Here is a 72,089-nt window from a genome sequence, read left to right as displayed (position 1 = left end):
CAATGGGTGTTACCATACACACTGTAAGGTGAGTGATCAGGTAAGGTGAGCTATTACTAGCAGGAGAGAGAGGAAAAAAAACCCTTTTGTAGTGATAATCAAGGTGGGCCATTTCCAGCAGTTGACAAGAACATGTGAGGAACAGGAGGGGGGAAAAATAAACATGGGGAAATAGTTTTACTTTGTGTAATGACACATCCACTCCCAGTCTTTATCCAAGCCTAATGTAATGGTGTCCAGTTTGCAAATTGAAAGATAATGTGCAAAAATGATGTAAATTAGTTCTCCATGCTGCTTACTATACTTTGAGTATGGGAATCTAAATGGATTCAGTTTAAATACCACATATTCAGAGGTGTGAATGTAGGCTAAAGAAGGGAGTAGCCTGCTTTGACTAGCCCATTCTTCCATTATCCTATTAATTGATTCTTTTTTGCGATACTACTGTCTTCTAGCTCTTTGGAATGTTACATCTTAGACCAACAACTTTCACTCCATTATACTCAAACTAGGTGTGCCAAATTAAGAGTTGGGTTGTGTGTGCATGCACACAAATTACACCTCAGGAAATGGCGTGTGATGCTAAGTAAAAGTGGAAGGAAGTCCAGGTAGTCTTTTCAACCTTTGTACTTCAACAGTCCATTATTTACCTTCATGCCTTCCTGCATGATATTTGTGGAAAGAAGAATATAATTATATTTAAAACTAGATTTTTTAAAAAATCCTAGTTCCTTCCTATATTTTACCGTTTGAGTTTCCCTACTTCATTTGTGAGTTTAAAAAAAAAACAAACAAAAGAAACCAACCACCTACATATCAAATGATCTGTCCATTCCTATTCAATTAGAGGACTCAAGCATGTGCTTAGTTCCCCTGGGCCTCAATGAGACTTAAGCACATACTTAAGTGCTTTTATTAATAGAGGCAGATTGAAGCTCATGCTTAAATGCTGAACTGGAACTCCAGCCTTTTCGCCTCTCTAGTTCTTACATAGATGAGCAATAATTCTGTTTCAGCTGCTCAATTATAAATAAAAGTTATCTTTACATTGGTGGGATTGATCCTATTGTAACCCACACACTGCCTGGGTGTGGTGCTCTGTCCCATCTAGTGGCACTGAGACCACGTAGGGAGAGAGCAAATAGTGAGTTTGCTCTATAGCCTTAGCTAAGAGGCATATGGCTTTTAGCTCATTCAGCAGAGGCTCATGCATTTAATTCCCTAGATCCCAGTTTCGATCCTGTCCGCCGGTAGCCGGGGTCTGTTGGTGTTACACTCTCTCTCCTGGTTTGCATTATTTTTTAAATTTTGTATTATAACATTACTTCATATGTTAGCTTACTCTATTCTTTGAAAGGTCGGTGAAGGGCACCTTCTGTACTAGTTCTGCTGTCTTATGTCACTTTCGTTAAACAACCACATACTGATCTTTGTTTCTTTTGATTGTTGATGTGTAGCAGTTAGTAATGCCTTGACTAGATAGAAAAACAGTAGGAAGAAACTCCAGAACAATGGAATTTTTTGCCTATTTTTGCCTATTTTCATATGGAAGTGAAACAAGTCACTTTTTACATTAAATCCTGTATTTGCAAAGTAGAAGAGAGAGTGAGTTGTCTTAACTAATAGTGTTCAATGGTGAGTAGGTTTGTTTTTACATATTACTGGTTGATTTTATAGGTATCCCTTGTTTTGTATTCCTATCTTTGTACATTTTGTTATTCTTATGAAGTCTATGAACTGAAAAGGATGATGACTTTATGCTTATCGTATTCTTTCTTCTTCCATTTTTAATTGTGTTCAGTATTAATAAAATTAACAAACTTTTGCCTCTGCCTCCTGGTAATATAACTGGCTAATCTTGGGAAATCAGCTTGCTTTTCTCTTACAAAAGTTTATGAACCAATGTTATATTTGAAATGAGGGGGTGGGGGGCGGGAATGGAAACTTTGAGAGTTGTGGTATCTAAAGAGATCTAAAGGCGGAAAGGTACCATTTGACCCTAATGTATATTACATTACACACATGCACACCAACATTAAAAGAACACTGTTAAGGTTGCAAAGTCAAACACTCAACCTTTAATGTAACTTTTCAAGTTGCCATATGAAAGAAGCAGTACATTTGCTCTGCACAAACAGAATGCCCGAAGCACACACACACTCAGCTGCTATATATCTCACAAACGTCCCAAGTAAGATATGCAAGAGAATTCATTCTATCATCTTGAACTCTGGGGGAAGGGAATAAAAAACCCCTGAGAAGAAGAAACTGCACCTTCTTTGGGCTGTTTGAACTCCGATGGGCCAGAGATCCCTGGGGATGCCTCCTGGGTCTGCCCAGAAAGACACTTTGAATTGACAGACCACTACAACTTTCACTCTTAGAATTCAGATGGTAACTCATTGGTGTGTATATGTTTTCTTGCTGTAAATAACTTAGTCCTTTTTCCTAGTTAATAAACCTTTAGATAGTTTATTACTGGATTGGCTACAGGTGTTGTCTTGGGCGTAAAGATCTAGGGTACCAATTGATCTTGGGTAAGTGACTGATCTCTTGGGACTGGAAGCAACCTGAGTGTGGTTTGATTTTTGGTATCAGTGACCATTTATCACTATGTTGAGTTTGTCTAGGTGGCAAGATCTATTGGGGAGTTTAAGGGGACTATCTGTGACTCCATGGTAAGATTCGTACAGTGATCCAGGAGTGCTGTTCCAACTGAAGTTGTTAGTTTCAGTCTTCTTTACATTTTGGGATGCTTTCAGCTGGTCTCTTGATATTTCTCGGTGCCCATCAGTGATTTCTATTTCCATATCCTTAAACCATTTCACTTGTGTTTTTAGATAATGTGAAACTCATAAAACTTTAGCCAACAAATATAGATTGTAGTGCAAACTGAACATATTTAAAGGGTTCCAAAATATATATCCAATTCTCCTTGGGAATAAGGACCAGTGGACAAAAGAATGGTAGTAGAGAAAGTTTCCAATGTTCTTGACTTTGTGTGTTTGGGGGGAAATGGAAAATTAACAACAGTTCTGAAGTCTGAAATTCTCAAACTTTCTTGAGAACTAAATTAATTTTAACATATTGAAAGTAATCTGTTTTTTTTTAATACCAAGTCATCTGCCACAACTTGTAACTTCTCTATCTGAAGAATCAAAGGTTGTTAGCGTCTGTGTTTGTAGTATCAATAATAACAACATAAGAACTGCCATGCTGGGTCAGACCAAGGGTCCATCTAGGCCAGTGTCTTGTCTTCCAACAGTGGCCAATGCCAGGTGCCCAAGAGAGAATGAACAAAACCGTAGTCATCAGGTAGAACAAAACAGGTAGTCATCAAGGGATCCATCCTGGTTGCCCATTCCCAGCTTCTGGCAAACAGAGGCTAGAGACACCATCCCTGCCCATCCTGGCTAATAGCTATTGATGGACCTATGCTTCATGAATTTATCTAGTTCTTTTTTGAACCATTCTGGTCAGGTGGTCTTTACTATATCCCTACTGCTATATTCTTATTATTCAAGCATGGAATTATTATCCATAGAGATCCTATGGTACAGTTTGGTTCATTTAAGATTTTTACTTCACTTGATTCTACGGTTCCTTTCACATATAGTGCCACTCCCCCACCAGCACGACCTGTTCTGTCCTTCCGATATATTTTTGTACTTATATTACTGTGTCCCATTGATTAGCCTCATTCCACCAAGTTTCTGTGATGCCTATTATATTAACATCTTCATTTAATATGAGGTGCTCTAGTTCACCCATCTTATTATTTAGACTTCTAGCATTGGTATATAAGCACTTTAAAACTTGTCACTTTTTAGGTGCCTGCCATTCTAGGATGTAATTGAATGGGACCTATTTTTCATTTGACTGTTTCTCATCAGATCCTACCTGTATTTTATCATCTTCCATCCTTTCCTCCTTATAAGAAAATAGGGAATCTTTATTTATACATCCTCCCCTAAGGGATGTCTGAACCTCGTGCTCCTCTGCAACCTGTCGGCTTTCCCCCAGCCCTTAGTTTAAAAACTGCTCTACGACCTTTGTGATTTTAAGCGCCATCAATCTGGTTCCATTTTGGTTTAGTCAGTGGCTGGCAACCTGCGGCCTGGAGGCCGCACGCAGCCCATCAGGGTAATCCGCTGGCGGGCAGCAAGGCACTTTGTTTACACTGACCATCTGCAGACATCGCCGCCTGCAGCTCCCAGTGGCCATGGTTCACCTTTCCCTCCCAATGGGAGCTGCAGGAAGCAGCACAGGCCACAGTGATATGCTGGTCGCCACTTCCCGCAGCTCCCATTGGCTCGGAAAGGAGAACTGTGGCCACTGAAGCTGCAGGCTACCGTGCCTGCGGATGATCAAAGTAAACAAACTGTCTCGCAGCCTGCCAGTGGATTACCCTGATGGCCACAGGTTGTCTACCACTGGTTTAGGTGGATCCCGTCCTCTCTGTATAGGGTCCCCCTTTTCCAAAAGTTTCCCCAGTTCCTAATAAATCTAAACCCTTCCTCCCTACACTATCGTCTCATCCATATTATATAGTATAAATAGAGCTAACAATTTTTCATATTTACCTTCTGAGGGGAAAAAATGGAGAACACGTCTTGGTATGTTTACTAGATGTGGTAAAACTTGGTTTTCAATCCTGATAGCCAGTGCTATGTTCTGATCTCTGTCCCTCATTGTCAATTCTTGGTGCCACTCCCTTGTGTGAAATTTAATGCAGAGCACCACAAAGTTGACAGTTCAGTATATTGATAATTTAATTTCTCTAGTCTTTTAACAGTAACCTTTTATTTAAATCAGAATCTTTGAAATGCAAGTGCCATAACCTAATATAGTACCACTAGTATTGCTTCAGAATTTAAATAGATTTAAAATAATCAGAAATGCTGACAAAGCACTTATGGGTGGGGTGTGTGTGTAGGAAAGTTTCAGCTGGAATGATTCAGCAGTTTTCAAAAACAAGATTGTTTTGATACTTTAAAAAAAAGACAGAACATTTTTAACCATTTCACAGAGAAACTGTAGCATCTCCATATTTTGAAGCAGATACTGGAAATCTGGCAGGGGGACTGACCTTGTGTAGATGTTCCTTTGCTATCTCTATGAAAATCTTGCCAAGTTACAAGCTTCTGAAAAATCATTCACAGATGCTTTGTAGAGATTTGTTTAGAGTTTTTGGCAGTTAAATTCTCCAAAGAGTCCATCTGCACTGAGCATGCTTCATCTCCACACAACTCCTACTTGCCAACTGTACTGCAGATGCACATGCCCACAGAACAACTGAGCATTCTCCATCTAGTGGCTAAGTAGGACTCTCCTTCAGTTGCTACTCCCAATTTATGGTGGTTGCTGAAGCACTGTGCACTGGAACTGAAAGCAAGGAGAATATCTTCTGCTCTCAGTGCCCCATTATCCTTCTCTCCCCTCCCAACCTCACTCGCAGCTGAAGCCTAGGTAATGAGGAGAAGGAACATCCTGATTTAGGGTGAGAGGTAAAGATAGCCAGGAGCCAAATGGAGATCTGCCTCATCTGTTGCAGGAGTTGAAAGGCATGTAGGGAATGAGACAGGATTGCAGGAGGCGAAAGATGGTAAAGCAACTGAATGCCACCTGAGGGAACTGGATTCTATCCCTGGCTCTGCAACTGAGTTCCTATGTGATGATGGGCAAGTCACTTAAAGTTCTCAGGGGTGGCTACTAACTCATTTTCTGGGTGCCCAGTGGAAATGCTTAGAGCCATACTTACAAAAGTGCTAAGCACTCACAACTATAACTGAGGCCAGTTCTAATACTTTTTTTTTTTTAATCAGGCACTGGGTTTCTCAAGCTACTCACCCAAAATTAGTAGACACTTTTGACAACTTTGGCGTTAATGTACCTAATTTCCCCATCCTTAAAGTGGGGATGATAATATCTCATTACATGACAGGGGTGTTGTGAATACATAAAATACCTAAATACATAATGTTTATAGTATCTGAATGCCTCACAATGACAGCACCTTTGACATTTACATGGGGAAATTAATAATTGTGTTTTCAGAGCAGGATTTGAATAGTGTGCAGTAAATAACGCATGCAATCAGATATTGAACAGCTATAGGTTAATTGAGTGCCATCCATCCTGTGCACTCAATGTGGGAGGAATCCTTGGGTGGGGGGCAAGGGAGAAATTGTGTGGTCATGTACTTAGATGGAATCATAATGAATACACGCAAAGGACGAGAATAAACATTGCACAGGTAACCTTAATTGTGGCATTTCCTAGCTTGTGTGTGTGTGTACTTTTAAATGTAGGCTTGGTGTATTTTTTTATATATTACGGTGGCTGCATTGTGTCAACATAGTTACTTTTGCATTCAGTTTTACACTTTAACTCATGCTTTAAGATCTTTGTTTTATGCAAAAAATATAGCATATCTGCTGCAATTTTTAGCATACAATATCTGATTAAAGCTTCAATTTCCTAAAGAGTTTCAAGACTCAAGTTCTATTAATTTTCAAAAAATTGTCCCTGAAGTTCATATTTTGAGTCTCATAATTTTTGGACACCGGCTAGCTTAAAAATTATAAACTGATGCAAGGCAAACATTTCTACATAATGAAAGTTGGGGTCTCTGCAGCTATCTAATTTTATTAATTAACTAATTTATTAATTTTATTAATTAACAAAAAGACAAATTAGGGTTTTCCAACACAACATGATTAACCAAGGGAGACTGTGGTTGATAGTGATTATCTTCTAAGGAACAATAGATGTTGAGCTGACCAGGAGATCAGGGAAATTGTTCATCCAGTTGAGGAGCACATTTGAATCAGATGAATAATTTCATCCATAGAAACCAGGATCTTTGCCACAGCACCTGTTACTTTGTGAAGACCAGTTTCTATGTGGAACTGTACACCTGAACTAGTTGAATAGTTTGACTACCTTGATCCTCTATGATCTCCCTTCCCCAGCCATAAGTGACATTCCAGAACTGTGCAGAATGGATAGTAGGAGAAAGGCTGGATATTTATAGTTGTGGAGAGTATGGGGGAGGCTGGTCTGGAAGGCTGGCATCCCATCTGAGGCAGATTGAAGGTGGTATGTTCTCTGTGGGGTGAAGTGTGCATCTCTGGATAGAGGAGTAAAAGGTTTGTCATGCTAGATGCCTTCAATTTTCATTTCATGGCCTTTGAGTTAGGTTTCTCAATACATAAACATATTGTACTTAATACACAGTGCAGTGTTTTTGTACCATTATATCTAGTGTGAGAAAGATCCTGGAGTTATCTCCAATCTGATAAAGATTTTTTGATCCTTTCTGATTTTTTTCCCCGACTCCCAAAGTTCTATTTGAGACCTCAATGCTCTTTTTGGGGGGACTTTAAATAGCTACACAACCTCAGCTGGTTTAATAGTCTTTAGTTTTGTCAGGAAACTTAAATAGACTTTTTAAGGAAATGGATAGTACTTACCATTAATGCCACTGACGTCAAGAATCTATCACCTCTGCACCACCTGCAACTTGAAAGTTGTGGGGTCTTTGTATGGGCAGCAGAAAGGAGATGTGATTCCTTTAAGGGGTCCCTCCATCCTCCTGGAATTGGAAGCAGACTCAGTGGAAGGCTTTCCCTAAAGAAGTTGTGGAACAGGGAATGGGACTCCTAATCTCTGGTACGGAGAGGACACAACCCCCATTCCCCATGGTTATTCAAGAAGAGAGTGATGGGATCCCTGCTGGGAGCCCTCATATAGCTGGAAACAAGTGAGGAAGGAATCCTAGACTGCACGGTATGAGCGATTGCCAGATATTTTCTAGATGAGTTAATAAAGTTGTGGCCTAATTACACCACATCCCTTGCATTTTGTCTGTCTTCCTGCTTCTCCAGGACAATTATCAATGATTTCATACAGCTATAAACATTATTCTTGGGCTGAGTGTGGGCCTCAGCCTAGAAACAGCCCAAGCAATAAGCCCCTACAGTAAGACCTTTGCTACAGTATTGGTGAATGTTTGGGTGTGCATCAACAAGTGCACCAGCAGCCAAATCAGATAATTGCACATGCATACAAATATGTACTTATGCACACATCTATCTTCCCAAATGTCCATTTGGGTGAGCTAATGGCAGCATCCATAGGCCCTTTCTTTGAAGAAGCTAACTTCAGTTTTCTGATCCATATTCTAATTTATATTAATCTCTTTAGCTGATTTTAAAGATATAAGCCAGTAATGAAAACAAAAATCTTAGTTATAAATCTTGATACACTTCTCTAATGTACATTAGATTCTCTTGTTGAGATAATCTTCTGCATCACAAGGGGTACATGTAGCTATGCAGTGAAAGAAGATGGCATTTAATTTTGTTTGCTAGCTCTTTAAATACAATTAATATAAATATATTCTTGCCAACTGATGGACAGAATTGTGAGGAAGTAGTAGTGATTTTGTGTTTCAGTTCAAGATTTGTATTTATTTTAATTTTCTAGGCTTTGTGGAAAAATATATAAAAATGAAATCCCAAATGCCAGCAAACTTCAAAAGGGCTGATAATATGGCCATAAAAGTCTAGTACATCCCATAATATAAGTGAGTCTTCCATAGTATACTCCTCTTAGGAGTCCCACAGCTTGAATTTTTTTTCATTCAAAAATGTATTTGCCTTGGAGAAATGACAAATACAGGCAGAAAAAAAAACATTTGCCATCAAAATTGACTGAGTTTCAAGAAGTAACTAATTAAGCTCTGTTAATGTGAGCTTGCAAGGATTTTATTTTTGTTTTCTTGCTTAGTTTTTATTAAACAACTTTTTTGTCTGGTAAAATTTTCCATCTTGTGAAAGCTCTGACCTTGGCATAGATGTATTCTCCTGTGAAACATTATGATGATGTCATCCAATAACAATATCTCTCAATGTCAGAGTTATATGTGTTGCATTAAATAAACACTGACTAGGATTTTCTTTTAAGACTGAGATATAAACCAATTAAAGAAAGAACTGAGATGTAAGGCTTCCATGACATCAATTACTTGGGCCTTTGTTGTCCTAGATATTATACCAGCCATGGAGCTGTAAATATAATTGCCCACTGCTTTTAGATTAATGTTGCTTTAGCATAACTAACTATATGATACTGTTGAAACAAATATTTTATTATGTGAACTCTGTTGTAGGAATAGACAAGGCAGCTAGGCTATGATTTTCAAAACTGCATGTCTAAAATTAGACTTCTAAGTCCATATATAGGATGTGTAAATAAGATATCTGTTTTTCAAAGTGTTTGGTACTCAGCAATTCAGATACACTCAAGTGTGTAAAGTTAGACTGTAAACTCTTTAGGTCAAGGACAATTTTTTTTTTCTGTATTTGCACACTGCCCAGTACCATGGGATCCTAGTTCTTGACTAGGGCTCTAAGTTGCTACTGCAATACAAATCATAAATAGAGCTGGTCAGAAAACAAAAGTTCTGTTCCTTGGGAAATTCTGACACTCCAAAACTTGTTTTTTGTTTTGAATTGGAACAAAAATCCAAAAGTTCAAAACTTCTTTCCCTACAAAAATTCTGAAATTTCAATTTGGAAACAACATCAAAATGTTTTGCTTTGGTCATGTTGACTCATTTCATTTTGACAGTGTCAAAACATTTTGTTACCATAAAGTAAAAATATTTCATTTCAACTTTATTTTGATTCATTTTTTCACCTTTTAATATAATATCAAAATAAAAGTGGAAACAAAATGGATTGAAATAACATTGAAATGAAATGTTTTAACCTTATGGAAACAAAACATTTTGAAGCTTTCAAAACAAAATGACAATCAAACACAGAAAACTTGTGTTGAAATCAGCATGTTCCATTTAAAAGTTTTGATTGCGCCACAACTGCATTTTCTAGATGGAAAAATGTTCTATGACTTTTTGATCAGCTTTTATAATAAAATGCTTTATTGAATGTAGATCTGTATCACGAACACTTCTGAATGTGACTCTACCTGTGTAGTAAAAATTCTGTTAAACTTCATTGTAAACAGAATGGTCACGAGCACAGCTGTTTCACTGGAGAATAATTTTAAAAAGCCTCACTTCTGCATATCTTCTGAGTAGAGCTACAAACTTTCCTGCCAATTTTTTTTTTTCTGAAAAAAGAGCAGTTTCAGTGGCATCAAAATGTCTCAAATTTATTTTGAAGTTTCACTCAACTGTTTCTTTTGATTATTTTAGGGTGGGTTGTTTTTTTGTTTGTTTGTTTTTTTATGTTTAACTTTCACTCTTTTGAAACAATGTTTTGGTGTTTTTTTGGTTTAACCCAACATTTCTAAATTTCCTTATTTGTTGATTTTTTTAAAATAAAATGGTCAAAACTGAAACAAGACATATCAATTTTGTCAAAATGAAAGGGCTTATTTTTTTAAACACGGAACAGATCTTCACTAAACGTTTTGAAAATGTTTGATTTTTATCCAACTTGAAACATATTTTTTCCTTTTTTAAATTTCCAGTGAGCCAAGAGATTATTTGCCTAGTTCTGCTCCTGAGTTTTTTGTCGTCTGTAAAAAATTCATCTCAAATTACCCTTTTTTTAACACCAAAAAGTCTATAATACCAGTCCTAGAGCTGGCTGGAAATTACATGAAGGTCACTATCTTACAACAAAAAAACTTCAAATCCAGACTCCAGCGAGAAACTGCTGAATTGGAATTCATTTGCAAATTGGATACTATTAATTTAGGCTTAAATAGAGACTGGGAGTGGCTAAGTCATTATGCAAGGTAGCCTATTTCCCCTTGTTTTTTTCTACCCCCCCCACCCCCCCGACGTTCTGGTTAAACTTGGATTTATGCTGGAAATGGCCCACCTTGATTATCATGCACACTGTAAGGAGAGTGGTCAGTTTGGATGAGCTATTACCAGCAGGAGAGTGAGTTTGTGTGTGTATGGGGGTGGGGAGGGGGGGTGAGAAAACCTGGATTTGTGCTGGAAATGGCCCACCTTGATTTTCATACACATTGTGAGGGGAGTGATCACTTTGGATAAGCTATTACCAGCAGGAGAGTGAGTTTGCATGTGTGGTTTTTGGAGGGGGGTGGGAGGGTGAGAAAACCTGGATTTGTGCTGGAAATGGTCCACCTTGATTATCATACGCATTTTAAAGAGAGTGGTCACTTTGGATGGGCTATTACCAGCAGGAGAGCGAGTTTGTGTGTGTGTGTGGGGGGGGGCGGAGGGTGAGAAAACCTGGATTTGTGCTGGAAATGGCCCAACTTGATGATCACTTTAGATAAGCTATTACCAGCAGGAGAGTGGGGTGGGAGGAGGTATTGTTTCATGGTCTCTGTGTATATAATGTCTTCTGCAGTTTCCACAGTATGCATCCGATGAAGTGAGCTGTAGCTCACGAAAGCTCATGCTCAAATAAATTGGTTAGTCTCTAAGGTGCCAGAAGTACTCCTTTTCTTTTTGCGAATACAGACTAACACGGTTGTTACTCTGAAACCAATGGAACAATTTTCCATCAGAAAATGTCAATGTGTTAAAAGCAAAATGTTTATCTCAAACATGTCAACTTTGAGGAAATTAAATTCCGGAAAAGATCTGATATGAAGTGTTTAATAATGTGCAATTGTTCCATTTCAACTTTTTCAGAATGGAACAATTTAATTTTTTAAAACTTTTTTGTTTTGATGTTTACTTTATTTCATGTTTAAGAAAATGTCAAAATTGGAATGAAAGTTTGACCTGAGATGAATCTTTGCCAGTATTTCTTCTCTGAAGAAACTTAAAACTTAGTTTTCGTTTAATTTTGGAAGGGAGGTCAGGAACTGAGCTTGTTGAATTTCCCACAAAACGGAGAATATAGTTCTTCCATCTGTTACAAGAACACATCCCAAAGTCCCAGCAAATGGATTGTGTACTGGTGTTGAGGTCTACGTGTGGGGAGTGAAATCTTATTCCTTAGTCTGTGGAGTTTGACCTTTTCTTTTTGTAAACTAGGAGGAGTGGTAGATACGGTGGCAGGTAGGGATAGGATACAGAGGGACCTAGACAAATTGGAGGATTGGGCCAAAAGAAATCTGATGAGGTTCAACAAGGATAAGTGCAGGGTCCTGCACTTAGGACGGAAGAATGCCCTGCTACAGACTAGGGACCGAATGGCTAGGCAGCAGTTCTGCGGAAAAGGACCTAGGGGTGACAGTGGATGAGAAGCTGGATATGAGTCAGCAGTGTGCCCTTGTTGCCAAGAAGGCCAATGGCATTTTGGGATGTATAAGTAGGGGCATAGCCAGCAGATCGAGGGACGTGATCATTCCCCTCTATTCGACATTGGTGAGGCCTCATCTGGAGTACTGTGTCCCGTTGTGGGCCCCACACTACAAGAAGGATGTGGAAAAATTGGAGAGAGTCCAGCGAAGGGCAACAAAAATGATTAGGGGTCTGGAACACATGACTTATGAGGAGAGGCTGAGGGAACTGGGATTGTTTAGTCTGCAGAAGAGAAGAATGAGGGGGGATTTGATAGCTGCTTTCAACTACCTGAGAGGTGGTTCCAAAGAGGATGGTTCTAGACTATTCTCAGTGGTAGAAGATGACAGACAAGGAGTAATGGTCTCAAGTTGCAGTGGGGGAGGTTTAGGTTGGTTATTAGGAAAAACTTTTTCACTAGGAGGGTAGTGAAACACTGGAATGTGTTACCTAGGGAGGTGGTAGAATCTCCTTCCTTAGAAGTTTTTAAGGTCAGGCTTGACAAAGCCCTGGCTGGGATGATTTAATTGGGGATTGGTCCTGCTTTGAGCAGGGGGTTGGACTAGATGACCTCCTGAGGTCCCTTCCAACCCTGATATTCTATGATTCTATGATTCTATGAGTTGATTTGCAGTGCTATAGGATCCTCAAGGCAACATCTGCTAACCCCATCCCACTAATTTCCCCTCCCCCCATACACAGATTGGCTAACCGATCTGTTGGCTACTGCCTGTAACTTACAAAATTCCAACATATTAGGAAGAAAAGATCACCTCTTACCCTTACCTTCCCAAGAGCTGCAGTGCATAACGCACTAGTTCTGAAGAACAGTGTGTTCTTCCTACATCCGGTCCCTCCCCTTCACAGGTATGCTGTGTTGAGTGCCTTACCTGTCTCATTGTTGTCTTGAGACTGCAGCAACCCCTATCTGATTGAAAAGTACCAGGAAGTTTAGCATTATTGTTTCTATGTATTAATTTATCGTATTAGGAAACAGACTTTGTGAGCTAGAAAGTCTAAAACTGTTCAGTAGCTTACAATGACTATTGTATAGCTATTGAAAAGAATGAGGGATGTGCAAATAATGTTGTTTCACATGAAACATGTTGCCCAATTCACTCTGTCAGAGTTCAAGTGACTACAGGCTCATAACTGATATATTTTGAAAACTGTTGCTATAATGAAAAAATACTGTAGGCCTTAAATGGCAGTAAAGCTTAATGTTGCAAAATATGGCTGTGTGAAATGCAATGTAATTGGTGACTAGCTTTTATTTGTCCAGTCTCCTGTTTTCTTTCCCACTAGGAACTAATTTTGTTTAGTAAGCTCAAGTTGGAATGCAAATGTTGATTAAAGGCATATTCAAACCCTGCAGTCACTGGAAAACTGCTGCAGTACTTGCAGATTGCAGCTTGGCTACTGCGGGTACCCTTTGTATTAGCAGCTACTTTTCCTGAGGGCTGCCTATAATGAAGAAGTCATTGACCTGTAAATTACAACTAAAATGCTCAAGCTGGTCTTGCAGATGAATGCCTTTGGTTATAGTCCACAGTACACAGAGTTCAATTTCTATTTAAAGCGAAAAGTTTAGGATTTTTTTTTTAAAGTCTGACGTTAGACAGCAAAAGTGTTAAAAACATTTTTGCTTTAGGTTTAAATGTTATTTCGGGCTTAAACAAATGCAAAGAAATATGTATGCAGTGGTTGTCTGATGGTTCAGAACTGATCAGGGTATAAAAGCAGGAAAATATAACCAAGTGTACTTCCAAAATTACAGTTCTACCTTTCTTGCTATTTATTAATAAGCTGATGCTGATAATGATGATCCATCAGTGATCATGATGGGAAGAAAACTGAAAATACGATGAAAACTGAAACCAAATTTCTCAAAAAGGTTCCACATAACAGCTTGTCAGAAAACATTGAAAGCAAACAGTTTCATGGAGATGTATCACTTTTGCTGTTTTCATTGGGGAGGGTGGAAAGAGACACTCTTTCTGACACTGTTACGTGGTGGTTACGTGTTCGGGATGTGGGGGACAATTCAAGTCCCTGCTGTCACTTATTCAGAGCAGAGTTTTTCCTTCACAGATCACAACTGGGGGCTTGTCTACACTAGAAATGCTACTGTGCCGCCGATAGTACTTCAGTGTAAGTAATCAGAGTAAGTAATCCACCTCCCTGACAGTTGGGTAGATAGTCGAGGGAAGAATTCTTCAGTCTACACTGGAGTTAGGTTGGTTTAACTGTGTAGCTCAAGGGTGTGGATTTTTCACACCCCTGAGCAACATAGCTGGGTTGACTTAACTATTTAGTGTTGACCTGGCCTAGGTCACTCTCAGCAGATTTGATCCTGGATCTCTGAGATTCCTGCTTGCTCCCTGCTCCCTTATACACAAACACCTTCCCAAATCAAAAAGAACTCTGGTTTTGATCCCAAAACAGAAATTTTTATACAGGTCCTTTTTTTTTGCAAAAATGTTCAAAAAGTTTTGGTTTTGTTGCAATGCATAACTAAACTAAATCTCAAACTTCAAAGTTGCCACCAAATGGAATCATTATCCTCCTGTCAGCCATTGGTCCACATATAGTGTTTTTCAGGTCCTCCCATTAAACTTTTGTGACTGATTACCTTTACCTTTTTGTATTAGACTACAGTGCTCCAGCCAGACTACTGTGATTAGGAGAGCTATAACTCATCAGCACGTGAGTGGAATTCAGCAGTTCTCAAACTGATTCATAAAAAGCAATGTCAGTTTTACTAACAGTAAACATGTAACATTTAGGTGAAGACAATCTTTTTTTAAAAAAAGAGAGAGAGAAAGCCCTGCCAAAATAAGACACAAGCTCAAACAATGACTCATTGAAGTTGTAGCAGTGAATAAATTTTCGGTACAGAATGGTAAACCCAGGGTTACTTCTCTTTGTTTTTCTTAGGTTGGTGAAGCACCAGGAAAACACATTAACCTTGCTGATTTTCTAAGACTCATTAGTCAAATTTTGGGGAAAAAAGATTATATTTGTATCTTCCCTCCCCTCCCCCCATTTAATAGTTTCAGAAGTAAAAAAAACTATAGAAAACTTTTGTGATCATTTGGAGAATGTATATATAATTTTCTACTTCTGTTCTGAGATTATGAACTCTCTGTATGTTTAAACCCTGAGGGTTATTTCTGCTGTATTCTTGCCATATACTCCCTGTGCTATTGAGACAGGGAGGGGCACTGGAGTGTCTGTATCTGAATTGGAGGGTAATTTAAAGGCCTTCAACACCAAAATATCATAGAATCTTACAAATGTAGGGCTGGAAAGGGCCTTGAGAAGTCATCAAGTCCAGGACTCTGGTGCTGATGCAGGACCAAGTAAACCTAGACCACCCCTGAGAAGTGTTTGTCCAATCTATTCTATAAAACCTCCAGTGAGGGAGATTCCACAACCTCCTTTGAACGTCTATTCTAGAGGTTAACTACCCTTCTAGTCAGAAACTTTTGCCTACTATCTAACCTAAAATCTCCCTCTGATGTACATTAAACCCACTACTACTTGTCCAGTGGGCATTAAGAACAATTGACCACTGTCCTCTTTATAGCACCTCTTACATATTTGAAGACTATTATTAGGTCCCCCCTCCATTATCTTTTCTCAAGAATAAACATACCCAGTTAAAAAAAACTCATAGGTCAGGTTTTCCAAACCCTTTATTGTTTTTGTTGCTCTCGTCTGGACTCTCCCCAGTTTATCCTCATCTTTCCTAAAATTTGGCACCCAGAAATGACACAGTACTCCAGCTGAGGCCTCACCAGGGCTGAGTAGAGTGAGATATTAGCCTTTTTCACAACTGGATCACATTTTGACTAGTATTCAAATTATGATCAACTATACCTCCCATGTCTTACGTATGACACTCTCGTTACTATACCTTAGAATATTAGCCTTTTTCACAACTGAATCACATTGTTCACTTATTCAAATTATGATCCACTACAATGTCCCGATCCTTTTCACTGATATTACAACATGGCCATTCCCCATTTTGTGGTTGTGAATTTGATTTCTTTCCTTTCTAAATGTACTATGCTACTCTTTTCTGTGTTGAATTTCATCTTGTTACTTCTGACCAATTCTATAACTTATAAAGGTCATTTTGAATTCTAATTCTGTCCTCCAAAGGGCTTGCAACTCCTCCAAGTTTGATGTCATCTGCAAATTTTATAAGCATACTTTCCCTTAGCCAAAAAATTAATGGAAATATTGAATAGTACCAGATGCAGGAGAGACCTCCTAGATACACTTCCCCCATTTTGACAGTGAACTATTTATAACTACTCTTTAATTATGTTCTTTCAACCAGTTGTGCATCCACCATATAGGAACTTCATCTAGACCACATTCCCCTAGTTTGCTCATGAGAATGTCATGTGGGATGTGTCAAAACCTTTACTGAAATAAAGATATATCATAGCTACAGCTTTCCCATCTTATGAAGGAAATTAGGTTGATTTGGCGTGATGTGTTCTTGACAAGTCCATGCTGACTATTCTTTAAATGTTATCCTGTAGGTGCTTACAAATTGATTTGTTTAATAATTAGTTCCAGTATTTTTCCAGGTTGAGCTGATTTTCCGAAGTTGACCTGATTAGTCTATAATTTCCTGAGATACTATGTTTGACCTTCTCCAGCCCTCTGGGACTTCACCCATCCTCCATGAGTTCTCAGAGATGATTGCTTACACTTCCGAGATTGTTTCAGCTAGTTCCTTAAGTACACTAGTAGGAATTTCATTAAGCACTGCAAACTTGAATATGTCTAACTTATCTAAATATTATTTAATCTGTTCGCTCCCTATTTTGGCTTGTGTTCTTTCCTCCTGCTTGTTAATATTAATTGTGTTTGTCATCTTGATGTCATCCGTTATCTCCCCTTACCTGCTAATAACAGATGTACACATTCCTTCATCTGTCCCTTTCTCCTAAAGTATTTAATGAACCTCTTATTGCCTTTTATGTCCCTTGTTAAGTGTAATGCATTTTTGTGCCTTAGCCTTTCTGATTTTGTCCCTCTGTGCATGTGCTATTCTTTTCTTTTTTTTTACTCCTTAGCAATTAATCCATGTTTCCACTTTCTGTAGAATTCTTTTTTTCATTTCCATGTCTTTAAAATGCTCCTGTTGGAGCCATATGAATCTTTTACTGTTCTTCCCATCTTAAAAATGCATTTCCTAAGCAACCTAAATGCAGTGAAGGTCAGTGATTAAGGGTATCTGTGATGATAGTAGCAGCATATGTCACTTTCTGAGAAAGAAAATAAAACTTTTTCAGAGAAGGAATAGGAAAGAGGAGAAATTTACTTTTGGTAAACATGCCAAAGAGTCATCATCTTTGAGTAACTTCAAAATTCATATTTCTGTTGGATAACCTTTATAATATTTTTAGTATTTTATAGAATGTATAAAACATATTGTCTGCTCAAAATGTACACCTGTTTAAATAGTCTTACAAGTTCCTTACAAAATCCTAAATGAATAGTCTAAATTTGAGAAAATGTACCCTGAGCAGGATAATGTTGGGGTTTGTAGATGACATAAAATTCCATATCATGAAGTCTGCAAGGCTTAAAATCCAAATGAAGTCAACCATTAGCCCACCAATCCAGGGAATAAAACCAAGTAAAAGAAAGTAGGAATCAACAAAGTGTCTCTTGACAATCTAAATGGGAAATAAAACTCAAGGAATTGCCATAATGTATTATACAAGTGTTCCCTTTAACCTAATAGGCTGTGTCTGACAGAAGCCACTATGAGACGATTCAGAAGAAGCTTTAACAAATCCCACAGTGGACAACTATAGAATAACAATGGAATAGTAGAAGATGTTTTCCCCTTTACCCATCCATATCTGGTTGGCTTACACACTAAAACCCGAGGATTTATAGTCTCAGTATTTTTCATCTTATCTAATGGAACTGTGGATGTAATTTTTCTCCATATTTAATGTCTATTACTATTCTGAATCCTATTAAGCTCTGGGACTCTGCCATAAGATATCACTATTCATTCTGAAGGTTAATTATGCTTTGTTCCCGAATATATTTCTTTTTATCCCTTTTGAATGTTACCTTTAATTTTCTCTGAATGTCCTTGGTTTTGCATTATGAGAGGATAAATAGGTGGGCTAAGTTTACCTTCTCTATGTCTTTTGTTATATATCTACCATGCCCCATATTATTCACCTTTCTAAAGAAAATAGTACCAATCTTTTCAAGTTCCCTTCATATGAAAGATTTCCATGATTCTAATTAGTTTGCCTCTCTCTGTGTTTGTATATATATATTTTTAGGTGGAGTGACTAGAGCTGAACAGGTATTCTGAGAGAGAGGGTTCCCACTGATTTATATAATAGCATTATAATATCAGAATTGTTTTCTAACCTACTCCTTATGCAGCCTAACATATCATTTGAATGGAAGGTTTCAGTGATCTGTCCACAATACCACTAAGGCTTCATGATGAGTAGTTACAGTTAACAAGGTGCATGAGTAATTCCAATGATTTATTGCAAAGTACATTACCTTGCATTTTTTTATATATAGAGAGAGGGAGGGAGAGGGAGGGGGACAGAGAGGGTGAGAGAGGATGTTTACGGTTCTAATGAAATTTAATTACAGGAAAGAGAGCTGGGGATGGGTGAGAGTAGCATTTGAAGGACACTAATGTGGCAAGTATCCTTGGAAAAAGGTTTTAGTAAACTCTCTCTATAATGCGCACCTACAGACTGTGAGCAAACAGTCACTCTACTGTACCAACTTCCATCAGATAAAATTACTTCATCTGCATCAATTATTGCCTTAGCACTTACCCAGCAGCAGGAGACTATTAATATCTTCTGATAATGTTCCCTTTTGCTGAGATTTTGTCTTTTTTTTTAGAAGTGAATTCAGAGCAAACAAAAGGCACCACACTGAGAGAAACAGAAATCTGTTAGCCACAGAAAGGTACAATTAATGGGAAAAAGAAAAGGAGTACTTGTGGCACCCTAGAGACTAACCAATTTATTTGAGCATAAGCTTTCGTGAGCTACAGCTCACTTCATCGGATGCATACTGTGGAAAGTGTAGAAGATCATTTTATATACACACAAAGCATGAAAAAATACCTCCTCCCACCCCACTCTCCTGCTGGTAATAGCTTATCTAAAGTGATCACTCTCCTTACAATGTGTATGATAATCAAGTTGGGCCATTTCCAGCACAAATCCAGGTTTTCTCTCCCCCCCAGCCCCCCACACAAACCCACTCTCCTGCTGGTAATAGCTTATCTAAGTTGCCAACTGTGCCCACATATCTATTCAGGGGACACCATCACAAGGCCTAATAGCATCAGCCACACTATCAGAGGCTCGTTCACCTGCACATCCACCAATGTGATATATGCCATCATGTGCCAGCAATGCCCCTCTGCCATGTACATTGGTCAAACTGGACAGTCTCTACGTAAAAGAATAAATGGACAAAAATCAGATGTCAAGAATTATAACATTCATAAACCAGTCGGAGAACACTTCAATCTCTCTGGTCACGCGATTACAGACATGAAAGTTGCAATTCTTCAACAGAAAAACTTCAAATCCAGACTCCAGCGAGAAACTGTTGAATTGGAATTCATTTGCAAATTGGATACAATTAACTTAGGCTTGAATAGAGACTGGGGGTGGCTAAGTCATTATGCAAGGTAACCTATTTCCCCTTGTTTTTTCCTACCCCACCCCAGACGTTCTTGTTAAACCCTGGATTTGTGCGGGAAATGGTCCACCTTGATTATCATACACATTGTATGGAGAGTGGTCACTTTAGATAAGCTATTACCAGCAGGAGAGTGGGTTTGTGTGTGTGTGTGGGGGGGGGGGGGGGTGAGAAAACGTGGATTTATGCTGGAAATGGCCCAACTTGATTATCATACACATTGTAAGGAGAGTGATCACTTTAGATAAGCTGTTACTAGCAGGAGAGTGGGGTGGGAGGAGGTATTTTTTCATGCTTTGTGTGTATATAAAAAGATCTTCTACACTTTCCACAGTATGCATCCGATGAAGTGAGCTGTAGCTCATGAAAGCTTATGCTCAAATAAATTGGTTAGTCTCTAAGGTGCCACAAGTACTCCTTTTCTTTTTGCGAATACAGACTAACACGGCTGTTACTCTGAAACCTGTAATTAATGGGAAGTATCCATTGCAGTGCAGTAGGGTGCTATATTGTGGCCAGTGTCACTTATTCATGGTCTGGGAGAAGGAGTAAAAAGCACAGTAAATAAAATGTTTGTGAACACCTGGAACAAGCGAGAAATAATAAAGAGGGACATAAAGAATTTAGATGGTAAAGAGGCAGCTTGGCCCAGTAGATAGGGCACTGAAATGGGAGTTGGGATTCCTGGGTTTCACTTCTGGTTTTGCTATTGACCAGTTGTATGAACTTGGGCAAACTACTTTGCCTCTGTGAGCTCTGTTTCCTCTCCTCCTATTGTTTTTTTTTTTTTTTAACTATTTGGGGCAAGGTGTGTCTCTCAATATGTTTGCATAGTGCCAAGCAAAACGATGCCCCAGTTTGGGTTGAGGACTCTAAATGTGTGCGTATTACACTAACATAATAGAAATATGGGCATGGGAAAGAGAAGATTGCACCTGGAAAAGGCGAAGTGTGAGGCCGAGGACAGCCAAAGTGTGAGACCAGGGACAGTATATAGTAATAATGCTACCATTAAAGAGGATGGGTGATAGAAGGATTTTAGAGTGTTCGCACATACATTGTGGCTTCCATATCCTCATCCTTCAGTTATTGTTGTAGACTTGCAAAATCCCAGTGAGAACGGTAAGTATTGCTTTCATTTTACAAAGGAAGAAACTGAGACTGGTTGAGGGTACTTCTACATGACCTGGGGCAGTGAGCCTCCTAGCCCAGGTCAGCAGACGCGGGCTAGCATGGCCCATCGTAGCACCAGCACTCGAAAATAGCTGTATAGACAACAATTTGAAGTCTGGAGCCCACCACCATCCATAGCCTCCAAAGCCTGAGCTTCAGCCCAAGCTGCAACTTCAAAGTGCTGTCAACACAGCTGTTTTAGAATGGTAATCAAAGCCCAGCTAGCCAGAGTGGAGGCTTACTGCTGTGGGCTGTGTAGCCATACGTAAGAGCCTAACATTCAGATGTGATGAGCACCCACTGCTCTAGCTGAAGTCATTTGGGAACTGTGGGTCCTCTTGCGCCTCTGGAAAACAGACTGTAAGTGACTTGTCCCTTGGTTGCACAAGAAGTCTGTGCAGAATCAGGAAGAGAAATTAATATTCTGACACTGCATCCTATGCCTTAGCCATGAGACCATTATGTTTCCTTTCTAGTGGTTACAACGTACGTAGGTTCTTAAGAGAGAGAATGTTTGAATGAGTTTTGAAATTCAGACAAGAAGAGATGGTTTTCTTAACAGCCATCACATAGGTACATGCTTGGGAAAATTTGATGGTTTTGAAGTTAATCTCTATTTAAAGAAAACTGATTTTGGTCTCAGTGAGGCTTGGGGTTTTTTTTTTTTTCGCTTTGTTGGTTTTTTCCCCCTTGGTTTTCTTTAACAGCAAACAAAATCTATTGTTTATCTTGAATATGGTAGAGAGGTAAAAATTCTAAATCCTTCCCTTAGAGTATCAATTTATTTGCCTCTACAAAGCCAGTTTTGGTAATACACCTCTACCCTGATATAACGCTGTCCTCGGGAGCCAAAAAATCTTACCGCGTTATAGGTGAAACCGCTTTATATTGAACTTGCTTTGATCCACTGGAGCGTGCAGCCCCGCCACCCCGGAGCACTGCTTTACTGCGTTATATCCGAATTTGTGTTATATCGGGTTGCGTTATATCAGGGTAGAGGTGTAGTTTTATATTGTGTATTATGTGGGGTGGAAAGGAAAATATGTGATTACCAGGCAAGTTTACAAACTGGGAGGTCTGTGGAATAATCTCAATATGGAAAGTGGTACAAGCCTCATTATCACTGTTGTTTATAAAGTGGACTGGAGAATATATTGTAGGGAATAATCCTATATTAGCAGGGTAGTGGGAAGAACTAGCTAGTCTTTTTTCCATCTCTAACTTCTGATTGTACAATTCCTTCTCTTATACTGTGTACCATGGATTCTCTGCGATGAGAGAGGGTTACACTAAACCATTAGTATTTTTATTAACTTTATGAAGAGAAGAGAACCAGGAGCTATTTCTTGAAGACCATGTATCTGGAAGGAATCAGGATGTATTTTCATTGTTGCATTCTGTACTTCATGGGGGATGGAACTGTCCTGTCACTTCTGGAATAGGGAGGTTTTCCACTGTCAGGCATGTTTTGGGACTGCACAGTGGAATATCGAAAACTGCTCTGGCTCTGGCTCTGTTTTATTTGTTGTGACATCCTGAATCTGATCCAGTTTTATTCTTTTGGGGGGCTTTTTTTCTTTCATATCCTCTTTCTTGATCCCATTGTCAGTGAATGAAGTTTCATTCACTACTTTGCTTGTCTTTCAGCAGACATACTTGCAATCACTATTTTATTTTTCCCTTCATCTGCTTCTCCACTCAGTGGAATTTATTTTTCTGTTATAGTGTAAAGAAATGCAACTTTTCTCCCTCTTCCATTAACATTGGAAAAAGAGGGGTCACATTAGTTCATCATCTAATTCACACAGTTTGGAAAGATCCCAGAATCCTTTGTCCCACCTCTTAATTTAACCTCACCATCTCCACTACTGTATGGTTGTAGATTATGAAAATATGTTGGATTAAAATAGCCTCAAAGTAAAATTAGGTACCAGTCTTGCTACCAATAAACTCAATGCTTAAACTACCATTGACTCAAATGGATGCAGAACAAGTGTCCACAAGTAGGATTTTAAAAGGCTCCTAAATCATGTAGACATTTTTGAAATCCGACCCATCATCACTTGAGGCTTTTGCAGCTTTTAATTTTACTTCCTGAATTTAGATAACTGTCTTAAAGGCAGGGGAATGGTGTCAACCCTGAATTTTGCTTTTAGATTTAGATTGTTTCACATGTTTTTGTTTTGGTTGTAATATTTAATTGAAACTTGTCATTTTGCCTGCTCTAAGCATTAATGGGTCAGATTCTCACCTGATGTAAACTGGCATAGTGCCACTGAAGTAGAAAATTACAGCAGCTGTAGATCGACCCTTTGACCATACTAAAATATAGCTACAGTAGTAATATTGAGATTCCTATGGATTTTATATTAAGAAGAAATTATCCATTGCCCTAACAATTACCTTTTGCTGATATCACCAAGACAGTGATTAGAATTATTTTGTGCTGGGCTACGTAAGAAACGCCATTCTGGGATTTCCCTAGAGCTATCACAAGTGAAAATGTTTGCAAACAAAATCTGCAGCAGCATTAGACATGTCTTTTGTTTGCTAATTTCTTTGCAATTATTTATTAAATTGATACTGTTCAGTGTGAGAACTGTGAGTGATCATCACAGATGAAGATTATTGTCCTAGTCCAGATAGAACTTTGATAGTTTCCCTGGATTAAATAAGTGAAGTACATTGTTTATTTAATGCAGGAGACTATCAAACATACAGGGTACAAATGCAAACAACTGCCAAATCACCGTTTTGTGAAATTGTCAGATCATCACAAAAATAGTCTGCTTAAGTACAGTATTTTTGTAACACTGACTCTTCCAGTCTCTCCACGTCCACAGTGAGATTTCACACACCATGTTGTATATACTAGTGTAAGCAACAACATTTTTACTTCAATATGACATGTTAATAAGTAAGATGGGTACCATCACCATGTACTTAAATCCCAGGGGGTCCCATGGTGTGAAATGTTTTCCATTGACAGTGAAAAATAATGTGCAAACTGAGACAGTTTTTCTTTCAAACGTATGTTGGCAAAAAGTGGCAGTTAATTTGGCTGTATTTGGTGAATACATCTAGCTGAATAAAGAGACTTACTTCTGGACTGCACAAAGCTGTACAGTCCAAGTTGTACCTACAGAGCTTGAAAGTAGATCAAGGAGAAATTTTTGGCCCCACAGAGCCCAATATGTGAACAGAGGAAACACTGTTGCTGTTAATTCCCCAAAAGAAAAATCTTGCGGATTTACAGTCCAAATTTCCTTAAAGATTAATAGCAGTTGAACAGAGTAAGAACTGCTAGACATAAAAAGGTCACTTAGTGATATATATTAGTGGATATAAACAGGATGGGGTGATATAGATTATTTGGATATGACAGTTGATGTCATAAGGAGCTGCTAGGAAGAGAGGATGATGTAGCACTAAACTAGCTTCAATCTTTCCTCTTTCCTCAATAAGATCACAGTAAGAATGGAGAGGCAACTGCTTTTTCATCAAGTGCCGTCACATGCAAAGTCTCACTGGGATCAATTCTGTCTCCTCTCCTCTTTAACATGAGACCCCTATGAGATTCAAGTGACATTGCAAGCTCCAGCTCTTCCAATATGCTAATAACCCTCAGCTTTATATTTCAACAGACACAGATGACAGAATGACATACATGGCACTGTGCCTGACTAAAAGAGATAAGCAACTGGATGATTTCTGGCTTAATATTAACCCAGGTAAGACAGAAATGATGCTGGTAAAAAGCAGGAAATGCTTTGAAAGCTTACTGAGACACTGACCTTTCCCTCCATCAAAGTCACCTTCACTTTAATCATGAAATTCTCAGGATTGGAATAGATTAATTATTTTTCTTTGATACTCTGGTAGTGACAGTTGTAAGAAAAAACTTTCTTCCACTTCTGGTTTCCAGGAAACTGTACCCACTTCTCTGAGACAAGGGAACTAATAGTGACTGTGATCTGTGTGTTTTACTTGTAGTTTTCTCTAACAAGTGCTGAAGTTCAAGGCCCCTCAAAGCTTCTGCAATGTGCAGTACTTCAATTCTTGGGCAGAATCCCATTCAACACCATGAATACATCATACCATATGCTCTTCACTGACTCCACAGTTGCTTCCAGATCCCATACCATGTTTTAATCATAATCTGTAGACCGTCAGTGAACTGAGGCCCAGCTTTATCAGAAGTGTCTATCCGTTTGGAGCCACCTGTGCTTACTGATGATGCTAAAGGTATCAATGTTCAGGGTGAAACTTTCAGATTCTTGAGGCAGGATATTCTGTTCTGAGAGTCAGAGACTATGGAATTCTATAGCAAAGGTGATCAGAGTTATAATTATGACTGAGAGTTTGTACCGCTCAATGCAAAAAACATCTTTTTATGCCTGTTGTCTTGAAATAACAGAAACTGAAGAATGAATAATAAAATAAAATTCAAATTATAAGCTGCTGAATATTAAGATAGCAAGAGCAAAGTAAAATGTGCAAGTCCTAGTTCTATATTTGTCACCCCGATTCTCCAATGCTAGGCAGGTTATAAATGCCCAAGAGTAAGACATGCTGCAATCCATGCAGGCATGAATCTTTTCTTCCAACAAAGCTGAAGAAAAAGAGTAGAATATTTCATAGTGAGTGATGTAAAAGGTGATCTATAAATATTGTTTTTGCTTGAAATGCCAAGTAAACTTTCCCAGCATATCACGTAGACTGTGGCCAAAATTTTCAGAGGTGACCAATGATTTTTGAGTGCCCAGCTTGAGACACTTTATAGGGGTCTTCTTTTCAGAAAGTGCTAAGCAACCACCCACTTAAAAATAACAATAATAAAAACCTAAAACCTTTCACTCCATATCATGTTGAGCACCTGAAAAGCTAGTTGCCCCAAAATGACTATAAGCTTTTGAAAGTCTTTGCCTTTGTCTCTCTCTTTCCATGTTGTCTGTTTACATAGCCGCCAACGCTTATTTTTTTTAACACAGTCTTACTGGGATAATTGTCTTCACTGCATCGATCAAACACCTTTTGGACTGACTGTTGAAACGACCATTTCCATCTCTTCCTCCACACAGCTGTAACTTATGATTTATGTTAGAAGTTGTTCCGTGCCCTTTCATTTAAAACCCTCTCTTTTTATTTTCTCCATTCACTTGAACAGTGATATTAATGTGCTCAGTACATTTTTGCAGGAAATGCATTGGAATGCCTTCTAGCTTCCAACACAAGGCCAAAGCCCTTCTAAGTCTGCTCTATTTCCAGGGACCTGTTTCTTAAAATAGAATAACAGGACTGGAAGGGACCTCGAGAGGTCATCTAGTCCAATCCCCTGCACTCATGGCAGGACTAAGTATTATCTAGACCATCCCTGACGGGTGATTGTCTAACCTACTCTTAAAAATCTCCAATGATGGAGATTCCACAACCTCTCTAGGCAACTTATTCCACTGCTTAACCACCCACACAGTCAGGAAGTTTTTCCTAATGTCCAACCTAAACCTCCCTTGCTGCAACTTAAGCCCATTGCTTCTTGTTCTATCCTCAGCGGTTAAGAACAACAGTTTTTCTTCCTCCTCTTTGTAACAACCTTTTATGTACTTGAAAATTGTTATCATGTCCCCTCTCAGTCTTCTCTTTTCCATGCTAAACAAACCCATTTTTTCCAATCTTCTTTTACAGGTCATATTTTCTAATCATGTTTAATAATTTTTGTTGCTCTTTTCTGGACTTCCTCCAATTTGTCCACATCCTTCCTGAAATATGGTGCCCAGAACTGGACACAATACTCCAGTTGAGGCCTAATCAGCATGGAGTAGAGTGGAAGAATCACTTCTTGTGTCTTGCTTACAACACTCCTAATACATCCCAGAATAATGTTCGGGTTTTTTTTTTCAACAGTGTTACACGTTGACTCTCATTTAGCTTGTGGTCCACTATGACCCCCCTCCCCATCCCTTTCTGAGGAAGATATTGAACAGAAGTGGACCCAGAACTGATCCCTGTGGGACCCTCTCATTATGCCCTTCCAGCAAGACTGTGAACCACTGATAACTACTCTCTGGGAATGGTTTTTCAACCAGTTTTGCACCCACCTTATAGTAGCTCCATCTAGGTTGAATGAAATAAAACTGAACTCCAAATCCTAGTGGCAAGATGGAAAGTTAAGCTCCCTTTCTTTTCTATAACAGAGTGGGGATAGTGGAACACAATTTTTGTGTTGTCCAGTCAATCACATAGCCAGAATGTCACGAGATTTGGGAGGATGAATTGGATTTGAGTCCTAACCTAAAGGTTTGAAAGGCTTATCTTGAACATTTGGGGCTACAAGTCCCAGCATTTTAGTACATTCTTCCTCTAGTAGGTTAGGAACCCTGCAAGAGCAGCCATTTCACAGTATTCCATCACTTCTCAGATCTCCAAAATGCAAATCTTTGCAAACAGATAAAAGTTCAAGAAAACGATTGATGCCATAAATTCTATCCTTTCTGTGGAAATGGTGGTATATAATTGCAGTAGTGAAACACCTTTTTTTCCTCCTACATGATGATTTTAGTTTACTTAAAGATAAGCAAAGTTCAACTTTTTTTAATATGGGTATATTTCTGCCTTTCCTTCTAAACTTTCAAGTTCTACAGAACAAATGGAGACTTTCAACTTTTGTAGGTTGAAAACTTCAGAGCAGTAAATGCATCAAAGATTTCTAATAGCAAGAAGCTCACGAGAATCCCTTGACATTCCTGATGCTGACAATGTCTTTGCTGAGGTTAGCAGCAAACATAGAACATCTTTTTTGGTTCATTTGTTCAGGCTGTAAGTTAACACGGGATTTGATGTCAGACCAAGATTACAATCGACAGAACTGGGACTTGTGAGCCATTAACTGTCTGTGATATTGTGGACAAAGTTTGCCTCAGTATTACCAATGGATCCCAACCCAAATTCAATCACCCCTTAATAGGGACTCTTTCAAATCTAAATTCAGATCAAATTTCACACACAGCTAGCTCCTATGTTAATAATGGGAGGAACAAAACCCTGATTTCCAAGGTGAATAAATGCTTGATCCAAATTAATTTTGTTTGCCTTGTGCCAACCTCTGTTTGAAAATGCTATTAAAAACAAAACATCTCTCTCTCTCTACCCTCCATGCATCCTAGTTCGTTTAGATACAGGAGTGTCCTAATTTTTTGACATCTGAGTTGCACAACTGTTTATTGTTTGAGGTTCTGGAACTCATTTGTCGTAGTGCTGCTGCTTTCATTTGGTAACCCATCATGTTTTCTGAGACCACTGACTCTTTGAGCAGCTTTCCTGTTTTTTTCACTCACTCCCCCATGGTACTGACAGGTCTGAATATGTACTTTTAATCAGGGACTCATTGCTAAGTGTGTTTGTTTCAAATATGGTCCCACAGGGATCTGTTCTCACTGCTATGCTATTTAACATTTTTAGTCAATAACCTGGAAGAAAACATAAAATCATTATTGATCAAGTTTGTAGATGACCCAAAGATTGTGAAAGTGGTAAATAATGGAGAGGACCGGTCACTCATAAAGAATGATCTGGATCGCTTGGTAAGCTGGATTTAAGCAAACAGTATGTGCTTTGATGCATCCAAACATACAGTCATACATTTAGGAGAAAAATACACAGGCCATAATTACAGGATAAGGGACTTTGTACTGGGAAACAGTGACTCTGAAAAGACTTGAGGGGACATCCTGGGTAATTAGCTGAATGTGTGATCTTAATATTCTATGGCCAAAAAAGCTAATGTTACATATGTATTTTGTTTTAATGTAAAAAAAACAGAATTTTTAGTAGGAGTAGAAAGGTTAGATTACCTCTACATGGCACTGATGTGACCACTACTGGGATACTGTCCAGTTCTGGTATCCACAGCTCATGAAGGATGTTGATATATTGGAGAGGGTTCAGAGAAGAGCCACAAGAGTGATTTAAAAAACTGGGAACATGCATTATTGTGAAAGACTTCAAGAGCTCAATCTATTTATTTTATCAATGAGAAGGTTAAAGGGCAACTTGATCAGTTTATAAGTATCTACATGGGGAACAGAAATGTGATGATAAAGGACTCTTCAGTCTAGTAGACAAAGATATAACATGATCCAATGACTTGAAGTTGAAGCTAGACAAATTTAGACACAGTCATTGGATCTTGTTATATTTTTGTCTATTAGATTGAAGAGGTTTTAGGTTTTAAGGTTTTAAAGGTGAGGCTAATTAACCATTAGACCAACTTATCATCTACACCACTGGAAACCAAGATTGGATTTTTTTTCTAAAATATTTGCTCTAGTTCAAACAGGAATTATTCAGGGGAAATCCTATGGCCAATGTTTTGTGTTGTACATGAGATCACACTAGATGATCACAATGATCCCTTCTGGCCTTGGAATCCATGAATCACCAATAAAGTGCTTTAGCTAGAGAACTTTTCAGTCACTAGAACCACATTTAAGCTCCTCTGTTTTGTTAGGCTTGATGTCATGATTTAGCTGTCATGATTTAGTTACAAACTCATGTGATTAAGTCAAAAAAATTAATTGTGATAAAAAAATTGCAATTAATTGCACTGTTAATAGAATACCAATTGAAATGTATTAAATAGTTTTGGATGTTTCTCTACATTTTCAAATACATTGATTTCTACTACAACACAGAATACAAAGTATACAGTGCTCACTTTATATTATTATTTATTACAAATATTTGCACTGTAAAAATTATAAAACAAATAGTATTTTTCAATTCACCTCATACAAGTATGGTAGTATAATCTCTTTATTGTGAAAGTGTAACTTACAAATGTAGATTTTTTTTGTTACATATCCGAACTAAAAAAAAAAAATAAAGTGAAAGTTTATTGACTACAAGTCCACTCAGTCCTACTTCTTGTTCCAAGTTTGTTTACATTTACAGGACATACTGCTGCCTGCTTCTTAGGCCTCGTCTACACTACCCCAGCGGGTAGTGATCAATCTATCGGGGATCGATTTATTGTGTCTACACTAGTTACAATTACTAGTTACTAGACGTGATAAATCGATCCCTGATCACTCTGCTGTCGACTCTGGAACTCCACCAGGGTGAGAGGCGGAAGCAGAGTCGACGGGGGAGCAGCAGCCATCAATCCCACACCGTGAGGATGTGAAGTAAGTGATTCTAATTCAATCTAAGATACGTTGACTTTTCTGGTAGCTGAAGTTGTGTATCTTAGATCAATTCCCCTCCCCCCACCAGTGTAGACCAGGCCTTATTTATAATGTGATAAAGTGAGAACAGGCATTCACATGGCACTTTTGTAGCCGGCATTACAAGGTATTTATGTGCCAGATATGCTAAACATTCGTATGCCCCTTCATACTTCGGCCACCATTCCAGAGGACATGCTTCCATGCAGATGGGACACTCGTCAAAAAAATAATGAATTAATTAAATTTGTGAGTGAACTCCTTGGGGGAGAATTGTATATCCCCTGCTCTGTTTTACCGGCATTCTGACATATATTTCATGTTATAGCAGGCTCGGATGATGATCCAGTATATGTTCGTTTTAAGAACACTTTCACAGCAGATTTGACAAAATGTAAAGAAGGTACCAATGTGAGATTTCTAAAAATAGCTACAGCACTTGATCCAAGGTTTAAGAATCTGAAGTGCCTTCCAAAATCTGAGAGGGACAAGGTGTGGAGCATGCTTTCATAAGTCTTAAAAGAGCAACACTCTTGCAGAAACTACAGAACCCGAACCACCAAAAAAGAAAATCAACCTTCTGCTGGTGGCATCTGATTCAGATGATGAAAATGAACATGCATCAGTCCACACTGCTTTGGGTCATTATCAATCAGAGCCAATCATCAGCATGGACCCATGTCCTCTGGAATGGTGATTGAAGCATGAAGGGACATATGAATCTTTAGTGCTTCTGGCACATAAATATCTTGCGATGCTGGCTAAAACAGTGCCATTCGAACACCTGTCCTCACTTTCAGATGACATAAACAAGAAGCGGGCAGCATTACCTCTAGCCAATTGCTCAGATAAAACAAATTTATCTACAATTTGCTGAAGTAGGACTGACTGGACTTGTAGTTTCTAAAGTTTTACATTGTTTTATTTTTGAATGCAGTTATTTTTTGTACATAATTTTACATTTCTAAGTTCAACTTTCATGATAAAGAGATTACATTACAGGTGAATTGAAAAATACTTTTTGTTTTTGTTTTTTACAGTGGAAATATTTGAAATAAATATAATAACTTAAAGTGCGCACTGTATGCTTTGTATTCTGTGTTGTAATTGAAATCAATATATTTGAAAATGTAGAAAACATCCAATAATGTGTAAATAAATGGTATGCTATTATTAACAGCGCGATTAATCATGATTAATTTTTTTAATCACTTGACAGCCTTATTAGGAAATAAATTGAATATGATCTGATGCACTTCTTTCCCTTCCACATTAAGACTCTTGTCCAAAAAGATGAGAGAATTTAAATTGTTTTTAAAATTAAAGTAATTTTATAGTTCCTATTGCCATATCAGCTAGGTCCTTTAATTACAATTTTTAAAGCCCCACATAAATGTGTTGGCACTAAAACTGCTTCTATCATTTTCACTATTATACCTTAGAAGAACATTGTATTAAAAGCACTGCAACTAGATTAACAACCAAAACAAACAAACAAACTGCAACTAAACCAAACCAATCAACTAAATGGTAAACAAAATAAATGAGCCATGGATCACATCCTGAAGGTCACCAAAGTAAGATTCATATGGATCGCTACAAGAGATGTGTTCCATGGTTAGGTGCTCTCACTGGATAGGCCTGTTACCAATGCTAGAGTTTTATTGTGGAAGCTCTAAGCCATAGCAACTCAGCTCAGCATAAAATAGTAAAACTCTAAAGTTGATTTTAAAATATACACATTTTCCACAAAATCTTTCAAATGAAATGAAACAAATGTTTTTATTCCAAACTTTTTGTGGGGTTTTCGCACTTTTTCCAATACAACAATTTGAAATCAATTTTCTACTTTGAATCACGTCATTAAAATATTGAAAAATTATGAACGATATGAAAGCATTGAATGTTCATATTGCTTAAAAAGCCATTTAAAAAAAAACTGAAATGTTCTGCCAACTCTCTGGGACTGGTGGCCTAGCTTTTTCAGTTGAGAGCCATATGCTTTGGTGAGCTTTAGACTGCAAAATGATTTGGGGGGAACAATAACTTAGTTATGCAGGTCTGCCACAAACATTGCTTCTCCTTCCTTCCACATTCTGCACAGCTAAAGAGGCTGAAATTATTTTAAAGTAGATTAAACTTAAAAAAAAAATTAAGAGCATTGGTAGGTCCACAGTCTGAGGTCTCTATACTTCAAAGCATCCTGTGATGTTGAGTTTGGTTTGTTATGATAAAGACCAAAGAATATTGCCTTTTATACTGTGATTTTTTTTCCTCCTTCTCATTAATACCTTGCCAAAACTGGAATAAAGGGTTTTGTTTTGAATTGGAATTATTGCTCTGCTTCTGAACTTTCCTTTTCTTGTTTGTCTATTTAAATAAATTACTTTTGACTGAAATAATTTCAGCCTCAAAGAGGCAAACAGACACTATCCCCCCCCCAAAAAGAAATTAAATAAAAAGGATAAGCTATAAGTACATAAAAATGACTGTGTAGCTGGCAGTTTTTATTGGAAATGGTGCATCATGTGAAGGGAAGGTGTAGAGGCTGAAAACACTTTTCAGAGATTGGAGTGTGTATATAAGGGAATTAATATATTTGATTTTGTTTGTGCATATTGGTTGAAAAAAAATAGTTCAAAAGTTATTGTAAAACATTCAAAAAAGACAAAATTTAGTACCAACATGATGGGTGAACCTGAGCAGAGTTTTCACTTGAGTAACACAAATGGTTATATTTATATGGCCTTTTTCTCATTTATACTAAGGCTCCTTCATGCTGCTCTTGCATCATTCTCAGTAATGGTATGATTCCCCTGTGGAAATCAAAGGGAGTTTTACCATTGATTTTCAATGGAAGCAGAGATCAGCAAACATTGAGCACTTTTCAGTGCTCATCCTCAGACGAAAGGTGCCAGATTTACTTCCCTTGAGACTGAAGTCCTCTGTCTACTGAGCAGGCACATCATAGGCATGAGTTGAATCCTGAACTGGTTGCATATGTAACTTTTTTGAAATAGTGATGCAGAAGACATCTTGAGGGCTGTTGGTTTCTTTGGGAAGCTTGGAACCTAAGTCAACCCATATTTAGAACATAAGAACGGCCATACTGAGTCAGGCCAAAGGTCCATCTAGTCCAGCATCCTGTCTTCCAACAGTGGCCAATGCCAGGTGCCCCAGAGGGAATGAACAGAGCAGGTAATCATCAAGTGATGCAGCCCCATTCCCAGCTTTTATCAAACAGTGGCTAGGGACACCATCCCTGCCCATCCTGGCTAATAACCATTGATGGATCTATCCTCCATTAATGTATCTAGTTATTTTTTGAACCCTGTTATAGTCCTGGCCCTCACAACATCCTCTGGCAAAGAGTTCCACAGGTTGACTGTGTGTTGTGTGAAGAAATTCTTCCTTTTGTTTGTTTTAAACCTGCTGCCTATTAATTTCAGTTGGTGACACTTGTGTTATGAGAGGAAGTAAATAACACTTCCTTATTTACTTTCTCCACACCAGTCATGATTTTATAGACCTCAGTCATATCCCCCCCTTAGTCATCTTTTTTCCAGCCTGAACGGTGCCAGTTTTATTAATCTCTCCTCATACTGAAGCCATTCCATACCCCTAGTAATTTTTTGTTGCCCTTTTCTGAACCTTTCCAATTTCCATGTTTTTTTTTTTTTTAGATGGGGCAACCACATCTGCACATAGTATTCAAGATGTGGGCGTACCATGGATTTATATAGATTTATTTATATGATATTTTCTGGCTTATTATCTATCCCTTTCTTAATGATTCCCAACATTCTGTTTGCTTTTTTGACTGCTGCTGCACACTGAGTGGATGTTTTCAGAGAACTATCCACAATGACTCCAAGATCTCTTTCTTGAGTGGTAACAGCTATTTAGACCCCATCATTTTATATGTATAGCTGGAATTATGTTTTCCAATTTGCATTACTTTGCATTTATCAACATTGAATTACATCTGCCATTTTGCTGCCCAATCATCCAGTTTTGTGAGATCCTTTTGTAGCTCTTCGCATTCTGCCTGGGACTTAACTATCTTGAGTAGTTTTCAGAGTAACAGCCGTGTTAGTCTGTATTCGCAAAAAGAAAAGGAGTACTTGTGGCACCTTAGAGACTAACCAATTTATTTGAGCATGAGCTTTTGTGAGCTACAGTTCACTTCATCGGATGCATACCGTGGAAACTGCAGAAGACATGGGGGTAGAGGGGTGAGAAAACCTGGATTTGTGCTGGAAATGGCCCACCTTGATTATCATACACATTGTGAAGAGAGTGGGCACTTTGGATGGGCTATTACCAGCAGGAGAGTGAGTTTGTGTGGGGGGGGGGGGGGCGGAGGGTGAGAAAACCTGGATTTGTGCTGGAACTGGCCCAACTTGATAATCACTTTAGATAAGCTATTACCAGCAGGACAGTGGGGTGGGAGGAGGTATTGTTTCATGGTCTCTGTGTGTATATAATGTCTTCTGCAGTTTCCACGGTATGCATCCGATGAAGTGAGCTGTAGCTCACGAAAACTCATGCTCAAATAAATTGGTTAGTCTCTAAGGTGCCACAAGTACTCCTTTTCTTTTATCTTGAGTAGTTTTGTATCATTTGCAAATTTTGCCACCTAACTGTTTACTCCTTTTTCCAGACCATTTATGAATACGTTAAATAGGACTGGGCCCAGTACAGACCCATGGGGGACACCATTATTTACCTCTCTCCATTCTGAAAACTGACCATTTATTCCTACCCTTTGTTTCCTACCTTTTAACCAGTTATCAATCCATGAGAGCACCTTCCCTCTTATCCCATGACAGCTTACTTTGCTTAAGAGCCTTTGGTGAGTGACCTTATCAAAGGCTTCTGAAAATCTAAGGACATTATATCTACTGGATCCCCTTGTCCACATGCTTATTGACCCCCTCAAAGAATTCTAATAGATTGGTGAGGCATGATTTCCTTTACAAAAACATATTGACTCTTCCCCAACAAATTTTGTTTCTCTATGTGTCTGACAATTTTGTTCTTTACTATAGTTTCAACCAGTTTGCCCAGTACTGAAGCCAGGCTTATTGGCCTGTAATTGCCAGGATCATCTCTGGAGCCCTTTTTAAAAATTGTCATCACATTAGCTATCCTCCAGTCATTTGGTACAGAAGCTGATTTAAATGATAGGTTACAGACTACAGTTAGTAGTTCTGCAATTCCATATTTGAGTTCCTTCAGAACTCTTGGGTGAATATCATCTGGTCCTGGTGACTTATTACTGTTTAGTTTATTAATTTGTTCCAAAACCTCCTCTAAGGACACCTCAATATGTGTTCTGTCCTTCCGATATATTTTGTACCCTGGTATTACTGTGTCCCATTGATTATCCTCATTTCACCAAGTTTCTGTGATGCCTATTATATCAATATCCTCATTTAATATGAAGCACTGTAGTTCACCCATCTTATTATTCAGACTTCTAGAATTGGTATATAAGCACTTTAAAAACTTGTCACTTTTTAGCTGTTTGCCGTTACATGATGCAATTGAATGGGTCTTTTTTTTTTTTCATTTGACTGTTTCTCATCAGATCCTACCTGTATTTTATCATCCTCCATCCTCTCCTCCTTACTAGGACATAGAGAATCTCCATTAATAGATCCTCCCATAAGAGATGTTTCTGTCCAAACCACATGCTCCTCCACACCTGTCAGCTTTCCCCCAGCCCTTAGTTTAAAAACTGCTCTACGACCTTTTTAATTTTAAGTGCCAGCAATCTGGTTCCATTTTGGTGTAGGTGGAGTCCTTCCTTCCTGTATAGGATTACCCTTTCCCAAGTTTCCCCAGTTCCTAATAAATCTGAACCCCTCCTCCCTACACCATCGTCTCATCCATGCATCGAGACCCTGCAGTTCTGCAGTTAATCTCATCCGTGTATGAGACCCTGCATGTGGAACTGGAAGCATTTCAGAGATAAATGTCCTGGACTTCAATCTCTTACCTAGCAGCCTAAATTTGGCCTCCAGGACCTCTCTCTGATCCTTTACTATGCCGTTGGTACCTATATGTACCAAGACCACGGCTCCTCCCTAGCACTATACATAAGAGTATCTAGATGTCTCCAGAGATCCGCAACCATTGCACCAGGCCAGCAAGTCATCATGCGGTTCTCCCAGTCATTGAAAACCCAGCTATCTATGATTCTAATAATTGAATTGTCCATTACTAATCATAGAATCATAGAAGATTAGGGAAGGGATCACAGGTGATTATATCATCTTCCTAATAACTGGAGTTCCCTCCCCCGGAGAGGTATCCTCAGTGTGAGAGGATACCACAACATCATCTGGAAGGAGGGTCTCAACTATGGGATAGTTTCCCTCTGCTCCAGTTGTATATTCTCCTTCTCTGATACGTTTATCCTCCTCAACAGCACAGAGGCTGTCAGACTGGGGGTGGGACCATTCTACTGGGTCCCGGAAAGTCTCATCTCTGTACCACTCTGTCTCCCTTAGCTTCTCCAGTTCAGCCACTCTGGTCTCCAAAGCCCGTATGTGGTCTCAGGAGCTCCTTTCACCAAACACACACGTATGCCACCTGCCCATAGGGCAGATAATCATAGATGTGACAATGGGTGCAATATTTACTTTAAAGCCCTCTAATAATAGTCTTATAATAATAATAAACCAGTAATTCCACATTATAAACTCCACTTATGCACACCACACTTATCTCAATGTAAGTCCTTTGACTTCAGTGGAATTGTTGCTGATTGTCAGTGGTAGGAGAGAAGACTCAGGCCCCAGGAATTAAATTATTTATCATGATGTGTCAGAGCCCACTGCCCTTTCTTCCTCAGCTTCTTCCACAGACCAGAATTTATATAAAAAAAAATCCAAGGGCTGTTGGTCTAATAAAAGCTTAATATGTTCAATGTTTTTTGTTGTTGTTTTTTTAACAGGAGATGGCTAGAGCAGCAGTCCATGTAACAGGTTAGGTCCAGGTAGGAGTCCTTAGAATATACTGCACTGGATTTGGGACTGTCAGAAGGAAAATTCCAAAAGGAGATGATGAAAATAGAAAGATACTTGTTTCTCCAAAAGGTGGGTAAAGGCTAAAACAAAATCAAACTTCACAGAAAGAAATAATTGTGTGTTGGTAAACACTTGCTCTTCACGGCAAAATCCATAAAATGTTACCATTGGATACACAAAACATGTATGTCCTTGACCAAACCACTATGTGAATGTTTCTCTATTTTGCTGGGTAGAAACTTCACTTCAAAATAATAATGGACGACTAGGATGATCCAAGGAATGGAAAAACCTGTCTTATGAAAAGAGACTCAAGGAGCTTGGCTTGTTTACCTAACCAAAAGAAGGTTGAGGGAAAGATATGATTGCTGTCTATAAATATATCAGAGGGATAAATACCACAGAGAGAGAGGAATTATTTAAGCTCAGGACCAATGTGGACACAATAACAAGTGGATATAAACTGGTCATTGGAAAGTTTAGACTTTGAAATTAGACGAAGGTTTCTAACCATCAGAGGAGTGAAGTTCTGGAATAGTCTTCCAAGGGAAGCAGTGGGGACAAAAGACCTATCTGGCTTCAAGATTAAACTCAATAAGTTTATGGAGGAGATGGTATGATGGGATAACATGATTTTGGCAATTAATTGATCTTTAAATATTCATGGTAAATAGGCCCAATGGCCTGTGATGGAATGTTAGATGGGGTGGGATCTGAGTTACTACAGAGAATTCTGTCCTGGGTATCTGGCTGGTGAATGTTGCCCACATGCTCAGGGGTCAGCTGATTGCCATATTTGGGGTCGGGAAAGAATTTTCCTCTAGGGCAGATTGGACGAGGCCCTGGGGGTTTTCCACCTTCCTGTGTAGCATCGGGCACGGGTCACTTGCTGGAGGATTCTCTGCACCTTGAAGACTTTAAACCATGATTTGATTACTTCAATAGCTCAGACATAGGTGAGAGGTTTATTGCAGGAGTGGGTGGGTGAGATTCTGTGGCCTGCATTGTGCAGGAGGTCTGACTAGATGATCATAGTGGTCCCTTCTGACCTTAATATCTATGAGTCTATGAGTCTAATATTTTACTTTCAGCCAATTGTCTTAGCTGGACCAGATCAATTCTGAAAAAATCTACATTTTCTTTAGTGAAAATGCATTCAGTATTTTAGTTGTGTGACCATGTATGGGGCAGCATTTTGTTGGAAGGCCATTCTGAATGCAAACTTTTTTCTTTTTAGCTTTATGCTTTATCGTCTTTCTCTATAGTCTCACAACTAATTGTGCTGATGTAAATCTTCTTATTATTTTTGTATGGCAAGAGATGTAATTAGTAATGTTCAGATGACCAAGTCTGAATCAGTGGGCCAGTGAGTAGCTTTGGAAAGGCTTGGTGTGAGTCTGAGATGCCAACAGCAAATGATCAAATAAGGCACTGATTTACAATATGATCCATAATTTGTGATTGGTGTCCAGATTAATTTCATGTGTTGTCTTTCATCTTCCAGAGGAATAAGAGATGACAGCATCTGTCAGATAATGTTCTGAAACGTTTCAGTGAGGAACAGTAGGTAAGCAGTTCTTTTGTAGAGTTGGCAATCAAGTGTGTGTTTGGGACACTTATTTTCCCAGAATTCATTCCAGTGTGCCTCAGGATAGAATGAGGATGTTTTAAGAGCTTCAGACAATCCCAAAAAGGTCTATAGAAACATAGAAATGTAGTGCTGGAAGGGCGTTCAAGATATAATTGAGTCCCACACCCTACATTGAGGCAGGACCAAGTAAACCTAGCCCATCCCTGACAGATGTTTGTCTAACTTGTTCTTAAAAAACCTTCAGTGACAGGGATTCCACAGCCTCCCTTGAATGCCTATTTCAGAATTTAACAACCCTTATCGCTAGAAATTTTTTCCTAATATCTAATTGACATCTCCCAGATTAAGCCCATTGCTTCTTTTCCTACCTTCAGTGGACATGGAGAACAACTGATCACCATCTTGATTTTAACAGACCCTAACATATTTGAAGACTGTTATCAGGTTCCCCCTCAGTCTTCTTTTCTCAAGACTAAACATGCCCAGATTTTTTATCTTTCCTCAGAGATCAGGTTTTCTAAATCTTATCATTTTTGCTACTTTCCTCTGGACTCTCTCTCCAGTTTGATCACATCTTTCCTAAAGAGTGGCACCCAGCTTAGGCCAAGTAAAGTAGAACAGTTACCTCTTGTGTGTCACATATGGCTCTTCTGCAACACATCCCAGAATATTAGCCTTTTTTTGGAAATGCATCACATTGTTGGCGTATATGCAATTAATGATCCAGTATAACCCCTGGATCCTTTTCAGCAGTACTACTATTAGCCAATTATTCCCAATTTTGTAGTTGTGCATTTGATTTTTTTCTTCCTAAGTGTAGTACTTCTTTTTATTGAATTTCATCTTATTGAATTCAGACCAATTCTCCAATTTGTCAAGGTCATTTTGAATTCTAACCCTGTCCTCCAAAGTGCTTGCAAACCCTCCCAACTTGGTGTCATCCACAAATTTTATAAGCATACTCTCCACTCCATTATCCAAATCAACCCCAGACCCAAGATTGACCTCTGTGAGACCCCACTAGATTCATACTCCTAGTCTGACAGCAAACCACTGATAACTACTCTTTGAGTACAACCTTGCAAGCAGTGGTGCACCTATTTTATAGTAATTTCATTTAGACCACATCTCCCTAGCTACTTATGAGACTGTCAGAAGCCTTACTAAAATCAAGATATATCATATTTGCAGCTTCCACCCCTTTCATTAGATCAAGAAACCTGTCAAAGGAAGAAACTAGGTTGGTTTGGCATGATTTATTCTTGACAAATGGTGCAAGCTATTCCTTATAACTGTATTGTCTTCTAGGTGCTTACACATTGATTGTTTAATAATTTGATCTGGTATCTTTCCAGGTATTGAAGTTGCGTTGATTGGCCTATAATTTCCTGAGTTCTCTTTGTTCTCCCTTTTAAAGATAAGTAGTATGTTTGTCCTTCTCCAACCCTCTGAGTCCTCACCAGTCCTCCATGAGTTCTCAAAGATAATTACTAATGTTTTGGAGATTATGTCAACTGTTTTCTTAAATTCCCTGATTAATTTAATCAGACTCTGATGACTTGAATACATCTAATTTAATTAAATATTCTTTAACCTGTCCTTTCCCTATTTTGATTTGTGTTCCTTTCCCCTTGTTGTTAATATTAATTGGATTGTGATCTGGTCACCATTACCCATTTTAGAGAAGACTGAAGCAAAATAGGCATTAAATACCTCAGCTTCTTTGATATAATCCGTTATTAGCTCTCCTTTCCTGCTAAGTAGAGGACCTACATTTTTGTTCATCCTTCTCTTGATCATTATGTATTTAAATAACCTTTTGCAAGACTCATGCGGGACTTCAGAAGGTTGTGGTGGTCCCCATGAATTGATAAGTTCAAGTTGGCTGTGGTTGGGTTGTACTCACAGGCTGTTTGTGACTTTCTTTCTCTGAATTTTGGGTGGGAGTACATGGGCCAGAATGGACAACCATTGAATGGTTGGTTATTTTAATGTTCCAGTTATGAATCTCATTGTGGCAGTAAGCTGCAATCAGAGATTTGGTATGTTAGCTACCTACCCAGACTGGTGCATAATATTCACTGGTTAAATATGCCAGTGATAGTCATTGTTTGAAATTTGTGCTTCAGCACCTCATGTTGTTCCCACAGGTTTTCAGAGGTGACTTTTCTTTTTTCTGATTGTGTGTGTGTGGTTGTTTTTTTCCCCTTTTTCACATGCCTTTTCCAGATGAGCTTTAAAAGTCAAGCTTCTGCCCAAAGATTCACCCAAGTACTTCGTATAGGGCTCATTTCAGACTTGTTGATCAAAAAAAAGTGATGTTGAATAGTTCCTTAGCCATTTTATTGTTTATGTGGAAAACTATTACCAAAGTTTTGAAGGTGTTGGTATGGAGCTTCCAATATTAAAAACATTCCATTATGTTAAGGTTAGTGGAGAGGATGTCACTGATTGTGAGATCTTTATGTTATACTGCAACAGTGATGTTGTCAGCATAAATGAACTTACACTAACTTGTCAGGTAAGTCACTAATGCAGATGTTAAACAGTGAAAGAGCCAGCACAGATTCTTGAAGTAAACCTTTAGTGAGGGTGAGACTGATTATCCATTTAAAAGGACATGATATATATGATTGCTTAACATTGTGGCCAGGAATTGTGTAGTGCTACACAGCATTTGTTAACTCTTGAGCAATAGCTCAGACCTCATCATAGGCAGTGGATAGCTCTAACAGCACTGTTACAGTTTTTTAAATCTGCTGGAAGCCGGAATCTGCTAGAAGCCAGCCTCAATTTGACTAGTAATGGCAAGAACCTGGTCATAACTTTGTTCCAGTCTGAAGCTGGCCTGTTCCTTTGGCAGGATGACCTGAAAGATAAGGTTGAGGCAGGCCAGTAAGACCCTGTCCATTAAGTTGCAGAAAGCAGTGATATTGCATTATACCTGGCCGCATCATTTTGATGGTTTCCCATGTTTGAGGAAGGAAACAACTGTTGCCTCACGCCAGCTCCTTTGGGATCGTCCCCATTGAATGAACAGCAGTGAATAGTTCTGCCAACCTTGCTCATCCCTTTGGCCCCAAATTCTTAATGTGAAGCAACAGCATTGATCATCACTTTTGGCTAATAATGGTTTACCAAGTCAGTGACTTCACACTTACAGAGGACTGTCCGGGTTTTACGACTGGAATGAGTTAAGAGAAGACCGTCCACTGTCTCATTTAATCTGTTTAGGTGGGCAGAGTTGAATTACTCTATTTGTGCTTTTGCTGTGTTTGGATCATCACACTTCTCATACTCTTTGAAGAGTGCTTCTGTCTCTGGCTACACTATATATATATATATAGGGGCAAGATGACAACATGGTGCTTCTGTTATTGCAATTGATCAGAAAACTACTGGACATTGATTTGTCAGTTTCCCAGTTTGACTTAAGTAAATCCCCTACAATTAACTCCGTTACTTACTCTTTTTTTCTGAAGGAAAAGTAAAGAGGTCACTTTTCCCCTTCCCATAAGCACTGAATTAGAAACAATTGTCTTACAGAAATGTTCCACAGAAATAGAAAAACAAGGTTTTTTTGAGAAATTTCCCTTACAGTATTGTTGTAAATTTGAATGCCAAAAAACATTGCTTTGCAAATGGTGTCTGATTTCCAAGCTATAGTATTTACAGTGTTCACTCAGTTAACTTTTGTTGTGGAAGCCACTTTCTTATGAGCAGGAAGTGGTATGGATTCTGATTCCAATAACAAGTGTGGGGTGGGTGTAGGGAAGCAGGCTGGAGCAGTCATTGAAATGAGTTGTATTCCCCTTCCTATAAAGGAAAGGTGGCATCTGGCAGGGCATTCTCTATGCGAGCTCTGGGACTCTAGAACTTATTCTCCTCTTTTGGTCTGATGTAGCTTGAATTTGGTGACCTTCCAGGAATGCTGCAAATGACACCTGCTTGAGAGCATTTTGGAGAGGGCTGAGGATCGGTTTACTAGAAGACGAAAGAGTGGAAAAGACCTTTTGTGGGTGGCTCGCTGGCTGAACTCCTGATGAATTGATCATTTCAATACTGCTGAGATTAAAAATATATGTTAATATGTTTTAGAGAGCCTAGAGCCTCCAGTAGTCAAATCAATAAATTCACCCCTCTGTAGGGGTCTGTGATACCCTTTTGTGCACTGCTCCAGCTCCATTCCACTCAGAGTTCATGGATTGGGAAAGTGACTAGGCCATTTTTACAGATATAAAATGAGAGGCTTGCCTAATCATAATCACAAACTAGGCATAATCACAAACTAGGATTACCTCAAGGATTGTTGTTACAGTAAAAATAAACATCAATTAGCAGCAAATTTATATTATTCTCCAAAAAGTACAAAATCAATGTCACGTGATATAAAGAAAACATGTCCACTGATAATATTAGAGACAATAAGGCCACTTCATAATATTATTGTATTTGATATCAGTGAGGTTCATCCTGTGGACCTTGAGCCAAACACTTCTTTCTTCAGGTCTTTGCATGGAGTGTCATATCTACAGCTGTGATCTATGCTCTGCTTCTCTGTCTGAGAATCAGGCACAGAAGCAGTGTGGGGATCAAAAGAAAGCTCCCCTTATTCCTTGATACATGTGAGCAAATGCAGGGAGAACTGAATATACTCACGTGTGGAGAAGGAGACCCCCAAGACATATATTCTCTTTTTTTCCCCAGCGGAAGAAAACAATGCTGAGATCTGGCTGTCTCTGCCTCCCAGCTGCAACAAAAGGGAGGGAAGGAGACAAACAGGAGAAGTGTTTTTGTGCCTTCCACTGGCGAGGGTGGGAGATGAGATGAAGAGCTATTAATCACTCAAAGGAGACATATGACCAGAATATCATCCTATACTAATGCAACATTCTAATTAATCTTATTTATATAGTGCCATAGTGCTTTACAGCTTTAAATGAAAAGTGTTGGTCCCTGAGACAAAGTTTATCAATAGCTCTCTGCAATACCTTGGCTAGAAAAAATAACTACTCAGCTCTTGAAGGGTGACTACTTACGAAGTCATAATAAATAGCTCTCACTGATAAGACACTCCCCCGTTGAACAAGGAAATTCCAATGATTTTGATGGGAAAAAAAACATTTCTGTCCCATTCTGTGTCAAACTCCATTTTAAAAACATGTTGAGCAAACAGTAACTTGTTTCTGGGAGCTAGCATTATGATGGTGACCAGAGTGAGATTAAAAACAAACTGCGGTATTCCAAACACATACTTCACTCAGTGGCTAGCCCATACCCCAATGGTAGCTGTTTCATTTCATTTTCTTGACATCCCCGCTTCCTTGGAGTTCACATAACCGTATGGCATCTCACTAGCTGAGATACCATATTGATTATACTCTCAGAACATGCTTTGATGTTGATCAAAAAAGGAGCTTTTTCTCCAATCTCAGGGCCAGTTTTTTAAAAAAGGAGGCCTTAGGTCTATATGCAAAACAGGAATGCTATTAAACGCCTACATTTTTTTCATGTAATTGCCACACCTGTGTGTGCAAATAAACCCATGAAGAAATGGCTAGTTGGAATCTCTCTTTGTACATGCAAATGTAGCTTATTCTGCATGTAATTGTGAGTGCTCAAACAAATATGGACCACAGGCCTCCTCTTTAATACAATAATGAGAAAAAGCCTTAACATTTCTTGGAAAAGAATAAAATGAATAGCTTGGATTTTACTATTAAATTTCTGGTCAGAGCTTGTATAAATCACATGAACATCTGAAAAATCTTAAATTTTTGGAACCTTTCTTCACTTTCCCTAAACTCAGAGGTCCTCATCTCTATGTAAGGCCCATTTAACATCACCGAAATTAATAGTTACTCTAGTTTTGCATTGGTGTAACTTTGATTAGAATCTGGCCAAAGTGTCCAAGTAAAAGTCCTTTTTATCAGAGACAACACATAATTGTTTATAGTGGAGGTGGGTGTGGGAGAGCACAATTGAAAAGTTCTGATGGCATGCAGCAGGGCTCAGGGCAGGGCATATAAACCCTGGCAGAAATTGGAGAGGGGGGCCATGACCCCACATGCTCCCACACACACACATCACCTGTATGACCTGCTGATAGGTGTTTAATTAAACCTGTATATTTAAAATTTAACTATTTTAAAGTTGTGGGCCTGTGTGATCTTTATAGTTGACAGGAGATTGCATGGTACTTCTTTCATATGAATTCATAAAGGATTAAGTTACTACACAGGCAACTTATATAAAGGGAAAATAGAGGAGGAGTATGATGGGTTATACCAGACCCTCTGAGGCCCCTTGCTGGAGGCCTCGTGGCCCTGCCACACTCCGCCCCAGAAAAGGGCAGTGGAGAGGGTCCTCCAAGCTGCCTACGGTGGCTGTGTGGGACACAGCCAATCAGGGCCCAAAAGGTCAGTATAAGAAGAGCTGCAGGGCCAGAGTAAGGCCAGTTCCTTGCTAAAGCTGGAGGAGTGTGGATGGGGTGTGACTAGCTGAAGGACCTGCAGAACATCAGACAGGGTGATGCTGCCAGAAGTTGGGGAGAGTGAGAATGAGCCTCAACTGGTTGCTGGGACTCCATCAGGACAAGGCCCTGAGGTAAGTGTGAAGTACGTGATATGGGGCCACAGGTAAGTACCTAGGGAATTGGATCAGTGGTGTGACTTAGATAAAAGGGCACAGCAGACAGTTGATATCTACAGGGTCCCTGGCTCTCCTACCCCCCATTAGCCACTGGGGGAAGTGGCCTGGGCATTGAGGCACCCCAGAGGGGGAACTGAACTGCAGTGGCCCAGCAGGAGAGCTATGGCAACAAAGGTCCTAAGAGGGCGAAGACATTGTCTCCAGGGAGGGAGCCCTGGGAAACTGCTCTTATCCCAAAGCAGGGATGACTTGAGGGAGACGTTACAGAGAAACTAAGAGAGACCCCTGTTGGACTTGTACTCTGAAAGGTTTTTGCTTTGCTCTCCCAGACAGACTGTGTGTGACTTTGTTGGAGGGCTGAGTCACCGAAGACCACCACAGAGAGAGAGAGAGAGAGAGAGAGAGAGGGTGCAGGCATATGCACTCAGCCAACAGGACGCTCATGATGGGTGAGTGTGCCCTGTTACAAAGAGAGACTAAAAAATTCCTCTAATGCCTTGTAAACCTTACACAAGCTAGTATGGATGCGGTGTTGGGGGGCTGGAGTAGGAAATGGGAGAGAGAGATCATGTAACATAGAACCAAAATACATTATATTTTATCACTATCCTGTGTCTACTTTGTATTGTCTTTTTCATACTGGGGAAGCGATGGAGGTGATTGGAAGTTGGTGTAGAGGAGTCTGGACAACACCAGTCAGTCGTTTTTGGATGAGAAGCTGGGCAAATACACCAGAATTCACATGATCTTCTAGTTTAAAGAGTGGCAAATATTAAGAAAATGTATGAAACTATTTAGTTTCAGAAGAAAATGTGCTGTTCTCAAGTATGGAAGGAGTGAAAACAAATATAGTTTTCTGCAAAGTTTTTACAACTTTTTTGGGGGGTGAGTGGAACAAGTGTAGTACCTCAGCGGTGGAAAGCGATGGAAGCTCACTTTTTGGCTGGGATGTAGTTTCCTTACTGTAGATGTGCTTTTCCCAGGTCCAGTGGAAAATCAGGTTTGATTTAGCTTAGCTAACATTTAGAAACTGTACTTACACATGGATATTGGATGAAGTTAAAAAAAAATTCAGCAGAAGATGCTGACTGGTCAGTACTCTTGGCAACCAGGCAGATGGTTTAGATGTCTAAATATAAACTAGAAGCCTAAACTGAGACACTGTTTTTGAAACATCTTGCCCGAAAAATCTACAAGAGAATAAAGAAATTCAGCAACTGCGGGTCTTGAGTTATTTCAGAAAGGTCATGTTCAATTAAACAGCTTGAGCAACCCAGCTAAGAAAAAAAATTTCTCCGTGATCGACACTGGGCATAGATGCCGGAACACACAAGCTAGATCAAGGATGCGAAGTGGCACCAGTGCTACAGGTCTTTGACTCTTTAAAATAATATTTAACAATTAGTGTATTTTATCCAGGTATCCTGATCTACTTTATAGCTGAGGGTAAGTATCATTTTAAAGATGGGAAAAGAGAAGCAGACAGAGTTGAAGTGACTTGCCAGAGTTCCCATATCAGGTTAGTAGTTCAACCTGAGTATGAAGAGAAGAAGTACTTGTGGCACCTTAGAGACTAACCAATTTATTTGAGCATGAGCTTTCGTGAGCTATAGCTCACTTCATCGGATGCATGCAGTGGAAAATACAGTGAGGATGTTTTTATACACACAGACCATGAAAAAAATGGGTGTTTATCACTACAAAAGGTTTTCTCTCACCCCCACCCCACTCTTCTGCTGGTAATAGCTTATCTAAAGTGACAGGTTTCAGAGTAGCTGTTAGTCTATATTCGCAAAAAGAAAAGGAGTACTTGTGGCACCTTAGAGACGAACCAATTTATCTGAGCATAAGCTCATGCTCAACTAAATTGTTAGTCTCTAAGGTGCCACAAGTACTCCTTTTCTTTTTATCCAAAGTGATCACTCTCCTTACAATGTATATGATAATCAAGGTGGGCCATTTCCAGCACAAATCCAGGGTTTAACAAGAACGTCTGAGGAACGGGGGGGTGGGGGGGGTGGGGAGAGAATAAACAAGGGGAAATAGGTTACTTTTTATAATGACTCAACCACTCCCAGTCTCTATTCAAGCCTAAGTTAATTGTATCCAATTCCAATTCAGCAGTCTCTCATTGGAGTCTGTTTCTGAAGTTTTTCTGTTGTAATATCGCAACTTTCATGTCTGTAATCGCATGACCAGAGAGATTGAAGTGTTCTCCGACTGGTTTATGAATGTTATAATTCTTGACATCTGATTTGTGTCCATTTATTCTTTTACGTAGAGACTGTTCAGTTTGACCAATGTACATGGCAGAGGGGCATTGCTGGCACATGATGGCATATATCACATTGGTAGATGTGCAGATGAACGAGCCTCTGATAGTGTGGCTGATGTTATTAGGCCCTGTGATGGATATGTGGACACACCCTGAATAGATATGTGGACACAGTTGGCAACGGGCTTTGTTGCAAGGATAGGTTCCTGGGTTAGTGGTTCTGTTGTGTGGTGTGTGGTTGCTGGTGAGTATTTGCTTCAGGTTGGGGGGCTGTCTGTAGGCAAGGACTGGCCTGTCTCCCAAGATTTGTGAGAGTGATGGGTTGTCCTTCAGGATAGGTTGTAGATCCTTGATAATGCATTGGGGGGGTTTAGTTGGGGGCTGAAGGTGACGGCTAGAGGCGTTCTGTTATTTTCTTTGTTAGGCCTGTCCTGTAGTAGGTGACTTCTGGGTACTCTTCTGGCTCTGTCAATCTGTTTCTTCACTTCAGTAGGTGGGTATTGTAGTTGTAAGAATATTTGATAGAGATCTTGTAGGTGTTTGTCTCTGTCTGAGGGGTTGGAGTGAATGCGGTTGTATCGTCGAGCTTGGCTGTAGACAATGGATCGTGTGATGTGGTCAGGGTGAAAGCTGGAGGCATGTAGGTAGGAATAGTGGTTAGTAGGTTTCTGGTATAGGGTGGTGTTTATGTGACCATCACTTATTAGCACTTTAGTGTCCAGGAAGTGAATCTCTTGTGTGGACTGGTCCAGGCTGAGGTTGATGGTGGGATGGAAATTGTCCCCAAATGTGAAATAGTTATGGGTGAGGACAAAGTCACAAAGTTCAGCCACTAGGTTTGCCATGACATTATCGGGGATAGTGTTCCTGACGGCTTCTAGTCCATCTTTGTGTCCAATCTCTGGTCACACGATTACAGACATGAAAGTTGCGATATTACAACAGAAAAACTTCAGAAACAGACTCCAATGAGAGACTGCTGAATTGGAATTAATTTGCAAATTGGATACAATTAACTTAGGCTTGAATAGAGACTGGGAGTGGTTGAGTCATTATGAAAAGTAACCTATTTCCCCTTGTTTATTCCCCCCACCCCACTGTTCCTCAGAGATTCTTGTTAAACCCTGGATTTGTGCTGGAAATGGCCCACCTTGATTATCATACATACTGTAAGGAGAGTGATCACTTTAGATAAGCTGCTACCAGTAGGAGAGTGGGGTGGGGGGAGAGAAAACCTTTTGTAGTGATAAACACCCATTTTTTCATGGTCTGTGTGTATAAAAACATCCTCACTTTTTTTCATGGTCTGTATGTATAAAAACATCCTCACTGTATTTTCTACTTTATGCATCCGATGAAGTGAGCTGTAGCTCACGAAAGCTTATGCTCAAATAAATTGGTTAGTCTCTAAGGTGCCACAAGTACTCCTTCTCTTTTTGCGAATACAGACTAACACGGCTGTTACTCTGAAACCTAAGTATACTGATTCGAAGTCTTGAGACCTGTCCACTGTACCCTGTTGCCCCCACCATTGAAACCAGTGACACCACTCAGATGCATAAGACAATTGCAATTCGGCCCTATATGTGTCCCAGTTCTGCAAGCACTTATGTATGTGCTTAACTATTGGCACATGAATAGCCCTACTGAAGTAAACAGTGCTACTCATATATTTAAAGTTGTACATATGTGTAAATGTTCACTGGATTTAAGCCTATGAAACTCACAAAATATCCATCCTATTTATATGTAAGTAGGGCTAGTATTAGGTCTGACCATCATGCCTGATGCTGAAAAGATTTTGAAGATGCACATCTCTAACTATATAGGTCCTGGTTCATTTATGTCTTTAAGCACATATGTAACTTTAAGTATGTGCATAAGCCTATTGAATTCAATGGTACTATGCACAGAATTAGTTAAACATGTGCTTAATTAACTTGCTGAATTGAGGGTGACAACTATTGAAGAAAAAAATTGTTCAGATGGCCCAAATTTACTTTTAAGCGTCACACTGAGTCATAAACACACTTGTTAGGTATAATTAATTATTTTTATTGTGATAGCATCTAGGAGTCATCATGGATATCAGGAAACCATTGTGCCAGGCACTATACAAACACAGAACAAAAAAATGGTCCCTGACACAAATGGCTTACAATCTCATTGTACAAAGTCCATTCTCACAAAGTATAAAAGACAGCAGGGAGCTGTAAACGGATGGGGGAGTACAAAGAAATGAGACAATTTTAATCAGCATGATAGGCAGTGATCTCTGCGCACCAGCAGTTTAACCATTGTCAGTTGTTGTTTTTTTGTAGTCATCACGGCAAAGGAGGGATTTGCAGGGATTTTGAAGGTTACGTAGCTTAGCAGATGTTAATGGGGAGCACCTCCCATGTGTGACGGGCATAGAATCATAGAATCATAGAATATCAGGGTTGGAAGGGACCCCAGAAGGTCATCTAGTCCAACCCCCTGCTCAAAGCAGGACCAATTCCCAGTTAAATCATCCCAGCCAGGGCTTTGTCAAGCCTGACCTTAAAAACCTCTAAGGAAGGAGATTCTACCACCTCCCTAGGTAACGCATTCCAGTGTTTCACCACCCTCTTAGTGAAAAAGTTTTTCCTAATATCCAATCTAAACCTCCCCCACTGCAACTTGAGATCATTACTCCTCGTTCTGTCATCTGCTACCATTGAGAACAGTCTAGAGCCATCCTCTTTGGAACCCCCTTTCAGGTAGTTGAAAGCAGCTATCAAATCCCCCCTCATTCTTCTCTTCTGCAGGCTAAACAATCCCAGCTCCCTCAGCCTCTCCTCATAACTCATGTGTTCCAGTCCCCTAATCATTTTTGTTGCCCTTCGCTGGACTCTCTCCAATTTATCCACATCCTTCTTGAAGTGTGGGGCCCAAAACTGGACACAGTACTCCAGATGAGGCCTCACCAATGTCGAATAGAGGGAAACGATCACGTCCCTCGATCTGCTCGCTATGCCCCTACTTATACATCCCAAAATGCCATTGGCCTTCTTGCCAACAAGGGCACACTGCTGACTCATATCCAGCTTCTCGTCCACTGTCACCCCTAGGTCCTTTTCCGCAGAACTGCTGCCTAGCCATTCGGTCCCTAGTCTGTAGCTGTGCATTGGGTTCTTCCGTCCTAAGTGCAGGACCCTGCACTTATCCTTATTGAACCTCATCAGATTCCTTTTGGCCCAATCTTCCAATTGGTCTAGGTCCTTCTGTATCCTATCCCTCCCCTCCAGCGTATCTACCACTCCTCCCAGTTTAGTATCATCCGCAAATTTGCTGAGAGTGCAATCCACACCATCCTCCAGATCATTTATGAAGATATTGAATAAAACCGGCCCCAGGACCGACCCTTGGGGCACTCCACTTGATACCGGCTGCCAACTAGACATGGAGCCATTGATCACTACCCGTTGAGCCCGACAATCTAGCCAGCTTTCTACCCACCTTATAGTGCATTCATCCAGCCCATACTTCCTTAACTTGCTGACAAGAATACTATGGGAGACCGTGTCAAAAGCTTTGCTAAAGTCAAGAAACAATACATCCACTGCTTTCCCTTCATCCACAGAACCAGTAATCTCATCATAAAAGGCGATTAGATTAGTCAGGCATGACCTTCGCTTGGTGAATCCATGCTGGCTGTTCCTGATCACTTGCCTCTCATGCAAGTGCTTCAGGATTGATTCTTTGAGGACCTGCTCCATGATTTTTCCAGGGACTGAGGTGAGGCTGACTGGCCTGTAGTTCCCAGGATCTTCCTTCTTCCCTTTTTTAAAGATTGGCACTACATTAGCCTTTTTCCAGTCATCCGGGACTTCCCCGGTTTGCCACGAGTTTTCAAAGATAATGGCCAGTGGCTCTGCAATCACAGCCGCCAATTCCTTCAGCACTCTCGGATGCAACTCGTCCGGCCCCATGGACTTGTGCACGTCCAGCTTTTCTAAATAGTCCCTAACCGCCTCTATCTCCACAGAGGGCTGGCCATCTCTTCCGCATTTTGTGATGCCCAGCGCAGCAGTCTGGGAGCTGACCTTGTTAGTGAAAACAGAGGCAAAAAAAGCATTGAGTACATTAACTTTTTCCACATCCTCTGTCACTAGGTTGCCTCCCTCATTCAGTAAGGGGCCCACACATTCCTTGGCTTTCTTCTTGTTGCCAACATACCTGAAGAAACCCTTCTTGTTACTCTTGACATCTCTGGCTAGCTGCAGCTCCAGGTGCGATTTGGCCCTCCTGATAACATTCCTACATGCCCAATTTGGCCCTCCTGATAACATTCCTACATGCCCATGCATCATGGGAGAAAGCACAAAGGTGCTCATTTGAAAATTTAACAACTGGCCAGTGAAGGCCAGCATCATTGGCTGACTGGAGGCAGGAGGAGTAATTGCTTTTCTCAAAGTTATACTCCTTGGATTCAAGAATCCATCAAACGCTTAAAATTTATTTTAGCCTTTAATAATCTAATTGCTGTGGTTATTCTACTAGAATCACATTTTAATCAACAATCTTCCCTTAATCCTCATTCAATAACCTTCTTTTACCAAGTCTTTAGTTATCTCTCTAAACCCTGGCAATTTTAATTCCACCTTGACTTTTTTAAATTTTAATCTCACTGTATTTAATGTTGTACTATAAATGTAGCTTCTTTATACAGTATATAAATGTAGCTTCTTTATACAGTATGCTCCCCAGCAGCTGTTTTCCCTGCTGCATGTGGATTAATCATATTGCACATTATCAACTCTCATACAGCGTTTCACACTTCATGCAAAGTAGATAGAGTACCATAAATTACATTATGTGTTCAGATCAACAGTTCTGTCTCTCACTCAATGTGTCCCTTCATCAGCTGTGTTATTAACCACTTTAATTTTGATTTTTACATTTATAGCTATCAGAATTAATGTTTACTGTTTCCACAGTAGTGCTAACCTTATTGGTTTGGCAGGATTTTACTATAAACTGCATTTTTTAGACTAGAATATTTTAACAGCTTCAAATTGTATCAAGTTGAAACATGGCAAAAAGTTTGCTAGCCTGAAAGTGGTCTTGTTTTTAATACTGAAATATTGTAAATGGGTTAGACCCTGATTAGCATCACAAAATAAAGACTTAGGCCTCAGTTCAGCAATTTACTTTAACACATCTTTAAGTCCCATTAATGTCACCAGTACTTACACCATTGCTTAAAGGTAAGAATGAGTTGCATATGTTGAAATCAAAATTAAAGTGGATCAATGAATCAAGATTATAGTCCTAACTCTGAAGAGTTTATGATGTAAAGTTTTGGAGTTTAAACTGTAATGTAGCATTGTACAGAAGCATAAAACCTAACAGATCTTGTAGTTAATGGACAGTGGCTGTGTCTTTTGAATCCAAATCCAAAACCAAAACCTGATTCTTCCAAAGTGAGAAAAATACATTTCATGTACCAATCCAACTGATTAGTCTATCATTATCTTTGCTTAATGTTAGTTCAGACCTCTTACTATTGCTGCAGTACCCTCCCTCAGTCACCTATCCTATTGTTTATGTATACTTTTATTAATTTAATTTAGATTTTTCTAAAAGCCTCATTGTGTCTAAAGTTCAATATAAATACATAAGGATGGTATTGAAAAGTGGGTTTGGGCAACATGCAATGCACAGGGTTGTTGCCTTCCTTATGTACTACTACTTATGTAACTGCTATTTGCTAATTTTCTGCCACTTTGGCAATTATAATTGAGTCTGTCAGTGTGTCCTAAATATTTTAATTAAATATACCCAGTTTCCATCTAGATCCTGTGTTTTGTGGTTTTTGAAGGGAATCATTAACTAGTTTTTTTTCTCCTCTGAAGTGACTGTATATACCAACGGGTTATCTAGTTCCTTTGGTATTTTCTTTTAGTTGCTCCATCTTAGATTTTTATTTTATCAAGTAAATTAGAGGAAATGTTATCTATGTGTAAGTCTTGACAGAAATTCAATACCACTTGAGTGATCAGATGTGAAAAATCTAAACTTGAAGAATTTGTCTTGTTGCTATCACTTTTCCTGATGGGTGTTTGTGAGGCTAAATGGTTGCTTGCTCTCATGCAGTGTTGGAAGAGTTGTATTGCCAGAGACTTTGTGCTTCCCAAGTTTTGGTGGGATGATACAACTTGGACAATGCCTATAATCCTTAATCCAGCATGCATCCAGTATTGCATCTGATATGCTGATGAGAACTGCTATGAGCTCCCAAGAGGTCCATATTAAAATTTAGCCAGCAGAATGAAGGGGGGTTTGGAGTGACTTCTCTATCCACAGTGGCACTCACCTACTTGCTTGATGTGGCTAAATCATCCCTGCCAGAAATTAGTTATTTCAAAATAGTTCTGAAAATCAATATTTTTTGCCTTTGGAATGCACCACATTGTATGTAGTAGGTGGTGTTATGAAAAAAACTTTCATATAGAAAAAATACCTCTGGATTCTCCTGCAACGGGTAAGATCCTTGTCCCATTGACGTCAAGCGGAGTTTTGCCACTGACTTCAATGGGGAAAGGATTTCACCCCAGGTCTTTGTTACCTCAACCCCATTTCAAATAATATAAGTTGCGCCTGGAACTAAAACTCTTAATATACTTAATATATTTTTTTCAGGGAAAATTATGAACACTTTCAATAAAGTACACTCAGTGTCTTCAGCCAATGATGCTGCCTCATTTATCAGCCATGATTTTGGAAGTGTTTTCTTTTTCAAAACTTAAAGAAAAATAATAGATTTCCCCAATTCATCAACCTTCATTTCTGCAGAAAGTGCAAACAGACCCAGGGGAGTGTGGGGGGTAAAAGGAGAGATTGCAGGAGTTTCTTGTTAAAATATTGACTGCACATCTGTGTCCAGTATAACTACATGGAAAACATTTAATGTATGGATTTTGATAATGAGCATAAAAAATTAAAATGGTCTTTTCATTAGACGGTTGACACTCCCAAACGTCAGCTAATACTAACTGGGCTTACTCCTACAAGCAATTTACACACAGAAATAGATGTTTTTATAGATGGAGGTTCACTGAACTAAAAATGAGACTGCTCCTGGAGGGAAGTTCCTCTTGTGTGTAAATGCTCACAGGATGTGGTTAGGGAGCATTTTTAGGGACGATGATGATGGTATTTAGTTTTGGAAATCCTATTATTCACCACTTAAGGTATTTTCCCAAAATGAAAACTATGAAGGCTTTCTTTAAAGTCTACTTAACATAAGAGTTTTAAAAAATCACTGGGGAGCATGTCACTGGAAGCATATGTTGAAATCAGTAACTTCTTTCCTCTGCCTCTCATCACTCTCGGCTTTCTATTGAAGCAATTATTTTGTAGTTAGAAGTATTGCGATCACTCCCCAAATTCACTGATTCTGAATTAAAGAGGCCTAGATTAACCCAGGAATAGAAAACACTTATTCTTAACATGCTCTGTTCTCAAGTGTTAGAGCTTTTTACCAGGGTTCTCTTCCCAGACAAAAAAAGGAAAGCGTACCTGGCATGGGAAATGTTGAACTAAACTCTAATTTCTTGTAGACTTCTCCTTCAGTATGATCTCTTAGACTTTTTTGTGAAAGATACTCTTGTGGGTTCTGTTCTTTCTCTTTATTGCCCATCCATTCCTTTTTGGATTCTTGGGCAGGACCTGCTGACTTTCCTGAGAATAAATTGCAGGTCTCTTTGCACAGGTAAGGCCTTATAAAAATGGGAGAGCAGACCTTAGTGAAATAATAATAGCCAAATTTGGGCTGGGTCAGGAGTGAAAACAACGTTTGTTTTCCATTTTTAGTTGCTTCCTGACTTCTCAAAAATAGTATCTGATTGTCTGTATTTCAGTGGAATAATGATAAAATGCTCATTTTCTATTTAGTTCTACAGTCCATTCCTGTTTTGTCAGACTTTTTGATAGAATCTTTCATTTGACATAATAGTATATGAAACACATTCTAATCACTCTCAGGAGAGAAAAGTCTTTGCAGTATTGGAGTTTAAGTAGATCTTCAGAGACCTGACTTCTAATCTGTATCTTTGTTTTATTTTGTCCTTATGGTTGAGGAGGATAGAAGAGTTTCTGAAATCTCACATTCAATTTTCCTTCTCTCCTTGGGCATCCCATATACACATATTTAAATACAGCTCTTTTAATACACCATATTTAATATAAAATTGTTTCTCCATTTGTAACAAAAGGTTAAAGCCGGGTACTGAACTAGATGTTACCCCCCATTTCTGCCTCTCACTTCCTGAAGCCTCCTTATGTTTATGTAATGCTCTTCTTAAGGGAACTTCCAAACTTTCAGGTCTCTTTTCATATCTGAAGTCTTATATCTCTCCGACACTTTGTTCTTGTTTCTTGTCTCTACAGATGGTCGCGGGTGTGTCGTGGCAGTTAAGCCTTATGTTGTAACATCTTGTGTTGGTTTTTGGGTTGACTTAGCTGTTCATATTTAGCCTCAAGCCTGTAGGTAAGGAGCCTCTCAGTCCCTGTTTGGACGTGGATTGCATTTTAAATATGAGTATGTTTATGTACTGTGATCAGGCCAGTTAAAGAGCTCCTTTAATATCACTAGAAGCCACTAGTATTTATGTTATGATTATTGGATGAAGAGTTTGATCAGTCAACTCTCAGGGATTTTCTAGCATATTTTTAAAATGACATTTGGATTTTGGTCCTTTTCATTTTCATTCTGGTCATTTATCATTTATGTAATGATATAACAACATATGGTATGATGAAAGTATTGAACTGTGCCAAATAACAGGTTCCTGCTGCAAAGTGCTTATATCTTAGGGGTCAAATTCACCACCAGAAAGTGTATTTTTAATTCTTTTTTGACCTGAGCGGCTACTTAAAGTGCAGTGTTCCAGTTGGGAATAGAAATTGATGATGGAGTCTGGTGTGTTCTTTAATGCAATCTTATTTATTTGCAAACACCAAAGGAGATAGTTTCTTTGCTAATTGTCTCAAGTCTCTTTAGCCAGCTACAGAAACCCATTCACTATTTTCTTCCAGGGTTTTTTACACTATGCTTGTCCAGTTTGTCTTGCTCTAATTTTGTTTTGTTTCTCTGATGCATACGTCTTGTGAAACAATATCTAGTGGAACTTCCACTCTCCTGTTGCTAGTGTCTAGGAAGACTCCATTGTGCCTTACTGTAGGTGAAGTTTCTTTATCTCTTACAGCTATCTTAAATGAAGGGTTCATTCATACCCATCAATTTCAATGGGGATTTTACCCTGAGCATAACCAGATTAAACCTTAATTTAAGGTCTGGGTAGTATATAAAGTTATGGACTGGGCTGAGGTGGTGCATAAGTCTTCTGCTGGCCCTTTGCACAGGGACAAATTTCCCCCAAGAAACACAAGCTGTTAAATATAGTAAATACAACTTGAGCTGGACAATATTTTTTGGACAAATTATTTATCAAAAAAATTGATTTAGGGTCAACCAAAGCCATTCATGTTGAGTTTGACGAATAGTTTGCTGAATTTGATTGAACTTAAAAAATCAAGATGTTTTGATAACGTCAACCAGAATTCATGAATAGTTTTGGTGCCCCCAAATATGGGGTAGTGGGTTTGTTTGTTTGTTTGTTTGTTTGTTTGTTTGTTTGTTTGTTCGTAGAATTCACTAAAATAGTGTCCTGCTCTAGTGAAAACCAGAGAGGAGAAATACTCGCTACAAAATCCCCAATAGTCTGGTGATCAGGATGCTCATGTGGGATGTGGGAGTTCAAGTCCCTGCTCCAAATCAGGCAGAAGGGGCTTGAACCCTTGTCCCTATATACCACGTGAGTGCCCTGACTACCAGGCCATTGTATCTTTTTGTCCCAATGCACAATAGGAAGGTTTTTTGAAACCTTGGAAACTTACATGGTCTGGGAAAACCATTTCCTACTCAGCTCAAACTACAACAGCATCAGTTTTGTTCTCTTTAATGCTATAGCAGCATTGTTTCTGTATTTTGGGAAATTTCTAATTTGGCTATGTTTTTAAAAATGGCAATGGAATGAAAACTAACATGCAAGGTATTACCAGTAGGAGTCTCTCTCTCTCTCTCTCTCTCTCTCTCTCTTTTTTTTTTTTTTTTTGGCTTCTTTTAAAACAAGCTTTAAAAAACAGCTGTACTCCTATTTTTATATAGATATATGGCAATTTAAAATAACCTATATTTTGTCACAGGCTGATTAAGTTAAAGTATAGCTATGTTTTAAATGAACTCTTTTTAAGAGGAGGGAAATACAAAGGCATTGCATAACATAAATCAAATGTAATCAAACAACGTACCATTCTTATAGATTGAGCAAAATCCTTTTCCTGCTCACAATATTCATCACAGCTCAAATCTTTGTGCAAAGCTAAAAACTCCCCACTTCTTAGTCCCTCTTATACACCTGGCTACTCAGCACAATGAGTTCAGTAATTGTTTTCTGCTTAGCTCAGCCATATTGCTACACAGCAGGAGTCTTCTACAGTCAGACAATTTGGGCAGAAATCCGAGGAAGCTCTATTCTTTGGGGGCAAGGTTTTTACCCTGTCACTTCCAAATATTGTTAACATTGTCAATAGGGAATAAGTATTATTATGCAGACTTTTGGAGAGAAGACTAGATTCCCCAAGCTAGCTATATTCATTCCTGTAGGGAATTTGTACCAAAGTGTAGCTAATTAAACAGTAAATATTCTGTCCTCCCCAGCCCCATTTTTGCAATATTTTTCTTGCTGATATTCTTCTTACACCAAGAGAGGCTTATTGCTACATCACGTCTAATACACACTCGGTACGCCACAGAGGACACATTCCAACCATATAAATTGGGCTCCATTAGGAAAAACAGTGCTTCCTAATAAACATTAGCACCGTCTCATGCTGTTTTTGGTGAATATGTTTAAAGTTGAAGGCTCTAATCTCATGCAAACTTCCATTCAACTGTGAGCCAAAATATTCCTCGAGTTTGCTATTGCCCACATTGGTAATATTTGTAGGTGTCCAATGTTCTGTGCAGTCCTCATAGACTGTCTCACTCCATTACTTTTAATGGAGCTAATTCTCTGCTGTCCACGTTAGGAAAGAGGTAGCTGAAATAAACAAAGACCTTCCTTCCTATCTCACTCTGAGAATGAATGGAGATCTAGCAACATGAAGCAAGTGCTCAAACTCTCTAATGTATTTTTAAGTTTGTCACAGTACAAAAATCTTGTCTAACAATATATCCCCACGTATACATTGAACTTTTTAATTTAGGCTTTATAATATAGTTAAACTTTAAAGCTAGCTAGAGACTTCAATGCCACTGGAAATACAAGGCTCAATTGGCAGCCCTGGATCTAGAAAGGTACAGAACATACAGCCAACTATTCCTTCCAAAGCACGAGAATTCTTGAGTGGTGACAATGCCAGCTGCTTCCCCCGCAAATACCGTATATGGGTCACACCGTGGTTGGAGGGGCAGGGTAGAGCATATAGTGCACAGACTGATTATTGGACAACACAGTGAGTGCTTAGTTGCTCTAAGTTAAGGCAGCACAGGATTGGGGAAACAGAAAGTTGCTTACAGCTACCTTTCCATCCACTCTTGACTGTACTTTGAACAGCTGAGGTTTGAGCTCATAAAGTTTAAGGTATAAACCTGCCACTGTTTGCATGCAAGTATTTAATTCAATTTTTTAAAGAAATCATTGCATTTTTATTACTAAAAATGTGCAAGCCTTTGCCAAGATGATGTCTTATTTCTGGTCATAGCAATTTGTACTACTGGGATAGATTAATGTGGACAAAATTACCCACATCATTAGAATGGCCACACTGGGTCAAACCAATGGTCCATCTAGCAAGTACCAGATGCTTTAGACAGAATGAACATAGCAGGGCAATTTCAAGTGGTCCATCCTGTCAACCAGTCCCAGCATATGGTATTTGGAGGTTCTGGGACACCCGGAGCATCGGGTGGCATCTTTAATCATGTTGGCTAGTAGCCATAGACCTATCCTCCATGAACTTCTCTAGTTTAGCTCACCATCAGTCTTTTGACTTTTGTGGAATACAAGGGAGATATAAAAGTTTGGATAATGCTTTTGTAGGAAAATGAATCAGAAGTGTCAAGTTTAAAAAAAAAGAGACACCGAATACTACTTTGTCTCAATGCACATCCATAGCATTTCAGTTCCTATTGTATTCCCATATAAAAACAAAATCTAGAAGCTTCCAGTATCTAAGTTAACTTAGCTTGGAAAGCAGTGATATGGGAACCTCCAATAGTCTGGAAATGAAGTTAAGAAAAACGTCCAAAAGTTGTTTGTTTGAATCTGTGGACATTTCACCAGGCCTACTCAGGTACTTACTACCCTAAAACTCATCCATAAGATAACTTACATCAATTAGATACAGACTATTTGTAGACTTGCAAAAGGGGGTGGCATGGAGAAATGGTAATTGCATTTTTTCCCCAATATCCTTGATTGAAATGAAAATGGAGGACACAGTTGTTGGCAAGAATTTACAAAAGGTCTTTGGGTTAGTTCAAATTTATTTCATTTTGAAGGTAAAAAGAGCAGCAGCTACTGACAGTGTCCAATACAGACTCTTAAGTGCTTCAGTTGGAATTGAGAGCCAACTACTGAGCAGTTGAGGGCTTTAGGGAGAAAAGTGGTTTCTCTCAATGAATACCAAAGACTAGTAACAACCTCAAGGCAGCACACAGGCAATAGTGTTCACTTGACCAAAAAGGCAGCCTGGAGAATTGTGTTGCTATTTGTTTCTTTTCCATTCGGGATTTTTGTTGGAGGTAAAAGTACCTACAAAAATTATTATTCCTCATTAGAGAACTGCAGTGCAGGTGCTGCGTTTGTAATCAGGCCAGCGGTTTCTTGAGGCATTTTAAATCTTGAATCCTCTCCATTCCTTACAAGCATCCTATTTACTATCCCTAAGCAACAAGGCTACAGATTGTGCTTCCTGTACAAGGAGATGCTTATTTTACTAATACAAATTAACAAAACAAAACAAAAGCCTAGCATCAAATGAAAGGTGGAGTTTAAAGACATTTTACACTAGGTCAGTAACCCAGAAGTTTGCTGATTCTCTTTTTAAGAAACATGACTTATTAGACATGGGTAGTAGATGTGCATAAAATGCAATTGAGACTCACAAATATGCACACCCAACCAGATGGATATGTAGCCAGAGTGCTTACAGTAGTAATGATGTAATATATCTGGCTTTATTTAAAGGACTAATGCCACAGTGTTTATAATACTTTCTTTTAAAATGTCAGGTGAGGCACTAAAACCTTTGCATCAAAAATCTTGCACTTGGATTTGTGCAGCTAGACTGTTAATTATTACCTTGCAGGTTTCAACCCACAATGCACACTGTACAAACAGTGTCCTAAACGAAAGGGTGGTTCTATGTAAATTAGATTTAAATTCTATGATTATATAACTGACTGTCATAATGGAAGAGTACTGAGGAAGGCAGTGCAGGGCAGAGCTGAAGTTGCATTTGACACTTACTAATTTCAGAGTGTTTAACTTTTAAAAGTTGTGTGTCAAATTAAAATAGCTTGTGCTACGGAATTTTGTTAGTTTGGAGGATTTGTTTTCGTTTTGTAGTGATGGCTTTTTTTTCAGTCTAGAGTCTTTATACCTACTTATCTTAAAATCAAAGAAAATATTACCAGGAAGTCAGAGCTGAGCTGCCACAGTATTTCAGTGCATGGATGCATAGGTAGAAGGATAAGCAAAGGGACAATGAAACAACCAATGCTCTTTCCCATTCTCTCATACCAAAGTCTGCTTTTCCACTAGGTTCAATCAGGATTCAATAGTTCCTGCTCCTAGTTTTCTCTCTATGCCTCAAGGTCTGGTTCTTGCTTGGTAGCTGATCCTGAAAAGTACTGAACTCCTGAAACTTCCATTAATGTAATTTTGAATTGAAGGCACTCAGCACTTTGGAGGATCAGGCCTCTGGGAGTGCGAACAAACCTCAGAACTCAGCCAATGGCTTCTCCATTGTTCCTCTGCTGCATGCTGTTAAAAACAGCTCCAATTCCATCTACATGTCAGTTAGAACTTTGTCTTTCTGATCATGTCCCCAAATATTGAGACAGCTCCTCTGAGTATTCCCCAAATCCCAAGTCTGTATGTTGCCTGGATCCCAACATCACCTTGCCTTTCACTTCTCTCTCTTGTATGTAGGTAATCCATGGTGAAGTGGCTATGATTTCCCATATTTTAGACAGTTTTCTATCCTCGGTGATAACTACTGTGACTTAGAGGCATTTTTGATTAAAAAAACATGATGCATTTCAAGGGTGAAGATGTGTACTGGGAGGAGATGCTGTGCACCTGTGCCACATCCCAGAATCTCTCCCCAGGTAGAGTTGGGGCTATAATCCACCCTTGAGTCCTCACAGTCTTGGTCTGCTCTTGGGGGCTGGAGAAGTCCCCAGAGTAGTGAAGTGGTCGTCATGGGGTTATTCAGAGTCTTCTAGGTTGCTTCACTCCTCTTACTTCCTGTTTAATTAGAGGGTGTCCACATCTGCTCTCCTACACTGTTATATTGTTGACTAAAGCAGCATGTTCTGAGCCTGCCATACTATAAGTAGAGTTGTTTCTCGTGCACTGTGTAATATATTGTAAGTCCACCAGGAAGTGTAGAGATGCCACACTTCCTGTACACTCTTTAAGCAAACTTTGGTTTCCTGTGACATGCTTCCAGGTGGAGCAGAAACAAAGCAGTCCAGGACAAACTAGTCCCAGGCTGCAGCTACATACAGCAGTAAGGAGTTTTGTTACCTCACTGCTATATGTAGTCCTGTTCCTAAAAAAGGATTTATCTTGACTTTGATCTTCTCACCAGTAAGGTACTACACACTGAGCTGTCCCTTTTTAAAAACCCGTAATAAATTAGACAACCCTGGGGGATCTGTATAGGCTTCAGAAGGCTTTGCAGGTGGCCCAAGGGGCTGTAGCATGGCCCAGAATCTCTGTAACATACAGCACTGTGACCCAACATACCTACAGCCCTGCCCCAGCCATGCTACCTATACTCAAGGATTGTACATTGGTATTGCCAGAAGGCAACCTTGTTGCTCTTATAGAGAACCAGTGCTGGAGGAATGCTCCCTGGCTTTTACAGCCGCTTTATGCTGCTCTGACCTTTTACCTGATGTAAAGTGGCTGGAACTAGAGTGAGTTGTGTGTCAAATTAAATGGCTAGGCAGCAATTCTGCAGAAAAGGACCTAGGGGTGACAGTGGACGAGAAGCTGGATATGAGTCAACAGTGTGCCCTTGTTTCCAAGAAGGCCAATGGCATTTTGGGATGTATAAGTAGGGGCATAGCCAGCAGATCGAGGGATGTGATCGTTCCCCTCTATTCGACATTGGTGAGGCCTCATCTGGAGTACTGTGTCCAGTTTTGGGCCCCACACTACAAGAAGGATGTGGAAAAATTGGAGAGAGTCCAGCGAAGGGCAACAAAAATGATTAGGGGTCTGGAACACGATTTATGAGGAGAGGCTGAAGGAACTGGGATTGTTTAGTCTGCAGAAGAGAAGAATGAGGGGGGATTTGATAGCTGCTTTCAACTACCTGAGAGGTGGTTCCAAAGAGGATGGTTCTAGACTATTCTCAGTGGTAGAAGATGACAGACAAGGAGTAATGGTCTCAAGTTGCAGTGGGGGAGGTTTAGGTTGGATATTAGGAAAAGCTTTTTCACTAGGAGGGTGGTGAAACACTGGAATGCGTTACCTAGGAAGGTGGTAGAATCTCCTTCCTTAGAAGTTTTTAAGGTCAGGCTTGACAAAGCCCTGGCTGGGATGATTTAATTGGGGATTGGTCCTGCTTTGAGCAGGGGTTTGGACTAGATGACCTCCTGAGGTCCCTTCCAACCCTGATATTCTATGATTCTATGAGTATCTCACCTTGTGTATCTCTGCCCTATGCTGTACACACATTGTGCAATTTTCTGACCTTCAGGGGCTGCAACTTTGTCCAGTATCGCTTGTACCAACTGAACTATAAACTAGATATTTCAACATACTAAGAGGAAAAGGAGTATTTGCACTTGTTTCCGGGCTGCTTTTGAAAATGGATCTAATTTTTGAGAAAATTACATTTGAATACTACTCCAAAAGGAACTAAAGGATGTTTTTAAACATATCTCCTCCACAAACCACCTACAATCAGTCATGACACAAATAAATCTTTTTGCAGTGTACATACAAAAACTAAGACAGAATGAAATGCAAGTTACTGTGTGTGATCTTAACAAGGATCTGGTGAATCTGTATTAATTCTGCATGGTTGATTACTTGGAAAATAATGGTTCTGTAGTGGAAACAAAATGTGTGACTTGGGCCTGATTGCGGTGATGCAATTCAGAGAAACAAACAGAATAGCATGCAGCTTTACCACAAAACCAATGATGGAAGGAGGAAGTATCCTCAGATCTGTACACTTTACAGATTTAGATACATTTGTTTCTAATGAAACCAATTTGTGGTGGTGGTGTTTTTTAAAGGGTATATGCAATTTTATCAATATTTCTCCCACAAATAGCTGTTTTGACTTATGTAAGTGTTATCCCCAATTTTAAAACAAGTAAGAAAAATTGAAATAGTACGAGACTTGCACAAATGACACCACAAGTCACTAGGAGAGTCAGGATTAGAAATCAGGAGTTCTTGGTGGTTAGCCCAGAAGTCAATCCACTAGACCATGCTGTCTCAGGAAAAAGCAACACCCAAAACCCCAATGGTACTTCATGGAGTATGTGTTTCAAAGGCACAAATTCAGTATTTACATGCTACACTGTGATATGAGGAAAGATCAACAGAAAATGACTTCTAGATTAAATATTCTATACTACATTCATTTGCATATAGGTCAACCTATTGAATAATGCATGCTGCCTTGTACTTATTAACATAAGGGAGTTGGAATCTGCCTTTTGATCAATTAAGTACATCTTAAAGCCCAGGAAAAAAAAGATTAAGAAGCTGCTGTAACAGACTTTTCAATAAATCTTTTGGGGAAAAGAATAAATATAGTTTTCAGCAGAACAAAACTGCTTTCTATCAAATAGACTGGTCTGAAATTTTGCTTCATGAATTTGGGATTGGCTTTTCCCATAATCTGGTATGCTGAAGAAAAACTTTCATGTAATTACCTCTGAACAATTATATCATATTGAGGACTACCTACTGATTACAAATGAACAACTTCTAGATTAATTTTCACAAATCCAATTGTTTTGGAAAATGCCTAGTTTATTCTAGTGTAAATTTGAAAAGGGAATGCTAAAGTATAGAGAAATGTTGCACAAATCACTAACCCTGCACTGAGAACTGTGCAGGTGCAGCATTGACTTCTGGGCAGGTGAATGGGTTTGCCTGGGTGGTTCTGATTGCAGGATCAGGATGTAAAAATCACTTCTTGCTACCTTTACTCATGCAAATAGGTCATTGAAGTCAATAGCGCATTTGGCCCAAGTAATAAAGTTTTTGAGATCTACTGATGAACAGTACTAGGTAAGAGCTGGCTAGGTATCGTTTGCTTGCTAGTATTTTTTTAAAAAATATTAATTATTATTATTAATAATAATTTTGGAATAGCTTCTGTAAATAGAGAAATCTGATTCTCCAATCTGACTTTTTCTGGTTACTCTTCCAACAAGCCTAAAATAGTTGCACACTACCGCAGCAGTAATCAGGAATGACATAACTGACAATGCTGACATTTAAATTATCAGAATTAGGCTTCAGTGTTAACATCCCATTGAGACAAAGGGGAAGTTCAGAATACTTAAGAACTACTGCCTTTGGCTGTTAGAGTAACATTTCCTTTACAACTGTAAAAGCTAGCTCAAAGCTTAACCTTTCTTATAATGAAAGCTTCAGCTGACGTGGTCCAAGGAGATTGAATCACCAAGAATTGTCTCAATCCACCTGATGCCAATGAGGGGTCAGCATTTCCTTATTTGCCTGCAGTGTTTGAGACTAGAAGTATATTGAAATGAAATGTAAATAAGAGAAAAGAACAGTGAATGTTATGTTTTTCTGATCTATGGAAATTGTTATCCCATTATGGTGGCTTCCACTTACCTAATCGCTGATTTTGCCCATCAGTGTTTTGAAGACCACATTTGAAGTTCAATGTGGTTTTGACAGCTAGGAGCGGGTGCTGCTTTATATTACTTTCTCCTGCTCATGCCTTTCCTGATACACCATTCCATTCCTGAGATCCTATTGATTTCATCACTTCGGGATTGGTGCCTTTTGTCCAGAGTTCAATGGGATTTGAGTGCTGAGGATATTTGACAATCTGGCCCTTGCTGTATAAGTGACATTTCTGCAAATGTGGTACTGCCATTTTAATATCAGTTACATGTAGTACACTGCCACTTACACACCCAATAGAGGACAATCAGCACTGTGTGTCACTGCTGAACTTGATTTAGAAGCTTCCATGGTAATTACACCTTCTTATTCCAAGATCCATTTGGCTGTATTTAGCACATCCTCATCTATCACAGATCCTGACTTCATCTCCAAATATTTGGAAAGGGAGAGCAAGGGGAGGAAGGAGACAGGAAGAATTAAGGAAGGAACAGGGAATCTACAGAATTTAAGAATCTTAACTACTCCTTTTTGACCTGAGCAGCTAACCACAAATGCAATGTCTTGCAGGTTGTTACATTTAAGAGGAGAAATTGATGCCACATCCACTATATTTGATGCAACTTGTTTATTTACCAAGAATGTACCAAGTCCTGTCCCCATGACCACAAGAGGAACCAGCAGCTGATAGATTTGTTGCTCACAGCCCTACACCTCTGTTAGTCAGCACCAGACTGTAAAGCCCACTTTCGAGGCTTCCTTTAGGGCTACACACTATGTTTGTCAAGGCTGCAGCTGGAGCTTCCATCTGTCTGTTTCTGTGTGCTTCTCTGCTCATCTCCCACTCACACACAGCACCCCTAGTCAAACAATACCCAGTAAAGCCCTTCCCTCACATAGTTTAAATGCTTGAATGGCCTTGGGTGTGCTTTTGTTTTGGAGACCCCTATTATTTCAGAAAGAAGCATAGCTGTTTCTGGTTTCTTAAATGAAACACTCAAGCTTCAACATGGTTTAATCCAACATATAACATTATTGTAATGGTGAAACATTATACGCTTTAAGCCCCTGTTTAGATCCTGAAGTTTATTGCTACTTCTCACTTACTAACAAAAAGCACTACAGTAGCTGAGAGACCAAAGCCTTTCATAGAATCATAGAATCATAGAATATCAGGGTTGGAAGGGACCCCAGAAGGTCATCTAGTCCAACCCCCTGCTCGAAGCAGGACCAATTCCCAGTTAAATCATCCCAGCCAGGGCTTTGTCAAGCCTGACCTTAAAAACCTCTAAGGAAGGAGATTCTACCACCTCCCTAGGTAACGCATTCCAGTGTTTATAACACTTAGTCTTCAAAATTGGCATAGTTTCAGCTGAAACTGTTGCATTTCATTAAATTCTTCTTTTCAAACCCCTTTGGAGTTCAATTCTGGTGCAGAAGCAGCAGTATAGTTAAAACATGTTAAAAGAGGTGGTGGTGGTGAGAGAAAACATTTTTGCAGCAGCAAATCAATCAGAAAGCACAGCAAGCACCGTCTCAGCAAGTCAATTACAAGTTGGGCCAGCCTATTGTAAACTACATTGTCACATGTGGAATCTGAACTTAATCCCTTGACTGATAGAGGCAACTTGCCTATAATTGCCTGGTGGAGGGAGTGTCTTGCATTGCTCAAGTCCTTTCTTCAATTTTTTTTTAAGTGGGAAATTAATTAACTTTGGAGGGAACCTTTTTGTAGCCTTCCTCAGATAGAGAGGGATACTATCCAATAGTGATTTCAGGGAGTAAATAGGCCGGCTGTAACTGACCTTGACCATCTTGACTACAGTATTCCCGCCATGGGTAAGCCTTAAAGGCATACAGGTAAATCTCTCTTCCTGTACTTTGCCTCTCAGAAAAAAACTACTAATTTCCTGAGAGCTTGTTTTATAGTTCCTTAGCTATTAAAATCCCCTACATCTGTTACTCTGCATATTGCATCCCTCATGTGATGCAGACCACACGGGTTCTTGTGTTTCCAGTTAGATATTAAATGTGTCTTGGCAACCAAGTTATGGACATGGTGTAAAGAATTATTTTTAAATAGGCTACATAAGATATTTTAGCCTCTTTTCTGATATCCTACTCCTAGCCATCTGCCTTTACATAGCTGACACCTCTGATACCTGACGGTGGAGCTTCTGATGTGTGACTCTTGATACAACCTGGTAATTGTTGGTACTTGTTGATTAGCACATTAGGCCTGATATTGCACTACAAATACTGCCAAATATTCCCAGTTAAAATGTGGCCATTCCCTGTCTGAGTTACAAACATTGTCACAATTTGTACTGTAGTGTAGAGCAGACGTTAAAAGGTCAACTGAGAGCCTGGTTACTTTGAGGGAGGGCTTAAATCTTTTTGAAGCATTTTGGTCCATTATACTAAACATTTCTTATTGCCTGTCACTTCTCTGAAATTATAGTTTCCACTGGAATCAGATTTCATAATTCCTGAAACAGTTGAATATTGTAGTGACATCAAATCAACAAGCTAAAATATCAAATGTGTTTCAGCTTGGGGAAAGATTAAAGGATTAAAGGTAAGCATGTAAACAAATCATGCTGAAAAGAGATTCAAATCTTCTTGTAGTTAACTATTAATTTAATGAAAAGAGTCCAAGAGGAGTTAAAAAAATATTGTTGTAAAATACTGCTTGGGGACAATTAAGCATCTCAAAATGCAATAGGCAAAATTGCTGACAATGGCTTTTTAATGATCAAGCATAAGTGCCAAACTTTGAGCCAAAATGTCCCCTGAAACCCATGTTTGGAAAATATAAGAATATGCTAACTTTAGGGAATGGTGATCTCCTTAAGTTTCCTACTCAAAAAAAAAATATTATGTTAATGAATAATTTAGGATGCTACACATATGGTAGCAAAAGATGGACAATTGCTGAATGGTAATAGTATACGCTACATTTTGTTAGTTTAAAGTCAGTAGTTCAGGACAATGTATGTTAAAAAGATAATTGAGTTGTCTTGGTGTAATATTCATGACATATAATAACAGAATAGAGAATGAAAAACAAACTATTAAAGTTAGGGTAAATGAATAATTGGGTGTATTGAATGTTAGATGACACAGAAGGACAAATTAATGTATAAAACAAAATCAAGTGACTGACGACCCAGTTGGAGAACACTGCTCCAGAGACTGAGATGACCATTGTGAAGTGGAGAGCTTGGAACTTGGTACTTTGCAACTTGGTAAATTGGGCCTCTCTTGTTCCATCTTATCTATCGTATGATCTGTCATATGTATATGACAGAAACTATAAGTGACAATAACTCTGCCTAAGTGTTTATAAATGAGGGCAAAATATTGAGTAAGGCTAAATTTTGTAGACTCATACCTCAATTTTCCACTACAACAGGTTGGTGCAATGTGACACCTTATGTATAGACTTACGAGACAAATAGGGCATGGCTCAAGCCTGACCGTAGTCTGATTAAAGACATGCTCCAAACAAACAAACAAACAAAATGGCTGTTACATCATTCAGATTACTGCAACATTTTATGCCAGAATTAATTCCAGATAAAAACTGATGTATGTGAAATTACATAAACATGGTCTAATAAAAATGTTTTAAGTGTTTTAGGTTTTGCTAACTTTAAGATTTCAACAACAACCATCTTCCTTTCTTACCTCCTTCTTTTTGAATTGTCCACTTCTAAATCTTTCCTTCTTATTAACTTTAATTTGAGCTCGACAAAAAATAGAATTACTGTGACAATATAGCTCAGGTGAACAACAGTTACGGGTTAGGATGTTGACCACTGGGGCTAGTGGTTGCTTTGACTCTAAGCAGGTGCTCTATAGGTGTAAAGAAGGAATTTTTTCCCTTACCAAGCAGTTTTATGGGGTTTTGTTGTTGTTTTTTGCATTCCCCAAAGCACTCAGGAAGCTCCGTTTAAGTAGTAATGGAGAACAGAATAATTTCTCGCAAACTTTAAGACAGGTGGCCAGTGTAATAATGGTGGTAAAGGAGCAATTTTTCTATCCCTATCCCAGTCATGAGTACAGGGCTGAGAGTAGACTTGGTCTGGACCATCTGCTTTTAAACGACATGGGGTGGAGGATTTCTAAATTGAGTACAAATTGGGGGGACATGTTAAGTCCTTATACCAGAGAAGAGTGGATAGAAGGACTATGACAGTGGGCGTAATCCTGTGAATTAATGGGAGGATGGCTGTGGGTAGCATCTCTTTATATGTGGTGACCACTAAGCGGCTCTGCAATGAGCCAGTTGTTCTGCTAGATTGATGCCTTACTGACTATATTTTTTCTGACAGTTCTCCTGCATATAGTTCATTTAGTGAGCTGTGGCCATATGCTTACACCGCACTCTTTGTGACTGTTTCTTTCTTCAGTGTATATACAATGTATGTTCCAAAAAACAGCATTGACTAGACAGAAAAAAAAAAACCACATGCATTTATTTTCCCAAAATGGGAAAAGTAATCGTATGTGTGACAATTATTTGCATGCATGTAACACCTGATCTGAGCATGGCGATGTGTAATTGTAGTACACAAGTACCAGTTTGGTAATTATATCCTGAATGTACATAAATAACCACATCATCACTTAAAAGATAGGTGAGGTTGACAATTGGCCAAGGAACTTTTCAGAGACAAGGTAGCAGAAATCTGCAGTAAGCATTCAGGATAAAAATTTCCATAATTCTTCATGTAGGTGAGACTTCACTAGGGTGACAATTGCAAACTAATCTGTAAATTCATCAGGATGAGATCAGCTCTTGGCCTTTACAAAGGCTAAAAGCATAGCAGTGATTTGAATGCTATCAAACTAGTATTGTTCTCAGCATCCCAGCTTGTGGGCTAGCCTCCCTACATCTGAGTAAAGGTAGATCCACTTCTAAAATTACTGTATTTTATAGCCTGTCCTCTGGGCTATGGAGATAAAGGTTGGGGGAAAAAAATTAAAACGACATGTCAGCCTCACACAGTAATCCATATCAATACAGTCTTTGCTCCTCTCAAGAGTGATCTTGCCGGACGTGTATTGACTTAACAGGCCTGCCACTGAAAAGCTCTTCACTGGCTGTCAGACCCATTGCAAGAATTAATCTTTCAAAAATGTACAAATCAGCAAGCTGACTACTGCCCATTTCCTTTATAGAATGTATTTCCATGATAAAAAGGGGATATGTGTTTTTAGTTATTTAGTTCAACAGCTCACTTGAATAGCTCTCCTGACTTAGGCACCAAATACTTCTTTCCTCTGATGTCAAATACTTGATTGTGATCAGCTGTTTGCCACTTAGTATGGCAGTGGAACCCCAAAAGAACTTTACAGGCACTTGAAGTATATATATATATATAGTTCTCCCTGAATATTCAGATGGAATATTTATCAAATTGTAAACCCTTTTGCAATGCCCAAGTAGATTTTCTTCTAACACTTAATAAACCAGGATTTATATTTCTGCTGACATCCAACTGCCTCAAATCCAGCCTTTGAGGGCTGGATAAACTGAAAAATGATCAAGCCTTTTTCCCTATAATTATTGTCACTGTAAATACATATTTGATGCTCAGACTCCTCATAAACCAAGCCTCTCCTGAGATTTATCCATTCATAACTATGGGGTTAAAGTTAGCCCCTGAGGTTCATCACCATTGTAGCTGAATTAGGTCTGTTGCCTCTGTTATATCGTACATTTTGATTTCTTTAAGTACACAAACATGCTCAGTCTGTCCTCCATTGTTGCGCTGAGTTTCGCATTCCTAGTCCTCTCTCCTCTGAAAGTGTTTGCAACCTTGTTCACCCATTTGTCAGCCTCTTGCACAATTTGCTCCTGTGCCTTCATCTATGCAGCTCCCTATTTATAATTTGACCCTTCTAAAATCATCCCACTTTTAGGTCTTTGTCTAAAAAAACATGTTCTGCCACTTTGCTTACAGTCAATCTTCTTGATTTGT

Source organism: Lepidochelys kempii, chromosome 5 (genome assembly GCF_965140285.1).
Source record: "Lepidochelys kempii isolate rLepKem1 chromosome 5, rLepKem1.hap1, whole genome shotgun sequence".
In the NCBI taxonomy this organism is placed as follows: Eukaryota; Metazoa; Chordata; order Testudines; family Cheloniidae; genus Lepidochelys; species Lepidochelys kempii.
The sequence above is the reverse complement of the archived record's forward strand: the minus strand, read 5'-3'. Positions refer to the sequence as shown.